The sequence below is a fragment of the Xiphias gladius genome, chromosome 23, assembly GCF_016859285.1.
Source record: "Xiphias gladius isolate SHS-SW01 ecotype Sanya breed wild chromosome 23, ASM1685928v1, whole genome shotgun sequence".
Lineage (NCBI taxonomy): Eukaryota > Metazoa > Chordata > Actinopteri > Istiophoriformes > Xiphiidae > Xiphias > Xiphias gladius.
Window position 1 is genome coordinate 13,881,665 of NC_053422.1, and position 72,089 is coordinate 13,953,753.

The following is a 72,089-nucleotide window of genomic DNA, read 5'->3' on the forward strand; positions in this document are numbered from 1 at the left end:
ACCAACCAAAGTGTAGCAGCCCCCGCTGCCTGAGGACATCATTACACACTCAATAAAGCAATAGTCAGTCATTTTCTCTGCTTAATTGATCCCACTGCTACCCAACAATGCGTGGTGTGACATTTTTTACTGCAGCAGAAACAGCAGCATGCCTCCGAGTAAGACATGCTATTTGTAATTATCTTGTTGTTGTGCTCTTGCGTGACCGGCCATCTGCATACAGCGTGCAGTACACTTGTTGGTCAGGGGGTCAGCAGTGCATTCCTCCTGGAGCCGTGTGTGGGGCTGTAATGACATTGTTCTAGTATTTACCAGGGCTTGTGAAACACTTGTCTGGAGGACAAGAACACAGGACGCTCTTGCCCAATCCAAAACTGTTTGGGAACAGATATGGAAACAGACCAAATCGTAAACAAACACAAGGGAGGCCTGATAAGATAATGTTTATGTTTACTATGCAAGTCAACAGTACAGTCTCTCACTCACATATGCACATGCACAGTGACACAAATGACACCAATGTGCATTATGTATTACATGAAATTCATTAGAACTTTAACTTTACTTATTAAATAAAGACAATACTTTTACTTTTCCCTCGCTCACTATTCTCTCTCTTTTTTTTTTAATTCGCCTACTTCTCATTCACATACTTACATACGGCCATCTTAGAGTGTTTACTTCACCTAAACTGCATATGTTTGGACTATGGGAGGAAACAAGAGCACCCAGAAGAAACCCACGCAGACATAGAGAGACGATGCAAACAACAAACAGAAACGCCCCCGCCAACCAGTGAATTCACAACCATGACCTTCTTGCCGTAGGCAGGCAATGCCAACCGATGCACCAATAAAAACGGAGTTATTTAAAGGAAAATCTTTCAGTGACTCTTCAGACCTATTCACAATCCATTTCTAAGCAGAGAAATCTTGAACTACAAGCTACTACTGCAACCACACTACTACTGCTACTATATAAAAAGTCATTCAATATAGGCAGGCAAAATGGATAAAAGCACACAAGGTCAACAAAACAAACATTTCCTTTAATCTGAAAAGCACGAAAAATGCCATACTGGCCACTCTACATCTAGGTAACAGTTTTTGTTTTTTCTTCTTTTCACAAATTAGCAAGACAGACATGCTATCGTTGCTTTGTGTGTGTGTGTGTGTGTGTGTGTGTGTGTGTGTGTGTTCCTGCAGCCTCCCTCACTCAGCCACTCCTTGTGCTGTCAGCATGGCAGGGTGGAGCTGAGGGAACTGCACATGTTTCAAGCATGCTCTGATGCCTCACTCCTTCCCTTTCTATTTCGCTTCCCCTAAAGCATGCACGGCTAAGCTGAAAAAGAATAGAGGAGGGCCCAGTAAATGTAACCAGCTCTGCTTCTTACCAATCACATGGGTTTCCCCACCCTCTCTTACTCCCTCCCTCCCTGTTTTGCTCCCTCCCTCTGACTCTAGGCATGCCAACCAAAGGAGAAAAAAAGTGCAGGGAAAAAAGTGATAAGCAGCAAGCAGCTTCTGGGTTTTGCTTTCAAGCGCACTCCTGCTGAATCGGTGTGAGTGAGTGTGTATGTGTGTGTGTGTGTGTGTGTGTGTGGTGTGTGTCGGGCGTTCACTCTTTCTTCTGCTACAGTAGCAACACATTGCAGCAGCGTCGGCCCCGAACAAAAGGCTAAACGCAGCAGAGCCACAGGAGGGGAAACTCAGGGATAGAAGCAGGCAGAGTGGCCCAGCGTGACTGCACTTCTCAGGGAGGAACTCAACCTGCCATTTAGCCCTCCTGGCCCTGGAGTGGAGACAGGACGGTGCACTAGACCAGCCCAGGCTGCCCGTCTGTCTCTCTGCCACAGCTGAGGAACACACCCTGTTACTGACAGTTCTGTCTTTCATTCATACACCCCAGTCTCTGCCATCCTTTACTGAGATTCCTGCACCTGACCTTCTTCACCTGGGCATCTTCCTTCTCATCCACCTGTCCTCCGAGATGTCAGACGATGACTGCCGCTCGCCCATCGGCCTGGACTGTTGCAGTTGCTGCCTGGACTTGGCCAATGGCTGTGATGACTCCATGTCTGGCAGCCCGGCTAAGGGCCTTGGTACTACAGGGGGACTGCCAGGAAGCCCCACCAGCCCCAGTGTCAATCACTTCCGCCAGCTCCGCAACCAGCTGATGTACCAGAACCTGAACACGGACAAGCTGAATAACATCATGAGGCAGGATTCTCTGGAGTCAGTGGTGAGGGACCCCTGTTTCCTTCTCAATGAAGGAATTTGCAACAGCAACATTGACCAGACCATGCTGTCTATACTGCTCTTCTTTCACAGGTATGTCTGTTGTTTGCTTATGTGATAGATACATGCTTATCTGATATGGTAACAACTGAGTATAAAAGGTCCTTCATTAGTACATGACATTAACCTTTCAGCTGAATGTTAGTCTTTACTCCTGCTAGAGACATTTAGTACAAAGTCCACCTTTCAACTTTTCGAACTGCACATATCAAATCAGAGTAGTAGTGCTGCTTAGAAATCATAGTATACTTAGATGACCAGATGTTTTTGGAGACTAATCAGGTTTCTTGGATAGGCATGTCTTCTAAAAAAGCTGAGATAGATAGTTACTGTTATGGATTAAGTATAGGCTAGGAGGAGGGCACTCATTTTGATTATGTTACAGAGATGTGTTTCATATAAGACTGTGTGAAAGCACAGCATTACTAACATCACAAGAAAGTGTAGAGCAACACATTTTGATTTAAATGCAGATTGTCAGGTGTAGTTTGGTTAGTCTGTTTCTGTGACTGATAAATGAAGCACAGTAATAGGAATATGGATCCAAAACTTACAAGAATGCGCAAATATTTATGCTGCTCATTCTGTCTGTTTACATCTACACCTATGTCCTTTTATTCAGCATATTTGATACGTTACATAACATGACACTGACAATTATATGTGTATGTGCAGAACAGTATTTACATTATAATTAATGAGTCATCTTAAAAATTATTTCCTTGAGTGAGGCAATTCAGTAAAAGGACAACCATTAAAGGTGCTGTATGTAAGTTTTTGCTATCCCTATATAGCTGATGTTAGCATTAACAGCTGTTTACTTACAAAGAGCTACAGCCATCATTGCGTGTACAAGAGGTTAGAATACGCTGTGTGGGCAGCGCTACTTCTTCATCCTCTCATGTTGGACTGAGGGCAGGCTGGACGATACATTGACTGTATCATAAAGTGGTATTACGAGACGCATCGGGCGAACTGGTTAAGATGATAATTTCAGTAGAAGAAAAGAAGTGATAGAAATAGAAGCAAAAAAAGAGTTAACGTTGGCGTTGCTTTCCACCGCCGGAGACAGCTCTGGCTGAGTGAGGACCCTTAATGTTAGATCGTAAAAAACTGGGTCGTCGGTGACGGCCAGGATCAGTTTCTCCCTCGCCATTGTTGTTGTTGTTGATATCATAAGTGCTACCCCCTTCTTGATTTTGATTGGCCGTTGAGAGGGAAGTGACATCGATGAGCCTGGAAATGTTCCAAAAGTTTAACTATTTTCAACTTAGAGCGGCGTGAGTGGAGCTAGAGAAAAAAACTGTACGCGGAGGGTGTTTTTGCACTTAGGACGGTGAGTGCTGTCAATGCCGAACATCATAGGATTTGTTCAGAAAATAGTCACTGCCATCGCAAAAGCAGATGCGTATGGACACAGGTCCCAAAAGGAATAAGGTTGATGCTGAACTCGTGACATTTTTTCTAGACTGGTAAGTAAACAGCTGGTAATGCTAACATAGGCTATGTAGCGATAGCAAAAACTTACATGTAGCACCTTTAATATTTGTAAGACATATCTTCAACTCAGAGAAAGAAATCCTGTTCCCAGATTCAGTTTCAAAGTAGAACTAATGATTGTAATTGAGAGATTTTTACTTCAAAACAAAATAACACTACATGGAGAAAAAAACAGAAACCAGAGGTAAACAAAACCCAACCGAAAAGAATGTCTTACAAAAACATAAGGTTACTCGAAAACAACAGTTTCCTGTCATATTGATTCAATTAAAATGATCTATTATTGCTAGAGGTAAATTAAAACTGGTCTGACTCCCTCTCTGTCTCTACCAAATAGTCTTCATAAAACAGTGTTTGGCAGCTCACCTCGCAGTTGTGAGGAAGAGAATGCAACAAAGTTGTTGGCAGTTGGATACTTTGTTTGGCAGCTCCTGTCGAATGACTTCAGCCTCAGAGTAACGGTTACCATCTTTCCACTCAGCTACAGTTTTGACAGTCACTGAACTACAGAACCAGAGCCAGCAGTTACTGTACAGTGCCCACTTAGAGAAGCTGTCGTTACATATGGTCTGTGTGATCAGCAAAATGTGGAAATCTATGGCAAAATAGAAATAAGCGCTAAAAAAACCAAAAAAAAAACTGTCTGAGGTGTTTTTGCACTTAGGACGGTGAGTGCTGTCAATGCCGAACATCATAGGATTTGTTGAGAAAATAGTCACTGCCATCGCAAAAGCAGATGCGTATGGACACAGGTCCCAAAAGGAATAAGGTTGATGCTGAACTCGTGACATTTTTTCTAGACTGGTAAGTAAACAGCTGGTAATGCTAACATAGGCTATGTAGCGATAGCAAAAACTTACATGTAGCACCTTTAATATTTGTAAGACATATCTTCAACTCAGAGAAAGAAATCCTGTTCCCAGATTCAGTTTCAAAGTAGAACTAATGATTGTAATTGAGAGATTTTTACTTCAAAATAAAATAACACTACATGGAGAAAAAAACAGAAACCAGAGGTAAACAAAACCCAACCGAAAAAGAATGTCTTACAAAAACATAAGGTTACTCGAAAACAACAGTTTCCTGTCATATTGATTCAATTAAAATGATCTATTATGGCTAGAGGTAAATTAAAACTGGTCTGACTCCCTCTCTGTCTCTACCAAATAGTCTTCATAAAACAGTGTTTGGCAGCTCACCTCGCAGTTGTGAGGAAGAGAATGCAACAAAGTTGTTGGCAGTTGGATACTTTGTTTGGCAGCTCCTGTCGAATGACTTCAGCCTCAGAGTAACGGTTACCATCTTTCCACTCAGCTACAGTTTTGACAGTCACTGAACTACAGAACCAGAGCCAGCAGTTACTGTACAGTGCCCACTTAGAGAAGCTGTCGTTACATATGGTCTGTGTGATCAGCAAAATGTGGAAATCTATGGCAAAATAGAAATAAGCGCTAAAAAAACCAAAAAAAAAACTGTTATCATCGTAAGAGTCACCTTAGAAAGTCATGTAGTCTGAAGCTGTCGTCATTCTGTGTCTGTAAAACAGAGGTATATGTTACAGCGTCATGACATAGGTGTCAGACATATGATAACATTAATCTGATAACTTGGCAATAAAAGAGGTTTGTTCTTTTTTTTGTCTACGGTGGTGTTCAAAAGGAATCTTGAAATTGACCTTTGCCCCCAATCCTATACGTATATTCAAACCAAACAGACTGGCTTTTATACCATACTGACTCTTGATGAATCTCTACAAGTGAGTTTTTTTCCCATTACATTTCAAACTTGAGGAAAGGGACGATGAGCTCAGAAAACCCTGGTTTTCCACACAAATAACTATCTTTATTTAAAAAGCATATTAAAAATATGCGGTACATATACAACATTTCAACATAAGTTGCCCTCTGGTATGTGAATCCATAAAAATATTCCTTATTTTGAGTGACATTAATAAACACATCTAAGGTGAAACCAGTTTTTTCCCTCCTAGTTAGATAAAATATCTGTAATAATGTATATCCTGATAAAAAATTTCCCTGGAATTTACATGGTATGATATTTGTTATCAGTGATTCAGTTATCTGCAGACTATATCGATCAAGCAATCAAGCAATGTTCTCTGGAAGAATTATCAGAACTTTATCAAACTTCTCCAGAAGCCTGGCTGCCACAAGAATATCCAAATAAGTTAAATTTTAACCTGTATTTACTTTGTTATATGCTATTGCTGTTAAAGACTGTTCTTATCTCCAGTGGCACTGATAGATATCGCATGACTACAGATAGTACAGTAGAACTAAACCCATTTACTACACTGCAAGTGATGGGGCTTAAGTTGGCCACGATTAGACCTTAACTAGGTTTAACTGGATGTTGTTGCTTTTAGCTGCAAAAAATTATCGGTGCCAAACTCTCAGGCTGATGGGAAGGGTGACAAAGTAGTGCCTTTAAAACAAAACATTTTTATTTCAGGATAGCCCATTGAAATTGTTCTTAGACTTCTTGGATATGATCAGATGACTTATAATTCACCACATTCAATGTTTACAGTATCATACTTTGAATACTGCCTGCTGGCGGGGCTTTGTTTAAAGTGTTACACTGGATTTTTTGCATTTCTTCACTAACCAAGGGTTATACTTTCGTGGTCGTACAATTTGTTAGAAGATTCATATCATTCAGAATGCTATCATTATAGCATTATGCATGTAACATAAATCGGTATTGAAATCTTTACCTTCTTGTCTGTTTATGTGAAAAATATGTCTACAGTGTAGATGACTGAATTGCGAACAGAACGGGAATCTCCCAGGAGGTTAGAAAAATCAGGATGTATATGCCAATATTTTTGAAATTCCTGGCTCAGAGGCAACGTGTCCACCCATGCCAGTGGCCAGTGTGACCGTGCAGCTGTCTGTGCCAGCTCAACTGTTTGCCTGACAAACAGTCTTTAGCCAGAACACTTTGTTCCTGAACTTTCCCTTCTCAAGAGGGAATCATAGACACGGATCATGTGGCCTTCATAGACAGGCTTTCTCGCAGGATTAAAACTTTAATTTCAAATGTGCACCCTTACGGTTTTTCATGCAGAAACACAAACGCACTCATTCATTCACACATGTACCCACAGTCTAATCCTGTCAGTTGAAACAAGAAAGCAGCCTTGCTGAGCTGAGGTTTGCAGAAGTTCATGCATTTTTCAAGTGCTCGCTTCGGGAGGGCCCGGCTTCTGATGAAAGCCTGGCTGAAGTTTTTACTGTGACCTCACCCTGGGTGGTCAATCTGCTAAGCAGCCATCATTCTCATTTGCCACTTGTTAACAGAATGAAATGTTCAGCATTGCCCGGGGAAGCATGCCAGGATACTCTTTTGGACTTACTGAATATCAGTATGAGGCAGTGGCAGCGGCCAGCAAACGTGTTATGTAAATGATTCAGGGGTCACAGTGATGTGCTGAGAGGAGAATTTGAACTCATAAGTCATGTTTGGTGTTCGAGGCAGAGCCAAAAATCCCTGAGGGGGACAGGATCTGTGATTTCCACAAGATAAAACCAGAGGAAATGTGATGATTTCCTTTGAGGCTTAGAAGGCTACACTTGGCCGAAATGAAAGAGGTGCTTTTGCACACCTTCTCTCCAGGCAGTCAGTCAGTACTTAGCAGCCAATATACACCATCACATGCCAGGGTTAAGAGGGGTGAAGAGCCTACAGCGATGACAGAAACGTTTATCACAGGACTTCACATCTGTGACCAGTCAGTCAGTCAGTAAGCAGTCAAAACACAAAGTTAAAAGAACATCAAAACCAGCAGTGGCAGAAACGATATCACAAAGTGTCAAAAACCTCATGAAAGACGTTCTCTCTGCAGCAGTCATTAATGCAACCACGGGACAGCGCTGAATATGGGGTTTGCACCCTTCAGCCTGCAGAGCTTCATTCCATATTTATAGACATCGTCTATCCATTAAGTCTTTGAAGAGAGAAAATGTTCATTTAAGTGATTCAAAGGTATGCAGACTTTCATGTATCCCAAAACTGTGAAAAAGAAAAGGCTTCAAAACCAGTTGAGAAAGTTTGTAAAGTATTTAAAATGACAAGAAGCTGCTAGACCAGTGTAGGCAGGTCGCATGGCATGTTTAAGGACGGAATAACTTCCATCTCATGGTTCTGGTCTATTGACCAGAAAAGAGAAAGAATTCTCCAGCCTGGTCGGGGGAGACAGTGAGTGTTACATCTGAATACGATTGAATGCATCTGGCTGTCTGTAAGACAGGACTGGAGGTGAGTCTGTGCTTTGCATGAAAAACTGTACAAAAAATGGCAGTAAAAGGATTCCAACTGAGGAGTTACAACCTCTGACTAGGTTTAATTTTCTGCTCTGACATAACTATTTATCCCTCTGACACTTTGTTGCCCTGGCAACGTAGGCCACATTGCAGCGGTAAAAGGTCCTAGCTTTGGCCTGAGATGACCACTGGCCGTTGGCTTCGGTCCAGTTGATTACTGAACACGACCTAGCCCTCCCAAAATGGAGTCGAGACGGGATCCAGCTGTGTCAGAGACCCCGCTGGGTTTTAGAGCTCCATTCTGTGATCCAAATATAAACCACAAACCAGCTTTGCTACGAAACGCCAATGTTTTTGGAGTGGAGACCTATATTTAGTGATCCATTGGGGAGAGGTTATGGAAAGTGTCTTTGCCATGTGTAAGCCACCCAGAAATCCATACAAATGTATATTTAGCAATCCGTAACAGAATCCTTAATAGCTGTCCATGATAGAATAAGAAGTAAATACCTTTCTTATTGGATATGCCCGGATATTGACTCATTTAGTTAATTTACATGTAGGTCAAACCTGAAAAATGATCTGCCATCAGTCGAAGCAGAGCTGAACACAGGGCAGTTCTGCTTGCTCAGACTTTTAGGTCTAATGATTTGCATAGAAGACTCGCTACAGAGGCGATAAACACTTTTGGAAGAATCACACAGGGATCACGGTACACCCTGCCTCTGGATGCCTCTGGGTGTTTTTGTCGTGTATAAATGCTTTACAGGCTCTATACTTTACTGTTGAAAAACGGTTGAAAACAATATTTAGGAGGGAGAGAGGAGAAACAAAGATGCTGAATCACATCTGAACGAGTAACATCGTGAGTAAATGACATCTTGCCTGTTCCCCCCCAGTGTATTCAGGCTTGTGCTGCAGATAACATTGTGTCATTATAGAAGCGCACAAATCAGTCAGGACTGGAAAGATGTAGGATAAGGTAAACAAAACACTGTTTCCTCTGTATTCTCTACTGCTGTAAGATTTGTGCTATATAATGCTATATAATGAAAAGACATCTCCAGGGCATAGGGCACACTCAACACAAGCATACAGCATAATTACAGCCTGATTATCATATGTGAGCTGCTACAAGCTGTAATAGGGATCAGAGTGAACCTAACTGCTGCACAAGTGTTCGAAATCAAATGTCACATTCCTCTGACTGCTAGACAGAAATTCCTGGGAGAGAGCCGTGTAATCTGAAGTCCTACGTAGATACATACAACACAATACATTTTGACGGAGGAGAAATATGCTGAGTTTGAAACTATTCTTTTCATTCCTGTTGTTGTCTCTCCCATTTCCTCTCATTCTCATCACTCTTCCAGCTTTGCCCACATAAAAGGCTTATAAATGTCAGACACATCCTTGCTGACGACAGAACCTGTATCCTATTACCTTTTCTTTTTTTTTAGTCCAAGCTATTTTTTTTGCAACAAAACTAAACAGTGTAATTTAGTGTCTCCTGTAAAAAGAAAAAAAAACCGACGTGTCCTACAGAGGTATAAAGAGAGTTACATAACTTCATGGGTTGCAGGTGGAGGGGGGGGCGGATGTAAACAAAAACCAGGGATTAGGGAGGAGAAGGCAAAGCGAAGGATGTCAGGGTGGGAGAACAGATTCATGGCCAGGCAAGTCTTAGGAGCCATTCCGACCAAACAAAGGCCATAAAGGCGAGGTCTGAACAATGTTAGGGGAGAGAGAAGGAGAGCTTGCTGGAGAGATAGACAGAGTAAGAGTCAGAGGTAGACAAACTGCCAGACTGGAGGCCGGCGCAAAGACAAAACATAGACGGGACCTGCTAAAAATACTGTGCTGTTGACACTGCCAAACCCCTTCGATATAGGTGGACTGCAGACGTCTGTAGTAAAATTCACAACCGTTTTCTATGGCTAATGGAAGTCAGTAGTTGCGGGAGGAAGTAAAAAGCCATGAGAAGTGGGTTTTATGGCTGTTTTTCTGAGTTTACTCAATAACACACTTCTGTGTTGAAAGAGACATGAAGAGAGCAAGAGCTTGACAGTTATTAACTATGTTGGAGAACACTGGATTTTCTAAAACATGTCGGTATATATTTGGTGTGTTGTGCACCACAAATTAGCCCCGTGTCTGATTTTATCACTGCGGGACCAGTTTAAAGAGGGATGTACAATAATGGCTTTTTAATAGACCTGTTGAGTTACTGCCTCGTTGTGTTGTGACTGTGTGAATAGGCTGCCCTTGGTGCTGTGCCAGAAGATGCCTGGAACCAATGTTGAATGGTTTGTGTGCAAGCGTATGTGCAGTATATGTGTGTATGTATACGTGTGCTCTCCCATTGGAAAGACACTGATCACGTTGTTGGTGATCCTCATGGAGAGTGCACAGAGTTTATCAAGCACACATTTATCTCACAAGCACCCAGAGACACACAATGAATGTCATTATTACTTTCCTCTTCAGCGGATAGTGTGCGTGTGTGTGTGTCAACCCAGAAATCCACAGACACACCCTGTACCATAGGTTGATGCAACCTCCTGTGTACAGCCCTTTCTCTACCAACACTGCTGTGGTTCCATGTTCAGTTGCCCCTGACAACACGATAAACATAACATGCTGATCAGATTGCTGTTGCCGTACCTCTCCTTTCTGTGCACTTTGTTTCGATGACTGCAAAAGTTTATTTCCAGGTAAAGAACCTTCTATACAGTATATTGATTGTATGACTCAGAAAATCATTTTATATTAAACCGATAAGACTCAACAATAAGCCACACTGTTGCACGGGCTGACATCATGATGAACATGGGCACTGCTGTTTATTTTGAGATAATCAAATCCACCGTCCTAGTGCCTTGAATATTTAATAGCAGCTTACAGCTAAAAATAGTCACAAAAATACACTATTTATTCTTGTTTCAGAAACTTGGTTTCAGTTCCTATCTGTTAGAAAGAGTTATTTAGCCTTTCTTTGAACATAAAATTGTGTGTTCATGACCTGTTTTTATAGATTTATGTCTTCAGGAGCAACAAATGGACATGGGGCTGACAGCACAGACGGGTTGGGGAAGTCTGAGCATAAAAACGGATGGATTGTTGGTCTTGGTTTCTTTAGGGATTAGGTAGTAAAACTCCATGATGACCTTAATTGCTTTTTTTTTTTGGTTTTCATAAATAATTCTGGGAATCTTTTAATCAACAAATATTGTACTCTTCAATGACAACTGCAAGGGTCAGGAATTAGTAGTTAATCTGTCTGGCTGGAAGACGTAAGACACACTCCTTGGCAGCACACAAACACTCACATACAAATGTGAACACACCTACAGTACACACCACACAAAGGTGACCCAACGCATTATGTTGTTGTTGACACATCACCACAGCAGAATCCAGCTAAGCTCTTTCGTCCTGAGTGACAGAACGTGGAGATACAGTATGTACCAGAGGTGGATTAGACATCTCTGAGTAACACATCAAGTTTAAATACAGTAATGCTTAATAGACCTTGAAAATCTAATTTATTTTATTTGGGAGTAAAAAAAAAAACCAACTTGAAATAAACTAAGTAAATGAAAGTGAAAATAAAATTTGTGTTAAGTGAAACTTCAACAGGCCGTTTTCTCATTGCTTAATGCCTGTGTCATGACTATTAAAAAGTGTCAAGGAAATACCGGGTGTTTTGTGTTGTGATCATGGAGCAAAATGTGTAGAGAATAATGTTGTGGTTTCTTTGTACTGAAGCCCATGAGGCTCAGCTTTGCCACCTAAACATAACTTTAGAAAGAGGGTAAAGTATTCCTGAAAAGGGCCCATTAAAAATTAAATATGAAGTCAAAATAATTGCACATCTCCAAAGTGGGAAAAGAAAGAAGCATTCTTCCAAAAAAAATGACTCCACAAATACTTCAAAAGAGGGAAGTAGTACCACCCAGCCATTAAAATCCTTTCATTCTTCATTTTTTTGTCCTTCCTTCTTTCTGCCACATCTCTTCCCCCTCTCTCCGTCCTTGTTTTTTCCTTCCCCACTCTTTCTTCATTCTCTCTTTCTCCATCTATACATCTCAGATGTTCTAGTTGGCAGCCGTTGGACTTATGTAAGTCTGAAGGAGAGAAAGGGGGGTTGGAGAGGTTGGAGTGACCATGGCTTGTGCTCACTGCCTTATCTGTTTGGACCGTGGCTATGGCGCCTATTTAGATAATAAGGCCTGTCAACACATGGCAACCCCCCACATACACACACACACACACACACACACAGCCCTGTACTTGGCAGTGACTAATCATATCACAAACAGTCAATATATTATAATTACACTCTCGAAATAGGCATTAGACAGTAATTAGACAGTAATACAGCTTGCATAACTGGGGTTTGCTCTTTTTGTCAGACTGCAGCTCGTACACGACAACCTGCTGGACCATAGTATTAGTCAGGCGATGGAAAATATGTGGATTGTCTGGAGTTCATAGTGTAGATGGATGGAAACTGGAGTGATGGCGTTATTAGACTTGCCCCACCCAGGCTGGGTGGGATTCCCACTCTCTTTCTAACTCTGCATGAGAAGTGAGAATGTGAAAAACCCACCCTGCTGCTGAGGGGGCACACACACTCAAATACAGACACACATGGACCGGGAAGAGAAAAAGACTAATATGCAGGGAGATTAGGATGCACATCAGAACTTGCCTTGTCTCAGCAAGGCACACAAATGTGTACAGCCTTATCAAAAATCCATGAGTACACACACACACACACACACACACACACACACACACACACACACACACACACACACACACACACACACACACAGCCAAATACATGCTTACACAAACACCCTTAAGATGTCTTTTACCCTGCAGGGCATGGCGCTAGTATTAGACATACTTTAGCAACCGTGTTGCCACAGCCAGTTACTGGGAAGTGCTCCTAGAGTCTCTGGGAAAGAAAACAATTACTTCTCTGAACTTTTGTAGGTCATGAAATCATGCTTTCCAGAACACAGGAGAGGTAACAGCACCAGGACCAATCACATGTTCTGTTTTTGAAGTTACAGGACATCTGCAGATTGGCAACACATTGTGTTTTTCTTTTCTGACTGTACTCTTGTGTTCGCTAGTAAACAGGTTTGAACTCTTGGGGTGGATGTGTAATTTAATAGCCCATAGTTTCCAAAACATGATTTTCCTGCCATGCAATGGACAAATGGTAATGAATTTGTTATTAAGAAGCATGAAATAACACAATTTTGGTCAGAGAGCTTATGTCAGACTCAGTTAAGCACCATTGTGTTGTTTAGGCCAATTAAAAAATTATGTAATGTGGGTGTTTAACAGTAAATGTAAATGTATAAGTTGATTTATACTGAAGTGAGTGACATCTGCTTCCCATCACACAATTACATTCTTAATTTAATCAACAGTTTCTGAGTGGCGTTTTAACATTTATCTTTACCTCATTTTGAAAGATGTGTCAGCCCCAGTAACACCCTCCCCATGTCTGGGAACTCCTGTGTTGTGCTGCCATCTGTAATTGCATCATTAAATTTGCGCCTTTGCACAACATTGAGATGATAACAAAAAATAAACAAGTGGGAGTCTTCAGAGAGCTGTCAAGCTGGGAAACTTAGTTGGAAACATGTTAGGCAACTTGCTCATGCTTTGGTGCAATGCATTTGTTTCACCAGATGAATCGGGGTATGCAGTAAACATCATTACTAAATCAAGAAAACTTTTTTTTCCCCTGTGAGGGCAAAAGCAGAGCTTGGTGGAAACTGCATGTAATATAACTGCCACTGTGAATAACGGTTTACAGTATACAAGCTCTAAAAAAAGGCCAAATGACTGGCAAAGCCTCACGAACCATATTCAAACTCTGACTCGAGTAAAATGAACACGGTTTCCTGTTTGTTACTGGTGCTTCCAAATTTCCAAACTCTCATCGGCTTCAAGTCTTCCTCTACTACTGGAGAGGGCCTCTGTGAAAAAACGAAAAAGGCCAAGAAAGACAGAAAGAAATTTGACCAAGAAAAAAAAAAGAAGAAACTGAAAGACAGAACAAAACAACCAACAAAGAAAAAGAGGAAAACAGAGACATGTGATGCAGGTGAAACCTCAAAATGTACAATTTGTCGTCAGTGATGACAATGCAGTTACTGAGGTGAGTCACAGACCATGAAGAGAAAGTTTATTCTATCAGCATTTTACTGTATACAACTGTGACTTTTAAAATTGAGTCAGTTTTCCTCACTTTAACTTCAACAGAAGGAGGGCGAGGCATAGCGGGCCGAGGACCAGTTTGGTTCCACTGGCAGGCAGCAGTAGTGGAATGAAAAGGTGGACCTGTTCTGCCAGGTTCTTTTCCCCTCTCTGGATGACTTTCTGGCAGACAAGAGCATGCGAGAGAGAAAGGAGAAAAATGAACATATGTGCCAAGTTTCAGTGAGTCTGTGATTGTTTCTGTCCGTTCCACAGCAGAGAGACAGAGAGAGAGAGAGAGAGAGAGGAGGCACCAGCAGACTCAAATGGGCGAAAATAACAAGATGTATCCTGTCCAAGACATCACTTCTGTCTTTGTGTCACTGTGTTTAAAAGAGGCAGTCGTACCATGGGGCACCCTGCGGTGGACGCATCTGATCGGGCATTACGCCTCCCTCCCCTGCCATCCTCACTGTGCCATCATAATTAGCGCCAGTGACATTAAATGACCTCTTTCTGCATTCCTTCCAGTATGGTCTCATGGAGAGGAGTGAGTCACAGACTCATCATTATGTTTGCATGCTTTGGTGTTTACACAGTCTGGGATCAGGCTAAACAACAACCATCTGAAAACATGGAGATGTTTCTGCAGCAAAGTAACACGGCTCTGATGCTGGGCTTAGGAGCAGTGAGGCCACTGCCAAGAGAGTGTGGGACTCTGGGAGGAATGTTGACAAATGCTGAAACTCTTTTTCCCTCCCTTTCTTCATCTGTTCATCCAAAATTATCTTTTATCCCTCTCTTGTGCATATACTCGTGCACACCGCGCACACGCAGGCACAGATTCCATTCCATTCAGACTGCACTCCACGTCTCTGACACAAATCTCCTCCAGCGTTCTGCAATGCGCAAAAAAACCCCATTTATTACGAGCCCGAACGCAAGGTGTCATATAAGGGGAAGTGGAGCCTGCACCTCTCTGGCAGAGAGAGAAAGAGAAGAGGGGGGACTTTATGTAACACACGAGGTCACAACCTTTCAGTACTTGTGAACCGACAGTGTGGAAGCTAGCTGGGGTCAGGAGGTTTATTTTTGCGTCAGGAGGAGTGTCTTTTGCTGTGGAGGAGCTGGAGCTGAGCAGGGAGACTGATAGTCGACTCGGTCTTCACCTATAAATTCGCAGCTCGGTGCTGAGCAAAGTTCACCCTTAGCAAGTCAAGAGGACAGAGTTTCGAGCTGCACTGTAAACAACGAATGGGCTATATGTTGGGGCCATTTTTAAAAAAAATGGAACCCCCTTTTTAGTTTGGAGTGCTTTTTAAGGAACAGTTCGCTTACAAATCCTTTTCCATGCTTCCACAGTAGAGGCTCACATCAACAGGAATTCGACAGGAAATCATAATCATCTGTGTGGTGCATGACTCTTTTCTCTCCTTCTGCTACACATTGCTATTTGTCATTTCCACACATTTGCTCCGCCCGACCCTAATGTTTTTACTGAGCCATCACCCTCGGGCTTCATTAGCTTAATGTAAGTGTTACTTTGTTCTAGGCTACCGTTATATGCCAGGTCATGATGTGTGGGAGGGAAACAGTGCACATACTGGACAAAGCTGTTACAAAACTTTCGAACCTTGATGAGTTGTCAGGTTTCTTGGCCCAGAATGTAAAGTTAAAACAACTGTTGTAGCTTATTTAACTTAAAGTAGCTATGACATTCAGTGTAGGCATCTGAAAAAAATTCCACTCAAGAAAGACATATCTATCCCTATAAAGCCAATTTATAACAAATTTAGGGCTAAATTTAGGGCTAACCCAGTCTTTCTTACATAAATAAAACAAACAACAACTAAGACAATGTTATCCACAGTATTTTTGATTTGGCATGAAAAAAAAAAAGCTAAAAATGGAACCAACCACAGATAGGAACATGAGGGTAAATCCAGTTTACCCATGCCTTGGGTTGGAGCGGCGGATAGGTGACTGTAATAGGTGGTAGGTGAACCAAGAATAATCTGTAGGGCTACAATGGCTGAGTGCTCCTCCTCATTCCAAGACAGTGTCCTGTTCTCACCAGAGGTTGCATAACAAACACAGACACAACAGTGTGGAAATGTTGGCAAAACACTGACCATCCGTCTGTACTTTCTCCAGGATTTTGTCGGTGGAATCATCATTCTTCCACGGAATGAATGTGTTGTTACATGAGCCATTTGGTGATCTGAAAAAAATGAGGGGTGAGGGGTTTGGTGTATTTCTAGTGCTCTTTTTACTCATGGGTCCACATCCTAGCTCTCTGGAGGGAAAGGATGCTATTGTAGCTCATATCAGTGGGAAATTCAGAGAAACACCCTGATAAAAAACAAAGTCCCTCGCTGTTATTCTATGACAGTCAGCAGGGGGTGGATATTAAAAAAAAACAACAACAAAAGACCAGCAAGATACTTCCTCCTTTTCCTCCATATTCAAATAAGCTTTCTAGAAGGAGATATCAGATTCAGACACAGCGGTACTCATCCAGTAAGTGTTTTCTTTTTCTTGCAATATGAAGTGACAATAATATCTAGGCCATCGCATTGCAAAAACAGCATCACTAAACACCTCTCCCAGGGCCTGTCTTTCTTTGGGAGAGTCTCTCATTTTGCCTCTCACGTTGGCATCTTAACTGGCATTTGCATTTTATTGGAACAGATGGAAACGAATTAAACCCATTTCACGATTATGAGAGGAACAGCTCCAAAATGCTGTTGCAGATATCTTAAATTAATTAAGTTTAATTGGTAACTGCCACGATTGCTGTATTTTTCGTTTAAATTGTCCCTGTGAGGCTGGAACCAAACCCACATGTTCACATAGTTTCTTTGTGGTGACATTCTTGCTTAAAAGCTGTTTGGAAGAGATTTCCAAATTGTCCAAGGCCATCATGGTAAAAACAATAGTGTGCATTATTTGTAAAAACTGTTGGGCTGCGGTGATAGTCTAAACAGTCCATGGCACCTGCTGTCAGAAACACAATGAGACGTGCACTGGGACAGATTAAAGACTTAAGTTCTGCTCATCATCTTGATCCCATGATAAGAGGCTAACAAGTTCTGCAGATGTCTGCACTGTTACTCCTGCACAACTTCCTACTGGACAAGTTTCTAGGATGTGTCATATCGTAAACCTAGGTGGGGGTTTGATCTGTCATACCTAGCTAGTCTTTATCTTTAATGGAGTTATTATACAATGCTTAAATATTCTGTTACTGGTGTCCTGTATATTGCTGTTATGAAGTAATATTCTGAAACTTTAGAGTTGCGTGTCTCTGAGGTTTGGATTTTCATCATGTCGTTTGTGGCAGCATTTTCCTAACCCACCAGAGGAGAGAGTTGCACATACACATAGCAAAAAGTGCTTCATTTTAGCATTTTTTTTTTTTATGCCTTTGTCATATTAAAACTCTTACCACAAACACACCAGCATGGCCCCCTCCCCCCGCATATCTCAAGGTAACCATGTTTTTTGACAGTATACCTAAAGAACTGGGAGTACAGCCAAAGCTTCCTATCAGAGGAAACAATGTCTAACAACAGCTGTGAAAGCCCTCTCCTCCCTCCCCCTTTCCTCCTCTTTTCTCTTCCTCATTTTTGCATTTTCCTGTTTTGGTGTTTGGTAGCTCTCTGCTCAGTCTTTGATACAAAGGGGCTGTCCTCAGGCTGCGGAGCACAAACGCAGAGTATCTGGTGAACTGTGCTCTGATGAAAGGCTATATGGAGTCTTGTTATTTTGTTAATTTGTGTTTGTGTGCTAGATGGATCTGCAACTTTGTCCTGATTGTTATTTTTCTTTTCATACGGACAGACAGCTTTGATAGAACAGCAGGGAGACAAAAGAAATCAAAACAAGTAAAATTATAGGTAAACTTTTGTGGTCACACAATTACACTGTGTCCTTTTAGCCAACCAGAGGGACTATTGTCTCAAAACGTGGTCTGCTCTACGTTGTTGTTAAAGGAAATATGCATACCTTGCAGCAGTTCCTTGACTTCTATGGGTGTGTCAGAATGTGTTTAATCTGTCTGCCCATGTCACACAAAAGGCCATCCTCTGCAGTTCTCAGTAATCTAAATAAGAAAACACCTACAAGTTGCATCATGATGTGTGCGTGACTGCTTTGTACTTGGCTTTCAGAACTGCAACAGATAGTAGACGGTCTGTTCCTAATTTTTTTTTCTTATGCTTTTAACAACAGGAAGGAAAGGCAGGGCCAGACAGCATCACTGTATGTTCACCTTTACCCGGGAACACATCCCTGACATGGTACACTTGCAGAGAACAAACAACTATCTAAGTTCACTGTGTGCGAAGCTGTTGTTTCACTGTGACCCCTCCTACCTTGCATCAAAGATACATTTCACGATTACATATACAAAACGCAGTCTCACACTCTCTTACCCCTGTCGGATGAACGCGCGTGGCACAATAGCAACACCTGTGCCAAAAATAGGTGAGCGTGTACCAGAGAACAACTAGGAGGACTATGACGTGGCAGGTCAGAGGCGGGATGATTACTTCGAGGAAGAGTCAGGGTTAGGCTGTCCTTAAGCATGTCATTCAGAGAGGATTTACTGCTCAGAGACAGTGTGACAGGACAGGAATAACAACAGCAATATCAACTGAAGAAGAAAGAGGGAGTGAGAGAAACCAAACAAAAGGGCACATAGTGTTACTGTTGCTCTTGTTATTTTTATGGGGGGGGGTTGTCCATGTTGCCAAAGTATGGCAGCTACCTTGCTGGTGCCACACTGTGCTCCTTCGTTTGCGGTTGGACTATAATTATAGTCTTACCAAGAAATAACACCTCAGTCATTAAACTGGTTTGAAGAAGGCAATCAGTCACATAGGCTGCAAAACAAAGCTAAAGGCTTGCCATGTGTGTGTGTGTATGGGTCAGGAGCTATCCAGTGGGTGTGGGAAACTGTGAAATACCCGATTTAGTTTCAGTTCTTCAAATCCTGAAATAGTTCCTCAAAATGGCTTATATAGCCTAACTGACATTAGTTTCATTTACGATTCATATGTTTATTTACTGTAGCAACAAAGGAGGCCAGATGCTTAAATAATAAAGTTTTTACTTCATGAAAATCTATCATGAGGACATTAAGCTTACGTTGAACCACTACACTGAAAAGCCAAAAGACCTGTGCCATATTTACTTGACATGGATCAATGCTCATTCTAGAAATGTGACAATTTGAATTTAATTGGCCACATTCTTTAAACATATTGTTACAACACAGTTGGATGGACTGAACGATATATGGTTTAATGCAGAAAATATATTAAGATGTAGATATCTCTGATAAACACGCTGGCACACACCTGCTCTTTTGCGCAAAAACGTCTGCATAAACAAAGCTAAGCCTGGCATTTTTATGCAATTTCTTGATGCGCTGCAGCCTGCTCTTGTGTTATTGCAGGATCAAAGCCAAGGACAACCCTGGATCAGTACACTGCACTGGAGAGCAGTGCCTTACTGTTTGACCTCCCTGACCTCTCCCAGTCTCCTCCTCTGTATTCTTCTCTGGACAGTTGTGATTGCTTTCCCGGGAAGACATTTGAATATTTTGTGTTAGCCTTCCTTATTAAAAATTGCATTCCAACCTTTTACTTTGCTGCCACATGTTTCTCTATCATCAACTTGCAGGGCTGATATAAAACTGAGACGCTGCAATGCTATTGGAAACCTCATCCATCAAGGCCTGAAATCTGTGATTTGGGCACGAAGATAAGGTGACAGTTTACTGGCTCCCAAACAGGGCCTACGTTGGCAAATCTGTCCATCTTCAAAACAATAAAGGGCTCTTACGCACTTCTCCTCGCTGAGAGGCCAGATCTGATTAGAGATTTTACGTCAGCCTCAGATTTCATTCCAGCAGATTTCAAACATAGCCATAATTATGTTCTTGTTCTTTTATCATGCACTTTCGAAATGGTTTTCATTTTGATTAATGCCAGAGAATTACATTTTCAGAATTGAGTTTGCCATTTTTCCTAGGTCTCAGCTTCTAACAATCTTAATCCCTTAAATCACCAAGAACAGCTCTCTCTAAAGTGTATTTAATGCCAGTGTAAGAAAGAGCTCAGTCCTACTAAAGGTGTCAAGTTTGTAAAGAATCTCTCTATTTCAGTATCTTAAGAATGTGAGTGGTCGCCTGCCAAACACTAAATCTGCACGTCCAGACAGAGACAAAAACAGAGTGTGTAGTACTTGTACGTGCTTGCTTGTATGCATTTGTGTGCGTATCTGAGCTTGGCTGAAATTTGCGTGCATATGCATATCCATTCCTGCGAATGCGTGTCCCTGTGTCTTGATGCGCGTTTGTTCTTTTCGCACGCATACATAGGTAGGAATCTCTCAGTGATGTTAGCGTCCACACTTGAATGCACACCTTTAGTTGCATGGGAGTGTGATTGGGTACCTGTGAGATGCGTGCGTGCAAAAGAGATACAAGAGTGTTCCGTGGTTGAACTTTGGACCCCTTGGGTACACGCTGGAAGCTAGCCAATTTAGCTGACATTGTTTACCCAAGCCTTTATACAATGACTGGTAAGGCAGATTGTGTTTACTCACTCTTCTGTGCAGCTTCGAGACCAGGAAAATAACATCTCAAAGAGACAGTTTGTCTTGTGTACTCCAACCAACTCCAAGTTCAAGAGTCACTTTAGGTGGAAGTATTTCCTGTTTGTTTCTGGGAAGAGAGCTTTAACCTCAGGCTTGCTGTCAGACAATCACCTGCTGTAAAATCCTCACATTTAAAGAGGATGTTTTATTTTTGAAACTCAAACTGAGGTGAAATTGACGCCGGATTTAAGCTTATACTCAACGGCAGCCCATCGTGTGTGTTTGTTTTTTAAAGCAGCAAACAAAATATTCCCAACGAAACGTGTCCAGACCTCGTAACAATTTTGCAATTACTCAAAACCACTTTGGTTTTGAGTAATTGCAAGGTGGTCATATCATTAATGTGATTTTCAGGAACTACAGCATAGCACATTAGTTGAAGCATTTGCATTCATTACAAGGCAGCATACTCAATGAGCTGTTGCTGAGAGCTGTTCTCAAGAAGGAACCTATTAGAAAAAGTCAACATCTCATCATTTGTTTTGACACAGTGACACTCGCAGCTCAAAAGTAGCCGAAAAGCCACACTGATGTAAATGACATCTCCAAACTCAGTGAATGCAATATTTCATTGTGATGATGTAGATCCTTATATACTTATTTTATTCACATTATTTTATTGCCCATGCAAGGTAATGTGTCACCCCACAGTGCATTTGTCAGATTTTCTGATAGTCACCAAATATCCCAAAGTCAAGTTGTTATCTGTTCCTTTATCCTCGACCCTGCTGCATAACTACAAATGGACTGTGACCAAAAACAAAAAAAAAAAAAACCCAAAAAAACACCACAAAGGACCAATCAGTGAAGCTTACAAGACTTGCGTCTTCGTCTGAGGGCCAGGCTTTTTGGCTTTTTGAAGGCAGGATGGGCTGGTGTTCCTGTAAACTCCCAAAGAACCTCTCCCAGCATTGCACCGTGCCGGATATCACTATATTCCCAGTTCTTTCGTGTCACACAGCAGCTTTTGATGCTGATGCTGAGTTACATCCTGAAATAGTGCTCTTGTGTTACACTATAAATCCTGTGGGACTGATATCAGTCATAAGAAAAAAAAAACATGACAGGATTTGAGGGTGTTGAAGAATTGTAGGTGTGGGAAAAGTGTAGGGAAAACTTGAATCACGGTTAATAACTTTTGTTGGCAGAGACATACAGTAACTCTAACCTAACCTAATAAATGTAACATACAGTATTGTATACAATGGGCTTGAACCTTAGGACGCAGGCTGAGTCCAGTTTGACTACCTGTTTTTCAAAAGGCTTGTACAAGACATTCTGTACTTGCTACAGCCACAGCTCAACAGCACAGCAGAGAGGAGGACAGTGAACGATTCTTAGTTAATCAATAACCGTGGAGGCGTCTCCACAGGTGAACCAGACCTACAGTTTATAAACTGTCTCTGCAGTGACAGATATACTGGTACATACCACTCGTTGGGCGCTCCATAATTTATCGTATAACTGCATGTCATCAATTACAGATGACTTTTCAGGCACGCGTAAAGTACATTGATCCAGGGCAGATGTGGGAATATATCATAAAAAACAGTAAATGTACCGTGCGTGTAAATGACAGCCATGCAGTGTAAAACATTGCTGAAGATTCAATTTCATTTCAATTTAATTTATAGAGCGCCAAATCATAACAGAGGTTATCTCAGGGCATTTTTCATATAGAAGCAGGTCTAGACCATTAAATACTTAAGGTCATAAACTGCTTAAGTATTTTACCAGGGATTTGACAAAAGATATAAAGCATCCTCAAGGCCACTCTTACTTTTTTCTTTTTATAGTGCATTGTAATTAACACTAATAAGTCCCCATTAACTTTCCAGAACTTAGCAGCTAGATTGATGATGTAATGTATGTGTTTATGGCCTGAACATGTTTTACAGTTTTCATGCGGGTGGCCAATATCTGGATATACAGTTCAGTTTTCCTCCTGAAGGAGATGTGACTGCCGTAATTGCACTTTCTCATTAGCGTTTCTTGAGGCTTTCCTCTACTTAACTGCAACATGTTTCCTCTTAAGACTCAGTTGAACGGGGCCCACACATCTGGCCCTGTCCTGGCCTGTCCTCTGTCGGTAGGGGATCCTCACCACGCAGACAGGCTGAGGAAACATTGTTTACACCATGCTTTCTCAGGCTTTCAGCCCTCCTCTCTGCTTGCATGTGATCCACTCTGAGCGTCTTTGGGACTGCACAGTTCTTTTGCCCTTGTGCTTTTTCAGATGCCAAAATTGAATGGTTTTAGTATGTGATGTTATTTAGGAGGGAGAGTTATGTGAGGTGCTGAATATACATGAGCTCCCTGCTGTACCACTTCACAGCTGCACTTTGAGTTATATCAGGTTCCCCTTTGAGAGAAAGTAAAAGTGGCCTGTGAATGGTTTTAATACAACTGTATGGCTTGGCTAAGTTTATGTGCATATTTACATATGAACACATCGTAGCTCAATGGCCGACTACACAGATGCTGTGTCTGTAGCAATCAATCCAAGTTTTCAATAGTGCTGCCTCAAGTTAAGACACAAACCGGGGGTAAGATCCCCGGAGTGAATGTTAAAGAGCTGGAGAGTACATTCAATACAAAGGAGAAGTGGCCCATGTCCTGTTTCTATTCATATTCCTATTTTTTCTTTGAACACTTAGACATAAGAAGAGTAGTACAGTAAATTTAAGTTGTTAATGCACATGCCTTCAGCAATGACCGCCAATGACTTGTCTCCAGTTATCCCAGGGATCTTAGTCTTTGCTCCATCGTCATCTTGCAGGTGACAAAGGATTAGCTTTAATGCTCAGCGGAGAAGCCGGCTGGAGTCTGTGGGAACGATTCAGTGTTTGGATGACACTAACAGCGAGAGTTAGCAGGGTGCCTATCATCCAGTTAAAACCAGACCGTGCTGACGGGGCCAGGCGTGCATGAGCAGGCACGTATGCAAGCGTGTGGCCAACCGCATGCATCAACATACACACAGGCAAACAAAAACACACGCAAACACGCACCGGGGGATGGCTCATCGAGGGCCCGGCTCCCTCCAGTGTTGTCCCAGTTGATGGTGACTTGGGTCACACAGCTGCAAGCTCGGCCCGATACATGGCTGGAAAAAGATGAGGAAAGTGGGGAAATGGAAAGAGGGAGAGATGACAGGGAGGAATGGATCGAAAGAAAAAGGTAGTAAAATTAGAGTGAGGGATGCTTTGAAAGAAAAACTGAATAAGGATATTTTATGTGCAGCTTAGAAAGGAGAGGACTAGAGTTTAAGCATCCTGTTTCTTTCTTGTTTAACTTGAACAAAAGGCTGCACTTGTCGATTTTACTATTTTTGTCCAGGACAAACAAATCAGTTGAATTACTTATAATTTGTCATTCCTCACCCTGTTATTTTCCACTGAAAAAAAAATATTTTTGTTAGTATTTGATTTTCTCTGTCCTTTGCCCTCTTAAAGATCCTCTGCCATAATTATCAGATCCATTTACTCACAGCACAGATGCGGCCAGTCTTCTCAGTGATAGCGTTCTTTGCTTATGATAAACACACATTGCCAAAACAATTTTTGTAGTGACATACTGATGTTAAAATTCCACATGTAGCACGTCAGCCCAACAAATGACACAGTTTGCAATAAAAACTTAGAGCTGATTGTGTGTCACAGCGCATGGCTTTGCCTCAAAACGACCCTATGTGTATCAATCAGTTTCACAGCACATACTATAGATGTCCATTTCTTGATGTCACTACAGTCTTGTGATGAATTTCGGTGCAGCATGTCCCCGTTACTCTGATGTCTGCATTCTGCGGCTGGAGGCGGCTCAGATTAGACACAGATACACATAACCACACCAACTCAGACAGCTGAGGTATATAGCACACTAAAGTAACATAAGCAGATGAATATAGACAGATGGCTCTGACCTCTGTAACCTTTTTGTTCTGGGACACGATCTACCCAACAGTGTATTTGTCACAGGTGCCATGCAAAGTGGCCGCTCAGTGTGTTTTGGATCTAGCCTTTGAGTTTGATTAGAAAAAGCTTTATCTTTCCTTTTATTTCAGAAATATACACTCTTAGATATTTTAGATTGGAAACTCTAATTGATTTTTAGTGGCGTGTTTAAGCACACCAGAACAGAAAAACTAATGAACAGCCCAATAGCTTGAGTCAAAGGGCTTTGACATAGCTAATAACAAAGTGCTGCTACTGCTATTTAACACTGCATGGCCAATTGAGTCCACAACCTTTGACCTTTTGTAGAGCATCCAGAGATCCATTAGTGAGATAACTTAACTGCATCCAAACCCTGAGAGTTTAATCCCTTATCTTTCAGAGCAGACAATTGTGTGTGTGTGTGTGTGTGTGTGTGTGTTTGTGTGTTTGTGTGTGTGTGTGTGTGTGTGTGTGTGTGTGTGTGTGTGTGTGTGTGTATGTTCTCATGTGTACACAGGTTTTCACTAAAACACAGATGGGAATCCTATGGGCTAGGGACTAGAACATACTGTTATTTCTTTTTAAAGGGATGTGGGGTTGGGGGAAGTATGTGGTGTTGAGTGTGGATTGTGACACTCCTTCAACACAATTCTCTGGGACCTGGCTCTGTTTCAGTATTTTCACAGTAAATTTAGCCAGGACATACTCCACCATTTAGGACACAAGGTAAATCTTTACATTATGGCCCGGAGCTGTCTGACTTCTGCTGAATCAAAGGTTGGTGCCAGATGCTGCAAAGTCCCCAAGCTTGTTAACGGCAAAATATACTGCATAGCACCATTTGCTTCAGTTCTGCTTATTCTGCTGATGTAAATGAACTGTATACCACTTTGTAATAACCGAAATTAAGTGTAGTGATTTCTGGTAATCAAAGCATTAAAGTGGGCCTTTGTATTGTCTTGAGAAACCGAATCAAGGCAACTGAGAAGCAGTTCCTGTCTTGTCTTTTTATCCGTAATAAACAAAGGTTAGCGTGTCACGCAGACAGATGTTAGCAAAGCAGATTCTCTATCATGGGACTAATCAGTTAAATACAATTCCCCACAGATGCTGAAAGGTACAGATGTGAACAAACACTCACATCTGCTTTGTGGTGTCTTTTGATTATGCAACAGCTGCCTCCAGGAAAAAAACAGAGGAAGAAGTGGTCCTGTGTTTTCTACCATGAAATCATAATTGAAACTTTTCTGTAGCTAAGCACAGCTTATTAAAGAACTGGTCTTTTGGCGCCTGTAGCTAACATTTAGTAAAACTGCTTCACACAGCAGCTCAGACTGATGCTAACTTCATCACTTGATGTTGTAACTTTTAAGGCCTTAAACTAAGATACAGTCAGGTGTGAATACACGTGAATACAGAATTTATGACATCTCTGCTACCATGAAGTGGTATGACAACAAAAGTCTAATTTATTTTTCTCTTTAGCCCTCATTCATTTGGTCCCTTTCTTCAAAGATTCGGGGAAATAAATTGCTGTTACTAAAAATCACATGATAAGATTAATCACCTTGTCATGTCAGTCACCCTTGCTGTTGTTCTAGATATTTCCAACCATATTTATACAGACAGTATTTTTCATCTGTGTGAGAAGATAATCGTCAGAGGAGATTTAATTACATGGCACCAGTGGTGTGGCAGAATAACAAAAACAAGTAGCAGCTCACTTCTATCTCGTCCCTTGCTGGAGGCAAAGAACTGTGAAAATAAATGTGTACATTTGGTTATCTAAAGCTAAGTACTACATTAAGAGGACTAAATAAACCATACGTTATGGAAAAAATGGCTTGACATCTTTTAAAGTTTTTAGCAATTTGACACCTCATGAAATTCAAGAAGGTGGAAAAAAAAGAAAAAAAAAAAGAAAAACCATCCACCTGAGTTTGACTGACTGCGCTGTAGACAAAAGGATTAAATGTTCCTGACTTTAAAAGAGTTGCTGACATGACTGGTGTAAACATGCCCAATACAAGTCTTCCATCACCTCTGCTGATGCTGTGCAAGAACATTCACAGGGAGCTGAACCGTTGTCTCGGGCAAATAAGCCTGAATAATGATTTTGATCAGTGATTGTTAGAAACTGAACTGAGTGAAACTGAAGTTCCAATGCTACGCACATGGAAAGATGGAGGACATTTTGTTGACTTAGTGGCTGTGTGGTAAGAATTCCCCGTAACAAATTACAACGATCAAGTTATAAATTGCTATTAATTTAATTCTTAGGTCTAAAAGTATACAATAGACTAACGTTTCAGACAGATACTGATGAAGCTTTCTGTTTGATGGTCTTGTATATTGAGGGCAGAGTTGCTTGAGGATCCCTACACTTGTTGGGTGACATGAAATTCAATACACTTTTGTCTTCTGAATTTATACCACGATGAAGCAAACAATTATAACCTCAAGTCCTATCTAGTAACTTGCAGAAATTGGTGTTACATGACTCTCTGTCATGCAACAACAGACTTGTCTGTACATCACGATCCGTGCACAATATCAAGTATCAAAACCCTCCATTTGCCAGCGAAAATGGATTAAATGGAGACAGAATTGTGAGACATGTCAAACTAGAAAGCAGGATGTAATTAATCATGGCGCAAGTGGCTTACATTTGCTGTTACACCTTCACCAGTAGTAAAAGCTCTCCAAACATAAGTGCATTAACTACACCCATGATGACAAAGGAAGCTTACTGAAACTGACAAACCCACTTAATCAAAATTCAAAAGTATTTAGGGGAATTGTGAAAGCCACACACTTAATCTGAAATGTTACATAAGATTCCACCAAGTTTATTCACCTGTGTCAGCTTGACTTTACGAAAGAATCACAAGAAGTGATGTGATCATTTCTCTGATGGCGAGGTTCTCCAAAACCACTCCATTTGAGTGGCCATATAAGTGAGCAAAGAATATGACATTTGCTCTTGTTTGGCTGCCTTTAGTGTGTTGCAAAGTCTGCTGCACAATAAGGTCAGTATATGGATAACAAGTTTGTTTCACGTGATGAAACACTGGCCCAACTATGAGATTTATTACACATATTACCACTGATTAAACAAGGTATGCGGATAGGCTTGATGATTGTTCCCTTAAGGTAACGTAAGAGAAAGATCTTCTGCTTTGTCTGCCTGAAACAGACACTCCAGCAGTGTAGAGTTGAAACATTTGGCGCCATTTCAGGAAACTTCTCCTTTTCTTTCATGACATTTTCTTTGTCACTCTGTTTCCATTGTGTTCCACTGGATTGGAGCCACATCATTCGAGTGCCAGTCTGAGCGTGGCACTCACAGTTATGGCTGCATATCCAGAGGTATTGCCAGTGCTCAATTGTCTCTTTGTGCTGTGAGAACACAGTTGTTGAGAACAAACAACAGCAGAACAGTGAGCAAACAGTCAAAGGGCTCCTGCCTCTTGACCAGCCCCTTCATTTGGAAGCCGAAATGGGACAGTCTCAGACGCGCCCCATTGAAGTCGCATCTGTTGGGGCTAAGGCACCGTCTCCCAGGACGGTATGCACCCTCCGCCTTGCTGAACCAACCCAGAGATTCTGCTGTCACTACCAGCACTTCAGCTATCCCGAGAGAGCTATGAGCTACTTGCCCCCTTACTCACCGAGTCTGTTCAAGAGGCCAGATCGGCGGTAAGTGGGAGGCAGCAGAGTTTAGTCGGAGAGTATACCGTATCTTGTGTGTAACTGGATGTTTGGCAGTTGACAGTGACATATGACAATGACATATGTTCACATTAAAGACAATTCAGGAGAAGATGGATGGATAACGGCTGTGTGTCAGTGTCTAAATGATAAAGAACTGTGGGTGCGGTATTTGTCATGAAATGGCCTGTGCTACAGTTCCACTCAAATGGAGTGTATGGTGGTGTTAAGAGTCATTTGAAGCAGCAGTTACAGTTCTTATAATGTTCGATCTTGCCAAATAGAGAGCAAAACAGAACAAACAATGAAGCTGCAACCTATTCTCTATTAAGCTGTGTTTAAATAGTTTTAATGCCAGAATAACACATCTCTATTTCTCTGATGTAAACCTTGATCATGTAGTTGAAAGTAATTTTCTGAATTTCCATTAATGGTGAATTCAGAACACTCATATGTTTGATGTTGATGTAATAATGACTGGCTCTGGCTGTCCTTGTGTATACAGAGTGTTCAGTATTCATTGGTTGTAACTAGTCCTGTTGCCCACACTGAGAGCTTCCTCTGAAACCTGCCTCATATATATACGTGTATATACATATACATATATATACGCATATGTATATATATGTATATATGTGTGTGTGTATATATGTATATATATGTGTATATGTATATCTATATATATGTACATTTTAATGTTGTTTTAATGTTATGGCTTATTGGTCTACACAGTAAAAAGAAGAGAAAAGCATCCTTTTGAACCGGAAGTGATCCAGTAGAAATTTTTTTTCTTCGGATTTGATCACCACTGTTTCATATTGGGCTGTATTGTTTACATCTTAAATGTGGCGCATCAAAACCCCAAAAAGCTGCCCATAACAAAAGCTGGGAGGCCGAAAGCCTGTCTCAGCCTCCTTCTTCTCCAGCATTTGGTGCAGATTAATCATGGTATTATATAATGCAGTTGGCTCTCATGGAGGGGACATCTGATGGAAACCGTGGCGTTTCAACTTGTTTCAGAGTGACTCATTGGATTTGGCACACGCCAAAAATGGTCAGGCAGTAAGTGTTCCACAGATATATGAACAACTTTATTTCTTGAAAAGGTAGCATAGGTCAATATCCTTGGCAATTAAATGTTTACAAACAAGCGGATACAATTTAAACTAAAAATAATCTGTGTAAATGTCTTTGACTTGTTAAGATTTGTGTTTAAAGCACTTGTTAAAGTGGGAATAAAGCAGGCAAAGCAGGAATGTTATGAGCATCCTAGTTTACACTGGCATCATCTTACTGCCTGTGGCTCATTAGGTGTATTTTACTTGCACAGTGCAGAAAGGCTCCCCACTGTCTGCAGTTTCTATGTGTGCATCTCAGCTGAGCCTCAGGTAATCGGTGTGACTCCCTCCTCCTAAATGGGACTATCACAGCGGGGCAAGGTAACTCAGCCCCTCATCACCAGAACAGGTCCTGATATTAAACCTGGCAGCTGTACTGTCACAGCATGAAATCTAAGACGACAAGCACTATGGGCCCTAATACCCAGTCAATGTGCTTTCTGCTTAGCCTTGTTAGGCCCACCAAAAGTCAGCCTTTCCACTCTAATTGTTTTGTTACATAACAGAACTCCTTTTTCTCCAAAAAAACGTGACCGACCCTGTCCATGCACCAAGGAATTTGGTTTACTACACGGAGACCAGAGGGCCTTGGGTCATTTCGTCTCATTTTAAATGCATGTCCACTTTTCCTATGTGGTGCAATCTTATAGAAAATTTGTCTCCCACTATGCTTTGAGTTAAAAAAAAGTGTGGACTCTATTCATACTAATTTATTGTGTTATTATTAGAAAATAGTGCTGATATTCCTAATAAGATACAACTGAAAAATGTGGATTCTACAGTATGAGATATGAATGAACCAAATAGACCCACTCAGCAGGGAAGTTCCATTAAAGTTTTTTTTTTGATTAGCTGATAATGTCCTGCGGGTCACAGGTGTTCTGGAGGAAAAATCATTTTGCAGCAGAGGCCCTCGAATAGAAATGTCGGCCGTTTATTATCAGTATTGAATCAGGTAAGTGTAACAACAAAAGGGAACATAATGTGACAGCTGAGTTATGCCGGGCAATTACATTCAGGCTATTAAAACCTGCACGGATGCCTCAGTGAAAACAAGGTATATTGCTCAACAACAGCAACAGTCAGCACTCAGTGAGAAATGCTGTGGGAAAAAAAAAACAACCTTTTTCTATCTCTGTGTCTTCTGTGGTTGGCTTCTACCACAAACTGTTTATTGTGCTTTGTATGACGCTCGGTGTACTTGCCTCACATGTAGTAACATGCAAATTCGAAAGATTATCTGAAGTGCAAGAGGTCATACACCGGCGAGGGACTGATATATAACCGTGGTGTTATACGCAACAAATACATGTCTGTGTTACCTTAAACTATCCTCGGACGGATCCTTGTTTACCCCACACATCAGGGTGAACTGCTGTGTGATAAAAACTAAAAGAAAAAAGAAAGTAGTATGGCATATGAATAATTTAAAAAAAAAAAAATGTCCCCCTGAGGATTTTTAAGCTGTTTTCTAAGCAGGAAAAGCAACCTGGAATTACTGGAGTTGTGAAATGATGGAGCCAGGAAAAGGTTTACGGAAAATTTCTCGGTAAACACAGGAAAAGGGCTGAATTTGGACCACTGCGGGCCGGTGCATTATACTTTTTCACCAGTAGATACCGATAGAGTTCAGATATAGACTGAGGGGAAATTTACCGGGAGAGCCGATGGAAAAGTACCCATCCAGCGGAGCCTAGGTATATGTGATTATGGAGCGGGACGTCCCGTTATAGCTTGTCCTATTATAACTCATGGGAACAAAATGTCATTGCTGCCATTACAATGGGAGAAATCAGGGACGTTTTGCGGACTGATTTTAAGTCGCACAAGTTTTCCGCTGGAAAATCCAAGACTTGGCAGACGAAGACGTTTAAAACGTCGTACTCTAAAGTCGCTGGTTAAACAAGTCCAGTGATTCACGTGAAAATCAGCTGAGACAGTTGCGATGTTTTGTTGCTATGAGTTCGGCTGAATTTTCGGTCTGCGGGATGACGGCAGAGGCAGCGGCAGCCGGGAAGTTCAGAAACGGGGCAGATCTGGTGCTGCATTCAAGCGCTCCTCTTAAGGTCGTTATTTCGGAAAGCGCGTTTGTTTACTAGTAACGAGGTGAAATGCAACCTAAAATGGTATTTTTTTTTTACGGTGGCTTTTGTTTTGTTTATAAGTTAAAAGGTAGAGAGGTGTGCTTTGAACTGCGTTGCAGAATACAGATGACGGATGAATTATTTTGGTTGACACGAAGACACAAAGTTGTTTTGTCTTTCATTGGTTGTTAACGAGATCCATCCTTCTGACCGTAGTAATCATAGAATAACAACCAGAAATCAGAATACAAATCTATCACACTATCAAACAAGCATGGATTACTTTCAAAGAGCCCATCAAACACCTACCACACTTCTGTATTTATTATCTGTACCCAGTGTTTGTACAGTAGTGGTGCACGTTCTCATACGATCCACTTTAAAATAATGAATGAACTTTTTTTTTTTTTTTTTTTAAATAATCTCATAGCCGACAAAATGTCGTGACGAAAAAAGTTTCAATTAAAGTTAAAGTAGAATAAAATGTAATTATTAAGTAACACTGTTATTCTTTCTGCAAAATACAGTGGTTCACTCTATCGCATCATATTTTACGGCTTTGTATGTTACATTTGAATCTTTATTCTGTACAATAGCATCGACAGAGAGGGAAAAACAACATCCCAGAGTTGTAGCGTAAAAGTCAAAGTTTCACAGAGCCGGCCTCGTGAGTACTTCATTATTAGTACGTGACCAAGTGTGCTTTGTTTTTCCACCCTCTGGGTTTATTATGTAAAAAGTTGGTGTGTGTATGTGTGTGTGTCTGTGTGTGTGTGTGTGTGTGTGTGTGTGTGTGTGTGTGTGTGGGGTTATTTATTCAGCTCCTGCATCGTCCAGTTCCCCAAAGTCTGTTTTTCCGACGGCACGGAAAAGCACCATATGAGCTTGACCCGCCAACTCGTTTGACTAATGTATGCGCGCGTCAGATGACGTCAGGGGAGCCAGCCGTTCAAATAGCAGCCGGTGGCAGAAATAGCATCAGACAGTCGCTCGTAAAAGCCGGCGAAGCCAACACACGGACACAGCACTGAGCTCAGCCCGCACCAGCGAGGTAGTGCGCCGCTACTAAAGACCAAACCACTCCGGATATACACTTAGGTGACCAACCAGTCGCAAACGTGGCGAGAAGTATAATCCAAACGAGTCTGGTACTCAACATGAGCACGGAGATGTTCGCCAAAACGCCCATGGAGGTGGCCGTCTACCAGTTGCACAACTTCTCCATCTCCTTCTTCTCCTCGCTGCTCGGGGGAGACGTCGTATCGGTCAAACTTGACAACAGGTAATTTATCCGACGCGGTCGCCCCCATGCCCGCAGTGCAGTGTTTCCTCGCAAGTCTGTTTTGAATCGTTGTAAATAAATCGAGCCTGTTTCTCATTCGACCACGGGCGTCCTCTGCACCGTAGTTTCCTATAGCGGTCCGGGAATAAATGTGTGCGTTGTCCCGTCATTGTGGGTAACCGCCGACGGCCAAACGCCCCCGAATGCTCTCGGCCCCAGCTGTGCCCCTGTCTGTCGCTGTTTACTTGGACTTGGAGCAGATACAGTATCTGTCGCTGTTTAGCCTGTGACTGAGCCTCAGACTTGGCCACGGGCTCACGCACTCTGAGCTCGTTACACAGTAACCTAAATAAAAAAAAAGCCCAATCTAACTCTCAACATGCAGTTTATAGTCAACGAAATATAAACTAGACAACAGCTGGCGGAAACAGTTTTACTTCTTGTTTCCCGGGCTCTCGCTTTCACTGTCGCAGAGCGGTGACTTCGGGAATAGTGTGGAAACGAGTTGGCTCTGAGCGAGCAGCAGTCGTGGCTGTAAACTCAGGTTCATTTATTCATCCCCTTTGTCTTGTCTTCTGCAGTGCCTCTGGTGCTAGCGTTGTGGCCATCGACAACAAGATCGAACAGGCGATGGTAAGCCCAGATAACACACACACACACACAAACACACAAACACACACAAACACCAGAGAAACCAAACACTTGAAACCAAGTGTTTTCAAATCCCAATAGAAGGCACGATTAGCATTTAACAATGAGCTGATGCGTTCACTCAAATGGATTTATAATAACTAGTGATTTAGACAGGGTACTAGCAGACCCACATTGTCTACGACAAATATCAAACCTTTTAGATGGTCGTCGATTTTGTCCTGAGAATCGTACGGCAGCATGTGTGGTATAGTTTGAATCCACTGACCTGCCCAGAAATGCCATTTCCCCCATGCATTCTTCACAAAACCAGCTCTCCGCGAATGCACTGGGGAGCCCCTGTTATGTGAAGGTAGCACAGGCTACTGTTTGCTTCATACACGTGACAAAGTACAACAAGGGCAGGGGCTGATGATAGGAAGTCCAAAAAAAAAAAAAAAAACAGAGACTGATTGAAATTCTGCAGCACAGAATTATGGAAAACAACCCTGTGTCAGAGTTGCGTCATACTTTTCTGTATACAGTATCTTACATGAGATCCATGCAAGTGAACAGAAATAATAGTAAATATCATTTGACAGCGAACTTTCCTGGTAAACCTCATCATTGTTCTAGAACATGCATCAGATGTGAAACTAAGCAGCTCAGTCTTACGAGTCTGAGGCTCGCGCTGTCTTTATATCTCAACTGATCCGCCTCTTCTTCTTCATCGCGACAGGATCTTGTCAAGAACCACCTGATGTATGCTGTGCGCGAGGAGGTGGAGATCCTCAAGGAGCAGATCAAGGAGCTGGCGGAGAAGAACAACCAGCTTGAGAGGGAGAACTACCTGCTGAAGAACCTGGCTAGTCCAGAACAGCTGGAGAAGTTCCAGTCTCGCATCCCAACAGATGTGCTGTTACCCCTGGATAATCAGAGTGCCCAGGTGACCCCTGACCAGCACCACCACCAGCAGCAGCTCCAGCAGCTCCAGCAGCTGCAGCAGCAGCAGCAGCAGCAGCAACAGACCTGCCAACACAGCACTGGCTCTGCTGTATAAGTGGCTCTGCCTTGGGGCGGGCAGAGCCACTGTCTCCTTACAGTAATGGACCTCCATTTGAATTAAAGTATTAAAAAATAGCCACTGAGAACCCTTCGAAAAAACGAAGGTGGAGCATCGGGGCTGTAAATGATCGATGGGACACAAAAAGAACTGCTGACACTGATAAGCACAAGACAGAACTTAAGGTGCTCTGACCAGTGCGGTGTCAGGCCCGTCCTCTGATACCGCCCAACTCTTTGTCGTAGTCACTCTTTGTAGACAAGAGCGCTAAGAATAGAGAGAGGGCTGACTAGTCACCGACCAGCGCTTGCTTCAGACTGAGGGGGGGGGATGTTTCCCTGCCTAGCCAAACCCTTCCAACAAACACCCTTTTGCTTTAGAGAGCGGGGTGAGGAGGTGTTGATCAGGCTGGCCCTGCAGGTGCTATCTTGGAAAAGTGTGTGGGAGTTTGCTCCCTGCTCACCCAGAGGAGACCCATCTGAGAGGGTCCTCCGAGTCTCAACGAGAAGAGCCCCATCTTGCAGATTTGCCCCGGTCTCAAAATACAAGTTTCAACGACGCCCAGCCACACATTTCAGCCACACAACAAGGACTTTTCCTGTACCTGCAATGTATTACTCGTGTGTTCATGTACATTTGTTCATGCCTAACAACAATAATCAACAGGATAAGCTAAGGCAAGAGAGGTGGAGGTTAATGCAGTATAGCCTGTTAGAGCTGGTGGACCGCTGCAGTAGACTCATCAGTATACTGAAATGATTCAGAAAATGTAATCTCGTGTTGTCTGCAGATGGGGCTTGCTGCTTATGGGGGAAATTAATCCTGCTATATCTTCTGTTTTTGTTTGTGATTCTGAACAAAAATCAGTCGTTGTAAAATAGGAGCATTGTACAGTGGTCTTAAAAGATTTTTTTTTTTGGTTTTTTTTTGTATAGTAGGCCGACAGGCATATCTGCCCACCTTGTTTGCCTGGCTCCTTACGGTAAAGGATAACTACAATGTACATAGCGTTGAAACGTCCTGAGGTAAACGCAATGGAGATGGTGAGCAGGCTGACCCCCTGCATTTCCTCGCTGCAGATGCACTCCTGACTTTTTAGCAGCGTCGTCCAGTATCTGGTCCGTTTTAATGCTCCCATGCCAACTTGAAAACGATGGCATGACAACAGTGCCTGTCCGTAGTAAGAGAGGAACACGTTTCCACATTGAACTCTGTTGTTGTTGTTGTTGTTTTCTAGCTACCAAAGACTTTGCCTTTTTTTTTTTTTTTTTTTTTTGTCAACAACAACAGAAGCCGAGCAAACCAGGACCATGTGTAAAACTTCACAGGGAGAAGTCTTGTTTGTAGTTAGTGCTAAAGTTTCCATGTGTTTTGTAAAGATAACGGTATTGTTGCTGTACAGTATCCTTGAAACGGTTGTTCACTATGGTGTTAGGATACGACTGCACATTTGCAATAAACCTTATGTTTACATAATACAATACAATGATACACTGTTTTTTGTCCGTTCCATGCACAACACAGATATACATAAAAGCCACTATTGGATCAGAAGTTTAAAATCTGACATCTCTGGAGATCCATCAGAGAGAGACTACGTGAAAGAAGGAAGAATTCACGATCAACTTTGTAATTTTTCAGTAATATGGAAATGCACTAATACACTGCTCACACATCGGAGCAGGCCTGATTTGCTTTTTACATTTCCCTTCTGGTAATGTTTTGAAGGTTACTTATTCCATGCAATGGAGAAATGTGTTCACTGGAAATCCAGTCAGGAAAGATGGACGACGCACCCAGGATGATTTCATTTTCTGGGGCTGAAATAAGAGAATCGCTGTGAAATCCCTCTCATTTGAATTTCAGAGTAAACAACTTATTGTCTGTTCATGAAAGTAACTTTGCATTCTTAGACGTTGGAGCAACTCCATCACAAGGCCCCTGAATGTATGCTTGCTGATTTTCTGTTTAGCTTTGTGAGGCTTGTTTATGTTCAAGGTCAGTATGACTAGTATGTGCTTTGTACAATTCAGCACAATGCTGCAGTGAGCCACAACGCTCCTGCTTCAGACAGCACGTCGGCTCCTCAGACCTAGGTCAAGAAAAAGACAAATCTAATTGTTTTACTAAGATTAAGATTTTTAAGAAAAAAGAAGTTCAACATTAGTAGGTACACAAACTTTTTTTTTTTTTTTTTTTTTTTTCCAAAGTCAAAAACAGGGTGACCACTAATGATAGTGAAGTAATAATAGCTGGTTGCCAGTGGGTTGGAATCTGCCAGAAAAAAAAACAGTTTGTCCTAGCAGCATTTCCCTTCAGACAGATTGGCAGCCAGTCAGTGCAGCCTGCGTGTAATTTGATATGTTGTGGCTTCCCTGGTGCGTAGACCAGGCTCACGTCCATCTATCGTTGAGAAGAGAGACACTCAGCCCGGGGCCAGAACCACCACCACCACCACAGATCAAATAGCACTAGAGTAAACACAGTGTCTTCCCCATTGCTCTGTTTTACACATGAAACTGTGGTCTCTCGAGGTGTTTTCTGTCAAAACAACTGATTCTCTGTGATACCGACGGTCTTGATCAATACTGCTTCTCCGAAATGCAATTCTGTATTTAATTAGTGTCAGGTGGGATGTGCGGTGTATTGACTGAGGAGGACATTTGATTAATGTAGCAAAGAGGAGACGGACAGGTGTTTATTGGCTCTTTTGCACAAGAATCAGAGACAGCCTTTCTATCCAGATACCTGTACACCTTGTGCATGTCAATAAAAAAGGAGGCTGCAGGGTTGGCTGCTGCAGTTTAATCGTCTTGTGCTAATGGCTAATGCAGCCTTAAACACTGGAAAAAATCAGCTGGCAGTACAGCTAGCATGCCAAAGACTAGAGGCTCACAAAAAGACTCTTTCTGTCATTCTATTTTGGGTCTGGTTTAGCAACACTATTTTCTAGACTTGCTTAAATGCATTTGGCTTTTTATGTGAAACTAATTCACCATAAATCTCCAGGTCACAACTGAAGCCAAATCAGGAAAATATTTCTGAGGACATACTTGTCTCGTTGCCAACATCATGTTTCCTGTTTAGGCTTTTCCATTGGTCTTTTGTTTGTTCCCTCCAGTTACGCCTAAAAAAAGATCACAAAATGAAGGTCGAGTTTTTGTATTTACTGGTAAACTACAATGCGAAGATGGTAGTTCATTACACTGTGAGTGGCCACGTAGCGTACATCATTTGGTTTTACTGTTCTTACATCACCGTGACGTCTCTGTGTGGATGTAAAAAGTGTATGAATAAAGCACTAAATGTGTCATCCATTTCAGCACTTCTAACCAAGATGTTCCCAATCCCAAAACCGGATTTCCAGCATGTTTTCTGTGTTGAAATCATATATCAAACATTGATCTAACCCCTGGTTAAAATCTCACTAGTTTATGTGTAGGACGTGTTCACTTTCATCAATTTGTTAATTGCTGAAGACTTGCATCCATTTTTGTCTTCCGCTGGACTTTCTAAAAAGGCAAAAACACAGAAAATCTGACTCAAAGCATCAGTGATTCTACTTCCCTTCCCATGAAGTACAGTTAAATATTAAAAGCGTGGGAAGAGCCTTAGGTGTGGAATTAAACTTTAGATTGGAGCTTGCTTGAAACCAGGCAGCCAAGAGAAGAGTTTGTGTTGGATTACTAGTGTTATGCAATAATAAAAAAAGAACATCTGTTTCAAATGGAAATTCAGCGACTGTGCTGGGGTAAGCGTGCTCTGATTCAGTGTGGTTGGGTTCGCATGCAGGGGAATAATTTAGTCTGCCTGCTTTTCATGCAGCATTTCATATACAACTTCTACACAACCTCTAAATGTCAGCGTATTCATCATATCAACATTAAAGTCAGAGCTGAATTTAAAAAAATCTGACTTTTGATTTTTTGTCATACTGTTATGCGGCATGATGCACTGCATAGTTCCTGTGATATGAACAGAGTCACTATTTTTTTTTTTCTCCCCCAAAAAGCAGATCAAAAGAGTTGCAAATTGTTGATGACGGATGATTATGTAATAAATAAATGTGTCCTTATTGCTCTCTGTCATAGGTAAACTGTTCGCTAGCTTCGCGGACACAACACTTTATACAACTTAAAAACATGACATCTTCCTTCACACCACTTATGTTTTTTACTTATTCTGCTGACAGTTCTATGTGACCTCTTTAAACTCTGTGTGGCGAAGGACAGCGGGTTGCAGGGGTTGGTTACAACCTGTCAGAGCCGGAGTGGCTCATTGCTGCCTTCCATATTAAAATTTGTAATACTTTATGCATTTTACTCCATTTGTATCTGTATAATTATTATACAAGTAACCTGATCAGATTGATTTATTTTTTGCTGTCTGCTCATGGCTGTGTGCCAGAATGCTTCACCCATATGATGTTGAGTGGACACAGCTCTTGCCTCTCAAATGTACAAAGTCTAGCCACACAGACTGAGATGTTGTTGCACCACAGACAGATCCTGGTTATGCTTCAAATCATTCATAATCAGGTTAATCCTTGACTAAGCCTTTGTATATGGGATGTAGAGGTAGCTATGCTTGTCCTTGTACCTACAGAATTCTATATTTTTCCACATTTGACGTGATGGCCAAACAGTAATCCTTTAAATTGTCAATATTAGAAATGGGGTTAAAGGAGTGGGTTTTTGGCTCAAAGATAGAAATGTGGTAAAAGTGATTGCAGCCGTGACTCTATGTGTCTCCCTGGTAAAAGAAAGGGGGGGGGGCACAACAATCTCCCTGCCATAGTTTGAGGGCAACATCACTGAGCTTGCATGCTAAAATGGCAGGGAATTAACTCTTGAAATACATCTGTTTTGGACTTGAAAGGACACAACTGACGAATATTTAGACTGGATGCTAAGTAAGTAGCATTGCTAATGCTAGCTGATGAACGAAGACGAAGTAGACACAAGGGAGTCTGTGGGTCCAGTGTCTGGAGTTTGTCATGATTCGAGTAACAAGCTGTAAAATTGATAATGTTCATAATACCTGAGATGCTGGAGAGCCTGACCGTAACCCATGCTGTTTCTTTGATTTATCATATTGACTAAATCTAGTTAGTCCCTGTCTCTCTAGTGATAAATAAAAACATGAAAAAGCCATTCTGAACAGTAAATTTGTGATAAAATGTTGTTAGAATCATAGACTGAAAAATTTTAACTCAGATTATGTTCTGCGGTGTCCTTTTTCCATGATGTCATATGAAAAAGAACATTAAATCTGATCTGGTTGTTTGTTTTTTTTGAAAAATTAAAGACAGCAAAATTAAAATAATACAGTCAGCATTTTAGTGGCTTAGGTCTTGGCTATTGTGAGAGATCATTTGAGAACCTCTTGTTTTTATTCGTGGCGATATCAGCTGAGTTTGTATCCCAATGGATCAAAGCCACTTTAGGAATGCAGCCAACTCAGTACATCTTACTCATAAAGACAAAAGGTCAGGTCAGGCCACTGGTTTTTTTCGGATTTATGGCGATACCCCTGCTCTTGGCACCACTACACAGCAAGAGCCTTCACATACTTGAAAGCCCTGCAGACCCCCACCCTAACATGTGACACATGCAGGGTCAAAGGGAAGATGGTTGCATAACCTGCAAAAATAGAGAAAAAGGAACAGTGGTCACCAATAACAAGACTGTCTTGTTGAACATATTATGATGAAATGAGAATTTCTTCGTAATAATCAAAGCTTTAAAGGACGGAGACCAGGGCTTTTTCCTTCTAAAATCTAAAACAGTTCTCACTGGTTTGATAGAAATGGGTTTGTGGGGCAGAAATGAAAACCAATAGACTTTAGTGCATATTTGTATTCTTTTATGGTTACTGGGTGTGGTTACACAGATTTTTCAAGAGCTCTAGTAGATGCAAATAAAGTTCACTTAAAATGCACGGAGGAGCCATGTTGTTGTGTTAAAGACTGTGGTACAGTGCTGTGCAGCTGTAATTCTTGACAAGGCAGTCTTTGATCTATATTTATTCTCCAGTATATCCGACACAAGCTATAAGAATGAAAGTGAACATAGTGACAAATGAAAGATGTTGAGTTTCTTGTGGCATTACTTTAAGATGACGGTGGTTCCCAAGACTTCAGGAAACCTCTACAAATGTACAAAGAAAGCACGGCAGTTTACAGTGTTGAGATTATGAAAAGTTTACAGAATCTTTTTATGGTCATATTACTTTCTACCACAAATATGGGTTTAACAGTTACTTGGTAGAGCTTGTGAAAGATTACGCAGTGTTCTTTCCTCCATTGCAGTCTATGTGTGTACCCTTTGTCTGGTAAACATTCCTCATCCTCTGTTCTAGTTTTGGCCCATGTGAAGAGAGCTGTCAGTGGGCTGCAGGAAGTTTAAGATGTAAACAGAGCAGAAAATGAACTCCAGACAACCTTGGGACTAGCTTTATGTTATGAAGAGCTGGTAGAGGGTTTCTTTGACGGGCCAATCATACACAAATGATAAACAACAACTGTTTAGTTTATTAACAACATGTGATAAAACTTTGAAAATTATCCGTTACGAGCGAAAAGATTATAAAACGTGATCATGGAATGAGCCATTACACCTTCTTGACATCAACACAGCGCTCCCAGATCCAGGTGTAGTCTCTTTTTATTGAGCGCTGTGGGGTGGGGTTGGCTGGGTGGCCACAGCTGCAAGTCATGTCAGGAACAAGGCATGTGTATCAGAAAATGAAAACAGATGAGGATAATAACCCTCACACTGTGACTGCCCTATCTATGATGATATAAAGGAAAAAAAAAACCTTCCTTTGTTGTGACATGCCAGGCACGGAAAAACACAAACAAGTGAAAGAAGTCCAGACGATGTACTGGAAAACTAGGAGATTAGCAGGAATTAAGGATGCTGCTGTGATTGCCCCTATTTCAACAACTTCTCTCTTGAAGCTGTTGTAGTTCATTTGCTCAAACCTATTTTGTGAGGGAATCTGTCTCTCTGCTCTGTGTAAATATTTTAATCAGTGCTAATATATGAGATAAAAAAAAGTATATGTTAGAAATTAGGCATTTCTCTGTTTTGTCATTGTTGTTTGCACAGCAGCGAGAGCAGCTAAACGGAGCTCAGAGATTTTAATATTTACACCCGTGACTAGTCAAAATGTCGTCCATGATAAAATGCCTATGGCTTTTTAAAATAATAATGGACGCAAGTGGCAGTGCAAACTGGATTGTTACAACTTTGTAACAATCTTACAATTGTACAATTTGGGGAATGTGTATAGTTCAAAAGTACAGTTTCTCTAAATAAAAGGTAGATTTGTGACACTAGTTGTTTTTTCTGCTAAGGCCTGTTATCCACTACTTACCAGAAGCTCTATAGTAGGAAGAAAAATGGATGCTCCAGGTAGTTCTAAAACATTGAAGGGTGTGGAAGCTGTCAATAAAAAATTTTGATACGTCATGGCTGGAAATACACGGGCGTAACTAATAACACTAACAATGGCTCCACTCCAAAAAGTGTCAATTAGCCATGCACGATGTCCGGGCCCTGGAACTGGCTCATCAAAAGTAACTGAGTTGCTAGTGATGTTGTTAAATAGACCTGCGCTTTTCCTGCTGTGACATGTCAAAGGTCTGCGATGACAAAAGGGCTAACAGTCTTACAGAGGAAGATGATTGAGATGCAAAAATGGCAGCTGTTTCTTTGAATACAAAACAAAAACGTGCAGGCAAATAAAAAGTAATCAGACTTCCTCATAGTTAATCTCCATGTTTGCTTAAGGATCCCTGCAATCCAGCTAAATGTGGTGTGGCTGCATAGAAGTTGTTACACTTACTGATAAGATTTCCATTCTGTCTTGTGAATGTTTACTTAAAAGTCTGGAAAAATAGTTTGTCTCAGGCTCTGTGTTTTTTAGAAACACAATAAACCATTGTGCAATTTCAAACAGGTTGGAGTACAAGAGTATTAGTCTTTCTCACAGTCACACATTTTCCTATTTTCTTCTGTGGAATTCAGTTAAACATGGCGTATACACCATATGTATGAAACATGATTTCCAATGAATCTTTCTTGCGTTAATAAGAAAAGAGCTTCGAGACAAGATCTCCGTGTGTCACATGATCATCTGTAGATTCCTCCTTTCACATGGCTAAATTGTGTTTTTAAGTGTCCCGCAGAGCAATTACAGTTTCCAGATTGATTTCTGAGACATTCACCAGGGAAATGTTGTGGAAAGAAGAACAGACTGACTCAGCAAGTTTCCTCTCCCAGCGCTTTCCAAGTTCTCAACTCATCTTGCTCAAATAAGTTTCAAAACTACCTCATGGAAATTTATGACCTGTCATTTGCTGCGTGACCAGAATCGTGTGCGGTAAACAGAAAGTCGGCCAGCAGGCTCAGGATAGACAGTGCCAAAGAAAAACATTTCACTGTCCACTTTTTCAGTCATTTCTCAGGTGTGTCGGACAGGTTGATGTCCCAAAAGTGCAACATTGAGTCTGACACCTCTTCACAAACAAAGAATGAAAAGACTTTATTACGTTAATGATCCAGTTTAATCTGGTGTCAGGCAAACTTTTTGCACCAGTTGTTGCACATAGAGGGGGAAAAATGATAAACTGCTATCTTTTTAGACCCTATTACACATTTACCTTTGTATCACAAAATTTGGCACAAAATTAAATCCCATACCCGCAGACATATAATTATATTTTATGATTTGACACTGGTTGCCAGACAGAATAGAGTGTGTTCGAGGCAACTTCAAAGTTCACACCTGTCACGTCGTGCCTCCATGCTGGCAAGTGGCCTCCTTAGAGCTCATTTTGGATGGCAGAACAGCATGTTCTCTGATGGTTCGTTGCCATCCTGCGGTTTTCCGGGGTTGTGAACTTTATGAGGGTTGCTTTACAGTCGCTCAACCTGTCCCAAGCTGTGCGGAGCTATTGTGGATCAGAAAGGACTATTTGTGAGTGGGCCAGATCGTTATGTTCGCATACTGGAATTTACATGATTATGTTTTTTTAAGTTACAAGTTATGTGACCCCAGTTTTTTTAATTTTTAAAATGTATTTATGTATTTTTTTGCTTCATACTGCTGTTGCCTTACAACCACAGATGCCGGTCTTCGAGGGCGAACAACTAACAACAACAGCAACAGCAACAAACAAATAATGATCTAAATGAAAGATTTCCTTCATTTTCAGAACCAGCCAAGCCATGATCCTTCTCTTTATTTTCTACTTTACACTTCAGAACTTACATCTGAATAAAATAAATTAAAAAAAAAAACATGTTTAGATGGCACAAATTAAATCTTTTGCAGCAATTGCAGCTATGACGTGGAGAGTAGGCCTGATCTGTTTGATGCATGAAATGTTTATCATTGCCTCAAAAATAAATAAAACAAAACATTAAGATTTAGCGTTTTCTTTTGCTTTAGTTGTAAGCCATGTACAGTAAGACACAAGGTAAAACACTTATGCCCTTATGAATAAATAGTATTATTATTCCCAAAGTGAAGTTTCAAAAAAAAAAATTCACTTGCATGATATCTTAATTAAGATGTTTCTATTTGTTTTAGCATTTGCACTTACATGTTTGCATATGCCATATGTATTGACAGTTATGGTTCATGATCAATCAACTGAACTGAGCTTCTGTTAGTGGTATAATATCAGATGCATGAATGGTGGTTATCTGTATGTGTTAGTAGCTGATTCTGCATGTAAAATTCCTGAATTCATGTCCTGAATTCATTATAGATAATGTGTATTTTGCGAGAAATGTGTCACTGTCTACGTTATTTATATGACAGAAGAAAAAATGAAAAAGCATGAAAGAAATAACTTCATAACTTAAGATAACTGTCCTTTCTGGATTACTGAACTTTATGTATTAGACTTTTCATTCAGTAATAGTGATAAATTGTGATATACATCAATACACACATCTATCAACAATTACATCTTGAGTTCTATTGAGACCAATCTACAGCTGATTAATGAAAACATGATGAAACTGTAAAAAAGTATGAGCATGCAATGCAAAGAAATTGACGCAAGCGGAATTCATGCAGGAGAAATGAATGTGAATCAGCAGAGGAGTTAACAATTTTTGTTTATTGCATAACACGTTTTATTGCCAGCCACACAAATGAACAAACTCACACACATTCTGGACCTCAACCTCAACAACACCGCAAAAGTCTGAGAATGATTTCTCAGACTTTTGGACTGCACTGTATATACAGACAGGTGAAGAATTAAAGGAAAAACCTGAATAAATGAATGGGGAAACATAGGGCACAAGGGGTCACTGAACGGCTTGATGAGTATTGAAAATGATGTGAATCATATGCTCTGACCTTTGCAGCAGATCTCAACCCAGTTGAACACATATGGCAGATTTTGGACTGACATGTCAGACATCATTCTCCACCACCATCATCAAAACACCAAATGAGGGAAAATCTTTTGGAAGAATGGTGTCCATCCCTCCAGTAGAGTTCAGGAAGAATGTAGAATCAATGCCAAGGAGCATTGAAGCTGTTCTGGCAGCACGTGGTGTCCCAACACCTTACTAAGACACCTAATGTTTGTTTTTCTTTTACGTTGCCACCCATTTGGATGTGTATTTAGTGCCTTTATAGAAATGTGGACTGTGACAATGTTAGCAGTGTAATTTATCAATCATAAACAAGTGCATGTCCACAGCCTCTTTGATCTATAAATCATTTGTCATCAGCTGTCGTCGTGAGCTTTGAGGCTGCGAGGTGAAGATTTGCAGAGGAGGAACATCAGCAGACAACATTCCCAGCTGCTCGGGTTCAGGTGACTGACAGTGTGAGGGAAAAAAGGGACAGACATATAACCCACCGTTAGCGGACTGGAGTGGGAGATGCTACGCCCATATCCTGGGAACGATGGACCTGAAAGGTGTGCATCCTCATGCAAGAAGCACATTTTGTACATACTCCAAATATTAAAATACATATCACAGCCTTGCACAATGAAAACCCGAGGACCCCTAGAGGAAAAAATCCGTTCACACTAAGCTATCAGTAGAAGCAGCAGGGCAGTGTGCCATTTTACAGACAAAACGGTACAAGAAGGGAGGGAGGATACTATGTTAAAAAATGTGTGTTTTGTTGTACAGAATCAACCACAATATGTCTGTTTCAGCAATGATATGAATATGTTTCATCTGATGAAATCATCCACTTGGCCTTATTTAGTAGCACTGCCTATTTAGGCGGAGTTGTGTCGTCCCTTACCCTCCCAGGCTACATTTGTAGAGGTGCTGAACATTGTGATCTAATTTAGTGAAGACACATTTGCAGACAATAACGTTAAGAGTATAATCATAACTTGGCCTGCATTCAGGCATGTTGCCCCGCTGCGTCGCACTGTACATAGAGTACATTGGGAAGGAGGTGGCATTTTTGGCATGGCATGGGGAACACTCAAGTATGCACACGTGCAAAATAAAGGACTTTTCTACACATGCATGCAACTCAGACATCACGAGCAAACCAAACACACACACACACGTGACCTATCAAACACAGCCAAACACACAAACGACCACAACTCCGCTGGTTCACAGGCTCTTGTGCACTCACACCGAAGCTTATGCAGTGGTTATTTATGCAGACAGCTCACCAACATGCAGCTCATTTTCTACTGTATCAAGAGCTAAACCTTACCTCTGGCCACTGAGTTTGACCCCTAACACTTTACCCTGGAGTGAGGGGATCGGAGTGTGCAAAAGTCGTTTTGAGTAATTAGCTGGATATACCTGTTCAGCTCAAAAAAAAAAAGTGTAAGATTATCCCCCACAGCACATTCATCGCAGCTATTAAGTTGTTGATTACCGTGACAAGGTGGATGACTCATCGAGTAATATGTGCCATGGTGTCTGTCTGAGACAACAAACCTTCATTAAGAGCAGCCAGTTTCAAGTGCTGAAACAACTAGTCTCATGTTTCTTTCATGTAGTCCTTGTTTTCAACTGTTGCATCAAAGGTCAACCTCAGCGTGACTGCGGTGTTTACTGACCTCTTGCAATTCCTTACTGAAAATTGTTTGCCACTGCTTTGATCTTGTCATGAGATTTATTACAATATGTTATTTTTTCAAATCTAATTGATACTCTATATGTTTAGATTTATGGGCTACCATTGTTTTGGTTTTCACTTCATCTTGCTTCCATATAGATAGATCACTATGTACTAATTAGGTTTGAGCTTGCTCTTGGGAACTAAATGTTAAGTCAAGTTTATGTTGAATAAAACATACAGTTCAAATATGTCCAAAAAAGCTATAAATGGAATTGTACTTTTAGAAGGCACTGTTATTAATTATACATTTTGCATTGTTTCTTTATGATATTTATAATAATGTATTCATTATAAATCATACAATGATGCATATGCAAAATACTTTGTTAAAAGTAAAAGATGTAATTGTTGCTTTTACTTTAAAAATTGAAAGTTGAATTTAAGTTGATATTTAACGTGTCAAATATTGTTACTTTGAAACATATGTAACCGACTTTAGCTGAACCTCAGTATTTCTAAAGATTAAAAAGGAATCAAAAGTAAGGATACAAAAAAAAATAACAGTGTTATTATTAGTTAATTATCATGTCTTCTTGCATGTAGAGTACCATTTGAGTTACAGCTCACCTTAATTTCTTAACCTGTCTGTTATTTGTCAGTCTTAATGTATAGAGGACAAATAATGACATGTCAGACCTCGCTCTCTATATTTAGGTTGTATGTTCCCAGAGGAAATAAACAGGTCGTTCAGAGCAAACAATAATGATAATGTACACACACAGTCACGCAGCCTCATGTGACAACATACAGTGCACGCAGGGAGAAAAAAAAAACTGCACACACAGTTGCATACATACGTACTCATGACCCTTCTATCGATTTGCTGTCTCTCTTCCTGGATCACTAATAACACACCACACACCTTATGCAGTACACTCTCGGATAGGATAGTGTAAGTTATTATGAATTTGTCCACAGAGATGACCTCACTAATGAATTGGACCATTCAAACCTGGGCCCAAAAGTGACAGCTGAGTATGAGAAAATGATATAGATAATATATATAAAATACTCTATGATATTTCCTGCCTTAGAGCTGGTGACTGTTCCAGGACTCACTGCACGTACTGAACAAGTTGGACTTAGATGCCTCTTTGTGTTTGGTACCAGCCAAACCATGGGTTTGCTTTTCTGCATAATGATCCAATCTCTTAACCCAGAACTCTCTTTTAACCTCTTTAGGTCTTCAGTGGGTTGAACGGCTCAAAAGGTTATAATAATTTCAAATGTAATGCATGTACACAATTGTCAAAATAAGAAACTCCAGGCCTCATCTCTAGTGAAACTTCTAAATAGTTGAGTACCTCAAATGGAAACAAAACATTGGCACAAAATAGTTAATTTTTTGTGCATCAGTGCTTCTGAACAAATTCCCTCTGAATGGAATTTTACTATTTAATTTCAAAGGTTTAGCTTACTATTTAATTATTATATTGCTTGTTAAAACAAAATACTACTGTGTAATTGCAATTTAATGCAATGCATCATATTAAGGCTGATATTAATATCACAAATATGCAGCTAAAAAGATTTTAACAAGCAACTATATAACTTACAATTTGTGACACATGATTTGTGTCAGGATATATTGGTACAGACTTTTCAAGTTATCAGAAAAGAGAGCCAGACAGACTAAGAGCAGTCAAATAGACCAGTATCCATCGGTTGACCCCAAAACTCTGAAGCATTGGAAATCTATATACAGTATGATGCAATTTTTAAACATTTCTAAGAACACAGCCTCGCTATCACAGACAACCTGTACAGGGAGTGATGCCAGGCAGGTCGCTGCTCTCAGAGTTTATCATGTACAGCTGTGTTTGGCTTCAAGTAGATGCCCTTATGGCTGCTGGTGCGTTTGTTTTGGATTGTGATTGACTTCTGAACCAGAGAGTCAGGGGAAGTGAAAGGGGTTTTTGTCTGATTCATTGTGCTACTCTCTCTGATGCAGTCGGAAAGCCGGGCTGTTTAAGGACAAGGATTGACACCGGCATGTTGATCATGACAAGCACAGTAGGTCAGTCCGGATGGAAGGAGACTTGCGTACGTGCTAGGTCACGTCTGTTTCTGCGTCTTTAACCTGTCAACAGAAGCAAATGTGTGCGTGTTTTTTGTGGCAGTATCAAACAATGACACAACATATCTGGAAGTGTGTGGTAAAGGCATCTGTTGACACAATTGCTGTTTTCTTTTGCAACACCCACTGTTTTGGTATTTAAGCGGAGAGAGAAAAACGACCATGACATGACTCAGCGTCTCTGCGTATGAGCAGGTGCTAAAGTAAAAACTAGCACAAAAGACTTCCTCACATTTTTCTCAATGCAGAACAAATATGGGGTACACGACATGTGTCAGCACTGTGTGTGAGTGCAAGCCTTTTGAATTGAAAACATATTCTTTTTGCATGAATAGAAGGGTGTACCCCTTGTGAAGTGAAGACACATGTTATGTCTTATGGAAGATAGGACTACTTTGCCAAAACTATCAAATGCCTTCCAGGTCTCATTGGATGGATTCCAAGAAACATCATGTCTGCATCACAAAATAACATTTTCCAAGGATGTTAGTCTTGCCAGTTGTCTTGTCAAGGGAAATGCAGCATGAAATAGCCGGTGCAGATCTCTTCATCTCTGGTGGTCCGTGTTGTTTATAAGCTGCAACCAGTATGAGATTTCTTTTAAAATGGTTACATAGTTGAGGACTTTGCCGAGGCTCCGGGCTTCGTGTTGGTCACTCTATATTTGGTCCTGGATGAGGAGGTCAGACCGAAAAGGCATATTTTTCCCATGGGTCTCATAGCATTCATACATGGAATTAAGATTCTTATGTAAGACAGCTTTTTCATTTTTGACTTGTCATGCATTGGAAGTGCAGTAACCTCCCTCATTTGATTACACTACTGAAACCAGAACTCAGAAGAGGTATGACTTGTTGATTCTGCATCACCTTTCTTCTCCCTTTTCATTCTATCAGTTCACTCAGTTCACTCCCTGCAGAACAGTTAAGAATTATTATTATTATTATTCATTGCACATTATTATTCTTTGCTTAAGATCTTTTTGTGTCTAACCACCTTTACACAGATGTTTTTCTGTTTTGTTTTTAGTGTTGTGGATGTTATAAAAGGAGGTACAGTATTAATTCAAAGCAGCCCTACTCTTAGTCAGTTGTACTCTAAACAGAAACCGTTCGGGGGGAAGGGCATTCAAATCAGTGAGTTCCATGAAGCCAATAAGAGGGTAGCATGTGGTGTGGCCGACCCTGTGTTGCATAACCTCTGAGGCAGACAGCCCAGAGCAGAGACTGTCTGGCTCTTCAGACTCAACAATCTTCACACGCAACACTCCCCAACCAAGTGTGTATGCTCAAGTCTTGCTTACTCTGCTTTGTTTGCATTGATTCCCTGACTAAACTGTGCCAGAGCGTGTACACGTGTAATAATGCCTCTGGAATATGCTCTACCTAAATTCAACTTAAATTGATTATGTTCTGTTGGCTATTAATATAATCCTAATTATGTGCTGGCATCCTGCAAATGATATCAATATGCTTTTCACTTTACGTCCTGCAGGAAAAGACTTTTAAGTGTCACTGATGCTGTCCACATTGTAACACTACAAGAACATAAAAATACAAAGCCAAAAGCCTTGTGAATATTTTATGAAAGAATGTAATACAAATTCTGCATGTACAATAAAGTAAATCTATAATAATTTTATCTTAATAACATTAACATATTACATTAATTTATAATTATATATAATACAAATTATATATAATATACATTGAATTTGAAATTTTTTCCTTCCAAATCCTGTGATATGTTCTAAAATGTGCAATACCTTAAGTGACATACAATTCAAAAAATTGTTACATTTATTCCTGGTAACAAGACAAAGCTCCAGGAATATGCCCTGGGAACCATGCAGGATGTATTTCTAACTGATTGTTTCAGCTAAATGCATGTGATACCGATCATAAATGTGGCAACAGATGTAGCTGAGGTAATCAATCCCACTCTCCGCTCCACCTTTCTGCCGGTCAGCATATAGATCCATTGGATTTTGAATGTGTGTAATGTATTATTTATACAAAACCACTTAAATGCTTCTCCCGGAGAATGCTGGGAAGAGTTCCAGCTCCCTGTGACTAAAAGGAATGAGCAGATAAAGACATAAATAAAATGGGACGTATGAGGACATACATAAGATGTGACACTAGAAGGCTGACCTAATTCCTTGGACCCTCCCAGCTACAGCGCTAACCGTGACACTTAACAAGCAACACAATGAAGGTTTTTACTGCTGAAAGTTCACAGTAATTCAGTGAGCAGTGATGACATTTTCATTGGGGGAGACAGCGTGTGGGAATCTTTTCTTTTATCATTCACTTGAGGTGTCAGAGTAAGTGAAAACACTGGACAGCTGCCAACTGGAGTCCAGACTACAGCCTGAAAGCAATACGGCCATACTCCAGGTATTTTTGCTCTCTGTGCATGAGCTGAGCTTTTCACACACACAAAAAAAAGAACCAAGGAAAGTCAGGGTCATAATGTTTGTTCGGCATTAAAAATAGAGGAAATGGTTGGCTGTGAAGCAAAAACAATGTATGGAAAAATACAATGGCTGTTCATATTCCGCAAGGAACAGGGTTTGTCTGGCCAGAGTCAAACAAGGTCAAGGAAATGTTAATGCAATCACTTCTTTGTCTCAGTGGCCCACACAGGTCTGGGGAAATGTTTTTTTTTGCATGGACTGTTCTTGTTGCACTTCATAGAGGGTGGAAGGAACCCCCCATTTTTTTGTATACGTAATTAATTAATGGATTTTAGGGATCCCTGTGTTCAGTGAAAAGCAAATAGCTAACACCAGCGCCCCTCAATCAGCCGGCCTGTGAGGAAAGCGTCAGGAAACTGTACATGTTGTGTTATAAACAAAAGACAACTTTTAACCAGACGCTTTGTAGCACATATCCAACTTGTGACCGAAACCTCAGGGGCTGAAGATTACGTTTCAGTTGCACGACAGCCCTGTTATTTCCCGCTATCTGAACTATCTAGTAACAATAGGTTCTCACAGTGTCACAGAGATGAAAATAAACTGAGGAAAGATTTGAAATCCTCCTGGCTTTTCCTGGTGCTGCCTCAGCTGCTGTGTGGGACTCACAAAGCACTGTTCAGGTCTGACTTTGCGTTTTTAAGGAGTTTCCTCAGGGAAAGCTATGCTGGCTCACTGACAAGACAAACATGGTCTCTCTCCCTCTCTCTCTGTCTCTCTCCTGCTCCTCTGCAGTCACAGGGACTTGCGGGGCTGTAAGTTGGACAGGAAGGATCACCAGCCTACTTCAGAATCATTTCCTCTCAGCTTTCAAAGCACCGGTTGGCCACTGAAGAGTGGGTTAACTCCCTTAAAATGTAGAGGTTGAACAGAGCAGGCCCTGGCTCCAGCTATTTCCTGTATCTGCTGAAGCTTCTGCCTCTGAACGTGAGACCATCTCTCCTCAGCAGATATCGGGAGTCCTGGTGTTAACATTCAAACAAAACAAAAAATCCATTTTCCTTTCCTTTTTTCCTCTGCCTACATATGTAGTTACAAAATATGAGACACAATTATAATGCAAAATCTACATTCCTACCATAGAAATGAATAAAAACCTCTGATTAAACTAAATGTATACATTATAAATTTATATTGCATTACATTCTCAGCAGTTTCTCTTATTTTGTTCAACCCCTGTGTTGGCACACACTTTTCCAAATTTGTTTGTTTGTCTATTCAGCAACTCAGACATGAGTTGGAATGAGCAGCTCGTGGAATTTAAATGTACTTCCAGGGTGCAAGCCAATTAATATTTTGATGAATGTCATCTGCATGTGAAGTACATTTTTGGCCGGATTCATATACAGTTTGAAACATGTTGTTTCAGGATAAGTGTGGTGAAGTTTATTTATTTTTTCTGAATTTTGAAGGGAGCATGGGATCATGCATTTCTTGGCTCACAGCCTTTGTCTCATTTCATTTGTGGTCGCACTTCCTCTCCCTCTCCCTAAGGCAAAACGTGATTTGAAATTCTTAAGTACCTTTAAAGGAAGGGCTTAATATTTTGGGGAATACCCTTACTCGCTTACTTAGCATTACATATTAGATGAAAAGATCAATACCGTTCTCATGTCTGTCCATTAAATATCAAGCCTCAGCCAGCAGATAATTATTTTAGCGTAGCATAAAGACTGGAAACGGACAGAAACAGCTTGCCTGGCTCTCTTCGAAGTAAAAAAAACAAAACAAAGCAATGAACATGTTATATCTCTCGATTAATCTGTACTGAAACCAAAGTCTAATAACAAGTTGTGGTTGTACGTGGGGCTAAGTGCTGAACTATCTCTTGGCCGGAAGGAGTGATTTCCTGGAGTTTCTGCTGGTTGCCTGGCAACCTCAGGATGAGAGAAAAACTCCGACATGTTAAACAATTTCTTTAATGTACAAACATTCTCGGACGTATCATTAATGGGACATTAAATGCTAATGACTAGAAATACAAGCATTTGCCTGATTATTTCTCCTTGGTGGTTCCACATTGGAGAGTTTTAGTTGCTGTGTCTGTTTGAAGTATTCTCTATGTCAGGTCATTAAATCCAATTATTTTTGCCTTTATTTGTCAGTGGTAGTAGAGAAGTAGAAAGGAATTGTGGGATGAAAGAGGTGGGCTTGACATGCCACAGCATGTTATATTCCTGGTCAGGAATCACAACATGGATATTCCGGTTCTGTGGTATCCACCTGAGTCTTTAGGCTGCCAGGGTGCCCCATCCATGTTTAAGATATTTGATTTACTATCTAACCACAGTTGCATTCATGCTTTATTTGTGGTTGTTTTTTCTTTGTCGTATCCTGTTTGATGTGTTGTTTTCCTTTAGATACAGTTACAGGAAACAATCTCACATCAGGAAGATTGTGAACTTGATCCCCGTGAGCTACATACCTGCTGAATATGTCAGTTCTGGAAAGCATGAAGCCAGACAGGAACCCAGGATAACCTTTTACCCTTTTACCCTTAAGTTATGGCATGTGACGCTCTGTAATGTTGGATCAACTGACCTACATTAATTCACATGTTGCATGTTAACCTACGGACTAGGCTCTGGCACAGTTGGTTTGTTTTTGGGTAATGTGGATCAGAGATGAGAGAACATTCCTGCTGACCATCGTTGGGTTAAACGTGTTTGAAAGGCGCCAATGCAGGGTGGACGGGGTGAGTGTATTTCTTCTGTATAGCACAAATACAATAGACATATTAAGGTCATGGTTTTATAACTTGCTCTTTTTTTGTCTTCCTCTAGTGTCACTGCCCTAGTTCTTCATCCTGTTGCACTGGTCAAACTTTATCAGTAATTGGATTTAGAGTTGGTGCTTGCCCCCAGACGATAATAATCCATTTACTGCAGCAGAGGTCAGTTTCTTGTCTTGTCTCACCACACTTTATGTGAGAAAACTGGAGCAGGTCTGGACAGTTCCCTCTGACAGAAAGCTGAACAACCCATGTCTAAGTGTCAATCACATTTACTGGCTATTGCAGGCTCCAATATATAATAATATCAGTCACCTCGTTCTGTCAATAAAATACAGATATATGGGGGATGGCTATTGTATATTACTGCAACAAATCAGTACAAATTACACTGCACGTTGACTGTCAGTGATCCAAATGAGGATTTTAGACAAGACAAGTCTAAACTCTCTGTACAACTAATCAAGTTAATTTAATAAGTAAAGCAAACATTTTGACTACTTCATAGGATGTTAAGCAGCTGATTCAGATTTGGGCTTCACTGCTGCTGGGGACCAGTGGTACATGCTGGCATATAAGAGTTCATTCCCAATATTCTGTTCATAATCTGATCCAAAACTTGAAAGCGGATCAGAGCAAAGTTTACCTCTTTCTAAGACCATGTGTAAGCTGCTCAAATGTACTTATCACTCCAAATAAGTTCATTTGTAAATAACTGTGATACTTTCCCATGGTGCTGAAGGACCAGTCCTGTGCAGTCCTGTTATTATTCTTTGTAGAGCAGACCAAACGTTCAAACACACCGACCTTCACTAGTATGACCACACCTGTACATATACAGGGTAAATGTGCCCACGGATGAATATGGTCGATTTCTTGGCCCTGCACATATTTATTTTATGTTTGTTTTAGTTGAAGAAGGGTTAAAAAAAATCCTTGATGGTAGCACTGTTGTAAATGTTTCTTTTAAAAGCATGTCCTGAAGACTGCTGCAGGTAATTGACTCTGGTTATATGCATAACAAAAGTCATAATGAAAGGGCGAAACATTATAGTTTAATTTGCTATAGAATGCATGGGGAGTTTTATACCTCCATTTAAATTATTTTGTTGGTTGTGGAGAGTAACACAACAGATGTTAAAAGATGACGCTATGGCTTTTGGATTTAACTCAAACAACCTCAAGGTCTCAAAGTCCTAAACACACTGACATGCATCCCATTTATATACCTATAAAGCCAATCAATGAAAACAACTGCTGAACTGGCAGAAAGTATTTTTAGTGGATCTTGGGATTCAACACGTGCAGTAGTGAAAGTGTAATTTCTCATCAACTTTACAGCTCTTTTACTATCCACCATATAAATAATTGCCAAATCTAAACTGAGATGCAGAATCCAATACTCAAGAGTGTTGCGGTGAAAAAAAATCCTCATGAAAACTGCTCTCCTGTGACCCACATCGAAGATGCTGATGGGATTTGATGCAAAACTGTCAGACCAAATGTGTTCATAGTGTGCACAGACTGAGAATGTCATCCTTGTTGAAAAGGACATTGCGTGTTATTGGACTCTGCCCATGTAGGAGTGCCTTCATAATACAACAGTGGAGGCTCTTGTTCATGCTGACTACAACTGCATCATTGGGAGGTATTGCTAGTTGTCTGATAATGTCAAATGCTGGCTAAAGAATCCCATTGCGTAAGCCTGGAGGAGTCAATGGCCGACTATGCCTGAAATGAAGCTTTGTCTTAACAAACAAATAAACAAACAAAATAGCAACAAATTGAACAAGTAAAGCATTTGCTCCGGTTACAATATCAACAAATAAGATATTGTTGCAGGAATGCTGTGGGCATCATAGTTGGTCAGAGTAAGTGAGCGAAAACAAACTGTATTCAGCAGCCTTGATAGCCTGATGCTGAAACTGTTGAAGTTAGACTGGGGCACTGCAGTGCCACATTAATATTAATTCTTAATTGATATTAATTGGCAACAAGGTCTGAAATTATTCATGTTGGCAGTTGTCTCGTTAGATAACAACCCCAGCTATCTGAAAACATTTGCTCGATGTGAGACATCGGAACATAATGTTATGGTAGCGATCATCATTAGATGAATTCAGCCGTACAGCATTTTACAACTTTGTTTAATGCCACTACTCAGTAGAATGACAGACATCCAGTAAATATGTTCTTCGCAAATTGCACGCCCTATTTGGAAATAAGGTTTCACATAAAATGGCCTTTCATGGTCTTTGAGTAAAACATTCAATGCGAACAAGTTAATCTGACGGCGCAGGAATTATGTAATTCGAGATAAGTACACGCATAGTCTAATACACAACTGAGAAATGATTATGAGCATTATGAGCTAGATTTTTAATTTTCCTGTACCTGTTTGGGCAGGTACAGTTTATTTTATTTTTGAAATGTGGCTCAGTACAGAGTATAACCTCATTCGATTATATAATAGCTTCTATTTCTACCCGTGAAGCCGCGAGGATTAGTCAAATGAACAAGTCTTTTGGACTGGCTTCCATACAAGCGGGGTGCTTGTCAGAGGCTGGTGGTGTTGGGGTTTTAGTGTTCACCCTTTGGTCCGTAGCCATTGAAGGAACAACTTGCACCACTACCAGCTGTGGATGAGCTTAACCTGCCTAGCACAAGGATGGCTGCCGGATCTGGATTGATCTCGTTAGGTGTTAATATTAAATTACTATTGTAAAGAAAATTTTATTTAACTTAATTACATTTTGCTTTATTTGTCTCAAATAAATCATGTCAAACTAAAAGCATGAAGTGAAAGCATACGAAAGAATTTATAATCATTTAGAAATGTCTTACTGTGACTAAACTGCTTTGCTGAACACATTTCCAGGCTATAACCTCTGCATCTCAAATTTTTAAATGACCTCAGGTAACACTTCATTTTGAAGTTCACATTGTGTGTAGCTGCAAACTTCAGTGATACTCTTAAACTATTGTGACTCAAACCCAAACAAACACAATATAAAATTCAGAGGTCTTGCTGTGCTCTCTCTTATTTTTCCTTCAGGGGGTTTCTGGAGTCAGAATGGGGAGAGAAAATCAACAACTATAAAGAAAGAAAGAAGAAACCTTGTCTCTGTGGCTCTGCTGATCTTTTCATACGCAGGCAACAGCAGGACATGTTACCTTTGGTTCATATTTTTCAAAACAAAATCTTTTCAAAACAGTAATACTGTTCTGTGTGCCATCGCTCCCAACCACAAAGAGTTCAGTCGACACACTTCTACTATTCTGATGTAACATCTGGCGGCCCGGTGCTGAGGGAAATCCCATAATTCTCGGTAGAGGAGGGCACCCAACACTTCCTCCAGGGCTTTGGTATGTTGATCTAGCAGGGATTAATGTTCTCTTAAGAAAAGCAAGGATCTGTAATTTAGAAAATGCTATAGGTTAATTTTAGACCTCACTGGTATTTTGCATGTTGGTGGCCCCAAACAGGAGTGGAAGGTTAATTGTTTTAAATGTAAGGCCTTTAAAACCCCCAAATCATGTACTACGACACCAGTGCTGCCATTTACACACTGCACACTCATGTTTACCAACCTTCCGGTCTGTGATCATTTTATTGAAGGACACCATAGAGATGTAACGCTGCACGATCCAGCTTTTTCTGGCGATAGCTCTCACTGCTCTTTGGGAATCAAGTTTTATGATCAAGTTTTTAATTTGTCACATGTTCGAGGGAGTGAAGCATCCATACATGGCACGACAGCTTTGTTTGTGCTAATATGGAAAATCGGCATCTTAATGCTGTAAACTACAACGGAAAACAGTAATTGGGCTTTTAAAGAAGAAGTTTGTGTAACACAGAAGTGAAGATCCATAATGCACCCATGATATTTTTTATTTATTCATATACTGACATCAGCTGAGGAAATAGCAACAGTGTAGATTATACCAAAAGAAGTGACATTGTCTGTGAATTATTTGTTGATTTTAGAGATTCTACACCAAAAATGGTGCTACATTTATGTACAGCGCTGTGCACTGTTACATCTCTTTTTCCCATGCAGACTGCAGCTTTGTAGATTCCCCCGGAGTGGCACACAGAGGGATACTGTCCTCCCTGACTGCTACAAGGCCTCACTGGCTATTTAGACAGCTGTACACATCAGCCCGGTCTTAACTATACTCTAGGGTTATAGCAGATTAAATAAATCCACTGCATTTGCATAGCTTATTGCATAACAGGCACCTGACCATGAACCCTTTTTGCTGGGTTTTATTTATCATAGGTTCATTGCAGTAATAAAGGTAATCCATCACCCTTTTTCAATGAGCCTAAGTTGTATTACTCTGTTTCTGGCCACCAGCACAGGCCTTAACGACCCACTTTGGACAATAGCCACCAGGCACTGAGTGTGTATCAACTTAGTCCAGCTTTTCTATTGAAAGAAGCTGTGCCAGAACTCCTGGTGACACACATCTGTGCTGAGTTAGATTTCCACAGCTGACCAGGGTGTGACCCACTTCCCCCTCTTTTTTATCAAGGCCTGGGGGGAAAAAAGTGTTTGATAGAAACATGTCCAACTGTCACTGTTAAATACAACAGTTCAACACTTCCACTTGCTCCCTTCCCGCTCTGCAATGCAGCACATGAGAGAACAAACAAAGTAACTTCTATTCTGGGATACTGCTGGTTTGCTGTCGTGAGAAGTGGAGGAGTTTCTTAGTCAGACTTTGTCTGTTGATTATGGGTTTCCCCTCTACCACCGTTGCCATGGCAATAAAGGCAATCTGAGACACACAAGCACAGTTGGCGACAGAGAGATGTGAGAAATGAAAGGAAACAAGGACTCATCCCGGTGTCAGGCATTAGTCTTTAAATAGCCCATCCCTGGCACGGGTTACGTATTAATGTCACAAACTGGAACTAGACGTGGATGAAGGAAAGGAATCCTAAGACTGGAATACTTTTTAGCGCTGGTCGTCCCAGGATGATTTCTCGTTTCCCTCGGTGTGTTTCATTACCAGCTGGGCTCTGTTTCACTTCACCTCTTTTCCATGACCTAAGACATATGTGGAATTGGGCTATTGGATGACTCCAGTCCAGTTCTTTTGGGCATATACTGTACAGTGCACCTACTCCAAATATCACAGATAGTCTAGATAGATTGTATAGACACATAGGCAAAAACTTTCACAAGTTATCTGCCATGAAACTAAATGGTGAATGTCAAGCACAGACCTATTTAATGAATGCATTGTATTTTATCAAGCATTCCGATATTATCTGTACGCAGACATGAACACAGCGCCACGTATGATGTAGCTCACACTGAAAGCTTTAACTTTTCAGATCAAGACGACCAGATAAAGTGTCAAGCTTTTGACTCGAGTCAGAGTTTAGTGGAGCACACGCTGTGCCCGATGCAACTCACAAATGTACTGTGAATTGTAACGTGACAACGATCACACGGGTTTAAAAATAGATGTCATTTAAAACTCACGCAAACAGACGGATGTATACAAACACAAGGAAAAGTCTACTCACCTATAAAAAAAAACAACAACATGCATGCACATTTGTTTGCCAACAAGCCCTCCAACTTAAACTGCCAGATAGGTCGGTTGTCCCTCTGTGTATTGTCCTGATAAGAAATAGCCAGTGATTGTACACAACTTCCCTCATGTATTAACTTATATAAGCGGTCACACTACCTTACATTTGTAGTATGCGAAACAGACAACCTTCAAAGGCCTTAAATGATGCAGAAAGGCATTTTCTTAACTAAACACGATACACCTGCTCCAGTAAGATGATCATGAATATGTGTGAATGCTTCTTGGCATACCTTTAGTTATTCAACAGACACACTTGTCAAAGTGCATGGCCTTGGGCCAACCTTTGTCTGTGTGTGGCGTGTCTGACTGCAAACAGATGGGAATGTAAACACACAAGGTAATGTCCAGCACTAAACACACAACAGGATTACTGTGGTTGGCCTGACAAAAATACAGCGGTTGGAATAGAGGTTGCAATTTCATTCCTTTTAGTTGTGGAGGAATGGATGGTAAATTAGTAACGGCACAAGCAGAGAAGCAGCTCGCCCCATAGCCTGCAGTCACAAAGGCAGATCCTATGCATGTCTACTTCTCTGTCAACCAATCGAAAACTTTCTTTCCTTTTTGTCTCTTGACTTTTTTTCTCTTTCTTTTTGGTTTTATTGATCATTCACACTCATACAACAGAACTCAATTTCTTGTTTCGGTTAAGCTGACCTTACTTAAAAAAACAGCAGTTTCCTGACAGTATTCATAATGGGGCAGAGGACCAATGTACGGATGATTAATCCCATGTTATTTTATAATCCCATGCCAGACACACCATACCAAAACAAACTCAACTGGAAAGAAAGTTCCAAGATTCAAATGGAATATGACATGCAAATGCAAACATACATGCAGCAGATACAATGTTGTGTGACCGTCCAGTGGAATAAATACTTGAGGAAAAGCAAAAATCAAAGAAAATGTTTTCTTCTGCGGTTTCCAGGGCAAAATGAAACAGTTCTTTCCACTTCTGGTTTACTAGACAACAGAACTCTGAATTCTTTTTTTTTTTTTTTTTCAGAATACAGCTGCTTATGCAAGCTAGCACATTGCCCTACATTGGGGTTTAGCAGACCACAACCTCAGAACACTCCAATGAGCTCACTTGAGGCGGAACAGTGTTTGGAACACATAACGTGAGCGCACTGCAATACACCAGGCGGGTGTGATTGCACAAGTATCATGGGTGTGAATATGCACTCTACGGCCTTCACCTCTACATGATGCGTGGTTGCACTCCGACTAGTCCTTAGTAAACACAGTCAGAACAGACTCCTGGAGGAAAAGTGGACACATCCTGGCAAGGCCACGCAAGCATGTGTTGAGGTCTGGTGGACGCAGCTTTTCAGGAGCAGTAACACAATGTGACAAGTTGACCTATGTGTTTAAGAGCCTGTTTCCTGGTCATGTCTCATTTTGTTTTAAGTGTTCTCAGTGCTGGTCACTGCCCATGCCGGTGGTGTCTTGTCAGTGCCATCTGGCACTGTTTAATCTGTTCAGCATTGTGTGTGTGTGTCAAGTGTGTTATGTCTTTCATAAGTGTCTATTTCTGTGTGATTGTTCAGGAAAAACTGCTTCGAGTTGTTACAACACTGAGGTACAGTGTATTGTTGAAACCTTTTTGATTTTTTTTGCAATTTTCAGTCATTTGGTCACTTGTAAATTAGAAGAAAATTAGGTGGTAGATTATTCTGTCGCACTTGAATTCTACGGTACATAATTCATCAGGCAATATACTTCGAAGAAACCACAAAATTCCCATATACAACCACAATGCTGTAATTAGAGCAGCCACTCTGGTAACCATAGTTGTGGATCAGAGTAGAAACTGTGATGTGAACATTAATATGAGGAACGGTGCATCATTTCAGCCGTCTGTCGACAATTTGCATGCAGGGAAGGATAGGCAGGTTGCTCTCTGTATGAGTCAGATAGCCTGTGTTCTGCTTTCCCTCCATGCGCGGTAACCACTACCTATACAACAACAGCACCATGCTGCTCCATAGCAACTGTGTGTGCCCAGGGTGGTGTGAGTTTGCGATGCAAATGTAAGGAGCATCGTTTCTGAGAAATAATATAAGACACACAACCTTCAAGAAATCAGCTCTGTTACTGTGAAACACGACTTGAGCATCCTCTTATCACATCTGTTCTGCATCCTGAGACTAAAGTCCTAGGGCTCTTATTCTTACACTTATCTCTGTCCCACAACTCCTCCCCCCCTTCAGATCCCTCTCTTCTTTTTCCCAACTTGCCCTGTTTGTGTGTTTTTCGAGTATCGTCCCGAGCCCCACTACTCTTCACTTCACTTTCATTCTGATTGTTTTACGGACAGTACGTCTTGGCAGCTTGTTACCCTACTCGGGACCATAACAACAAAGTCATAGTTGAACCAAAATTAATGCAAAATAATGAATCACGAGAATAACAATTTCAAATAGTGAAGGTGACATAAATTCAAAAAAGATGCTTACAAAGACTGATAAATCAAACAGGGAAGAGTAGGAAAAACTTGACTCATAGATCCATGATGCTAAAACACTGAACAGAGGTTTGTAACAGTACAAGGAAGGCTTTTACTGATCCGGAAAGTTATCACAGTGGCAGTCATTTTGTCTTTCATCGGGACGATCACCAGGTGAACAGTAGATATATGGTGTTCACGTTACAAAGTAATCTACTAGGAATGTAAGGCATCCCTCTGGAGGAGCTGTCTGAGATGTTGTTGTCATCACAGCTAGGTCATTCTCTTCTTTTTGAGGAGGTCAGATCCGCGCTGTGGATTTTTTATTTGTTACATTAGATTAGGAGCTGCTTACACCCTCTCTACTTAGCACGCCGTGCAGCCTTGAGGTAAGAGATGAGGGAGAATTAAGGGGAATCAAGGGATTTCCCAGGGGCTCTTACATTTAGATATCTGGTATGCCTGGCAATATTCATTACATGGGAGGCAACTGTGTCTGGTCTAGTAGAGACAAGGTTTGACCATGAGGACTTGACTGAAATCTCTTCGGACAGGTTATATACCCTGTTATGCCCATAGTAATGTTAAAGTCAACCAGTCATTTTTAGCCATTTCCTTTTAAATTACTCGACAAAACTCAACAACACACAAATCATCAGTAAAACCAGTGACAAACTGAATTGTTCATTTTGACTGTGCTTTGGTGTATTTAGTGATTCTGTGATAAAATGTTTCATATTGTCAGTATCAATGCTTTGACTCTATAAGGGCTTCTCAAACAAGGTAAATTGAAACTACAGAGATATAGCAGAGAAAGTGAGAGACAAACTACTTTCTCTGGAGTCACTATTCTGGAAAAATTTATGAGGCAGTTTTCCCCCTCAACACCTAATGAAAATCCTAGGAATGTAACTTTGCAAAGCTGAGCTGGACAAAAACAGTAACATCCAATCCAGACTGCAAAAATGCCAAAAAGTCTTTGATGCCAATCTTGTGGGTTACAAAAGAGAAATATGGAGACCGAGAGACAAAAAAAGAAAAACAAGGATAAGATCGCTGTGGCTTGAAAATCACAGGACCATCCCAGGCCCATTCTGTAGAGCGAGACAACTTTTTGTTTAACAAGGTTCTTCCTCCAGACAGCTGTAAGAGAGGAAACATCTCCAAACCCTTTAACCTAAGAAAAGGGTTGGAAAACAGATGATGATGTCAACCTCAGGAGCTGAGCAGCTTTTTTATCCACTTCCTGTTTGCCTTCTTCTGCGTCTGCATCTGTCAGCAGGATTGTCAGGAAGCACCTACCACTCCGCTCCCTAGGAGAGGCAGGGCACAGTGGTGAATGTCAACATCAGGCCTATTGTCACCAGGCCCCCTTGCCAGGCCTTATAAGGACAGACCCCTGTTGGCTCCCATCTCTGAGCGAAACCAGACGGGGGAGGCACAGAGGGTTGGAGGGAAAAAATAGAAAACAAAAAGTATAATGATATAATGGTTAAAAGAATAACAGAAGAAAGTAAACACACACACACACACACACACACACACACACACACACACACACACACACACACACACACACACACACACACACACACACACACAACAGCATAGATGGTAGACTGGGGAAGCCCCCCTTAGTATGAGTCACAATCAGGAAGAGAGCCAGACCCAAACAACTTTTCCACCTAAAATCTACCCCCCCCCCCCCCCACTTCACTCTTAAAACTGCCCAGGCTGTCTGGCCTATAAAAAGTCATGTGCAAACTACGTTTTGTTTCTTGAAGAGACACAAACAACTGTATAGGCATCTACGTTGAATATCAAATGCATCGTGTGTGTTATTTCTCGCTATTGCACCATTATTTGATTTAATGTCTTTGTTTGTTGTTCTTGGCATTGTTGTGACATGGTTGCTATGGCAACAGTTAATGGTTATAAACAATGATGTGAAGAGAAGAAGGGAAGCGAAACAGTAGGAACATGGTGTGACTTTCTGGACTGCAACTGCAAGCAAACAGATGGCACCTGTTAAAAAAATGATTAAAAGAGTCCAAACAATAATCATAATTTATATTATTTGTGTTGTGATGATTTCTGTTAGGAATGTCACATCTTGTATTGGTATTGCATTTTGTTCCTCTAATGGCACATCGCCATCAACCGATTTGTTTGAACTTAATTTACAGGATGTGTGTTAGGTTACTAAGGTGACAAAGTTCCTCTTTTAACCATTGACTGTGTTGATGAAAACTCCTGTAAATATAGTAGCGCAATGATATCATTTTCACAGCCCTTCCCTTCTTTCACCATTGGCCATATTGGGTAAAAAAAAAAAAAAGAGCCTGTAGAAAATGATTGGCTGTCAAAGATGTCATACCACCCCGCCATCACAGTTGTAAGCTTACACTGCAGTTTCTAAAGCGGGTACATTACGTTGTGGACAACTTCTATATTTGGTGTTAAAATCAACACTACTGGTTGTCAATGACGCTGTTGATGCAGAGGTGGTGATACAAGAGTTTCATTCATCTACTCAGCCTCCTACCCCACCTCTCATGACCAAAATGATCCATTTCATTTTCGTTTGGGGTGTGGGGGGTTCAAAGCGAGTCAGTCAGCCTAAAGAGGAGTTCACCTCTGTGTTTGGTTTTAGACTCTAAAACACATTAGTAAATCCCAGCTGTAGCAAGAAAACCAAATCCACAAAATGTCACTTTATGTGTTTGTTTACATTTTTATACTTTGATAAAGAAAACATTAAAGTAAACTTGTGCACCGCCATTTTAGGCCAAAGCCACATGGGCACAAAAAGTCTTCTCTTTCTCATTAAAATGATTCTCATCTACAGTTAATGTTTGTTTTCCTTTCAGGGTGGGGAAGAAGTACCCATTATTAGTCTCCCAAGAGGGCTGGGGGCCCCATAATTTCTTTTTCCAGTGATGACCTCACCTCAACAATATGGCCCTTACGTGGCCTCAACCTCAACTTTTCCCCATTATCTGAGTCAGCCAGTTCCCAGATTCATGTGTTTCTATTTTGGGGCTCTACTTTCCATCATTCCACTGGTAGTCAGACATATATAACTGTGCTTTTTAATACGGAAAAGGAAAATGACTGGACCCTTGGCAAAATGGTTTTGATGTTAGTTGGACAAAAGCAGTGAGCCTAAAGAGGTCTGACGCTGTTGCACCAGGATTAACTGCACAGAGATGTTAGAGGGGACACCAGGTCAACGGCTTGGGCTCAAGTCACTTACTGTAGCTGCCAGGGTGTTTAGGAGACAAGCCGTGTGGGTCAAACCCAACACCCCATTAATCCACCTGACTGAAAATGGAATGAAAGGCTTCATTAAAGCCAATATGAATACATATAGGAGCGCAGATACACATAACAGGACTTTGAGACTAGTTTACAATATAATTATCAGATTATTAGGTGCATTGCAATTGCATATTATATGAAATACACACAATTTCAGTCAATGAGGTAACATTTTTATATCACTGGCATAAAAGTACAATTTATTGTCCCCTTGTGGCTGGCTGACTTAATGATTCCTGCCCAGTCAGGCAGTGAAACATGACCAAGTGATTTATTTCATAAATGCTCCTATTTCTCCCTTTTGGCTTCATTTAACAAGATGACCAGTGTCTCTCTCTCTATGAAGCCCATCCAGGGTTCCAGAGTCCCTGCTTGACATGGCAACCTGGCAGGTTAAATGTCTGGCCCTCGACAGATGGTCGCTAGCAGCCAAAACATGAGCTGGACCGGCCCCAATCCCATTAACAAAGTCATGAATGGATGCTTCACTATATAAACAGTGCTGGGGTTTTTTTTCCAGCACAGGTGGGGACATTCCAAATCATGACCAAACACATTAACTCATATCCTTTGCCAGGACTGACTCCCTTATTTTGGAGGAAGGGGGTGCAGACATACTCATGTGATACAACACACCTGCGCCCTGAAAGCATTACCTACACACATTTTTCCGCTTAAAAGAGATGACTCTGAAAATTACAAAGTTAACCATCACATTAGTGCTGGGAGCAAAAACAGAGCGAGGAGGGCTAAAGTTGGCTCATGCTGAAAGAACACTGAAGTAAACATATGGCTTTGGAAGCCATATGTTTACAATTATTGTACCTCTCACCAACTGTGTGTATCCAAGGTAGCCTCATAAACAAGTGTCTGTTTTTTTGTTTTTTGTTCACATATAGGTCAGAGTTCACTTCAAAACATTTATTTTGGAGATTGAACTAAACTCATTCAAAAAAAATGTCACAGTTAAGTAAAAGGAAAAAGAACTGAGCTGATTAGCTGATTGTTCTGTCAATTAGCTGATCAAGTGGTAAATTCAATATAATTTGTCCAAATAAAAGTCTTACTCATACACATAGAAAAAAAGCGGGCGCAGTGCACTTCCTCTTAGCTTTGAATTAGCTGTCAAATTTAATCCCATGCTACAGAGCGAACTAAATGCCCTAAATTGATTACCTGGGATCAATGTCACTCACTGGTGTCTAGGAACCAGAGAATACGGTTTCACATGAAACTCCTGAAAGTGATTCGCTGCATCAGTGTATTGTACAGTAATGTATGCAACATACTTATTTTTATCTAAAAACCTACATACTGTATGTGCAGACATATAGTAAATATTCATACAGCAAACAATACACACACACACACATGTATACACATTACACACTTATAAGACAGGAATCTGGAGTTCAGGGTGAAATGACTTAATTGACGGATTGAGGAAATTGTTATTTTTGACCATTAGTACCAAATTGTAACCAACTTATCAGGTGCACCATTTTGTACCGTCAGTTAATATGGAAAGCCTCGTGCTATGCTTTAGGTCTCTAGTATATAGAATCTAACATGAAATTGGGTTATGACACTTTTTACGTCTGCCCCCCCAAACACAGAACAGAAAATTCTAGATTAATAACAAGGTTAATGATGACTTCCATGAAGCTGTGGCCCTTTTCGCACAAATCGCACTTTTCGCACAAAGACACAAATCAGCTACATCAGTTTGTGTCTCTGTCTTCTGAAGCTTTATGCCCATAATACTATGTCATTACATGGAAAAGCCTAAAATAGGTTAATTTTGGTTTTAGCAGGGTGGCTGAAAGACACATTGAAGTCTTTGGAGTGGCGCTAAGTGATTCCAAAGATGTCCGCCTATTCACAATTAAAATTTCAAATGAGTTGATGTCTATAGGTATGCTTTGTTATGTCAAAGATTTCAAGAGAACAATTGACAATCGGCCGGCTCCCTGAAAGCGAGCCTTAAACACTCATAACAGAGAAGTGCAACAAAGCCCGTGAACATCAAAGCAATCCACTACTTCGAACTGTTATCACTTGGATCAGATCAGCTTTGATCCACTGGTAGAACCTCTATTCTTTCAGCATAGCCCTTCTATAAATAGTTCAACAGAAAGCCTGTAACATCTCAGATTAACTATCTTTGGCAAAGAATGTACATAGCACATGTACTTCTCCTTAAATAAATGGCAATTGCAGCTGCATATAGCTGCAACCCCTCCCTCTGCCTGACTCAGCAAGATTGAAAGCACAAAACAGGCAGTGAGCATGATGTAAGGTGATGGGAAAACAGGAAACCTGTAGTCCATTAGTGACCGTTTTATTTAAGGGTAAAAGCAAAAGCTATTATTAGAACAAGAGCCTGGGAGAAACAACAACAACAACAACTACATGTTCTATAAAACAAAAACAGGTATAACCATAACACCTTCTATAAATATAGTTTGAATGCTTCCGCTCTATTATTAGCAATTATTTTCTGCTTTGTATTTTTCCCATTTTTACTGTAAAGAATTAGTATCACCACTGTTTCTGTTTATACCCAAAAGCTGATTGGAAAATGAGAGTTGTAATGCATGTGAATACTGACGCCGACGAGAAGTAGCAGTTCAATAACCGACTCATGAATGGGAAAAGGAGATTAACAGAGAGAGGAGGCAGAGAAGAGGGAAGAATAAGAAAAAGAGGTGGGACAGAGAATATCCAAACATTTCCAACACCAACACTACAAACAGAGGTCATCCTGTCGGCTGAAAGGTTCCTTAGAAAAACCATAAGCACCATAAGTGTGCCTGTAAACTGAGTGTCTGGGGATCCAGGAACCAGTGAGTCACTCCTTCAGACAACAACATGGATGTTTCAGAGAAGAGTTCAAAGGGAAATTCTGAAATGTACTGTTTAAAAAGTTTGCCAGTGGTGCGCTGTTAATACCTAGGACCGATTGTGGCTCAAAAGTAAGAAATTATGTCAAGAGAAAATGTGTTTGGCAGGGTGGCATCAGAGGTCTGTGTGAGAGCGCAAAACTTGCTGGAAGGAGGAAGGCATTTACCGGGGGTTTTTTTTATTTTATTTTTTTAAGTTTTTAGATTTCTGGCAGAGCGAGCTCAGTGACATGGGAAGAGGATGTGAGGAAGGCAGAGATGGAAGGATGAGGGGTGAGAGACAGACAGAAACAAACACACACACACACGCACACACACACACACACACACACACACACACACACACACACACACACACACACACACACACACACACACACACACACAGAGTGAGAGAGAAAGAGAGAGAGAGATTCTGGTCTGGTCTGCTCCCTGCTCCTGCTAGCCATCTATCTTTGGCTTTGCTCACGCCCCAGCTGCTCCTGGTTCAAAGTACGGTCACTGGCAGGGAACCAGTCACAGGGCTGCGAAAAACACCCACACAGCCACTTCACATACAGAGGGAAGCAGAAAGAAACAGAATGTCTTTGGAACAAATGAAAGTCTCAAACTCAAGCCCAGTGTCACATAACTTTTGCAGCAGAACTACCAGAACGTCAAACTTAGGCTGGATGAGAAAAGTCTTTAATGTGTTCAGTAGGGGGATTGCCAAAGTTAATATTTAATCAGCCAGTTAAATAGCACACTTGTGAATGTCAGAGATACTGGATTAAAATGTTTATAGTAAATGTCCAGGCCTGTAGTAATAGATATTAGCTTGGAGAAAATAAAGGTTTAGTGTCACCAATTCCTACAACATAAGAGTCAAATTTGCAGCAAATGTAATGAACACAATGCAACAAAAGTTGAGTAGTGTGGTTTAGAAGATTAAATTACGCACACATTGAGAGACATGGTGTGGGTTAAATTGAGGTTAATCAGAGCGGGAAGCCTTAAGTTATGTAGCCTTCAGCGGTCATGCTTAAGTAAATGTACTTAAGTTAATTCAGTTAGACAACGGTGAGCTGCAGCATGGAGGTCACTTGTCATGGTTTACATGATCTCCCCTATCGCCAAACCACTCTAAAAAGTAATGTATATAAAAAACGATCCCGCTTTGAATGGGGAAAAAATGCACATTTTTGACATTAAAGTACATTAAAGTCATTTTGTAGTTATAAACATTGAATACCTAAGATATGCAAACTTTAAATTGGTTGTTGGATCCTCTCCTGCACCTGTAGTCCTGTGCCAAACTATTTGGGCCAAGGTCTGGGTTACAATGTTAAGTAAATATAATGTGGAACTGGATAATGGAGTTGAGTGTGTGGATGAGTGTGTCCATTTCCCTAGAAGTATGAGTGCATACTGTATTCATGTCATTGCTTGTGGATACAGTGTATTTGCCAGTATCCTTGGGCTATCCAATGTTTGTGTTTGTGTGTGTGTGTGTGTGTGTGTGTATGTGTGTGTGTGTGTGTGTGTGTGTGTGTGTGTGTGTGTGTGTGTGTGTGTGTGTGTGTGTGTGTGTGTGTTTCTCCCATGCACGTGTCCCTACACAGGCACTGCAGGTGAGCAGTAAGTCTTGTTCATCAACCATTCGGAACCTTATACTCACGGTTCAGACAGTGAGTTCAATGATATAAACACGCACACACACACACACACAAACACACACACACACACACACACACACACACACACACACGCACACCACCCCAGGCGCACACACACACAAATCGAAAGATTTCCTTGTAAGGACTGACTTGTTCTTGGAGTATGAACGTGACTGTGCCAGCACTGCTACAGCTATTGTTTGAACTCATCTGACATGTCTAGGTCACCGCTGATACAGTGTTTTGTTTTGCTCTTCTTTGGCAATATGGCTGGTTGAGTTGCAGAACCTGAGACGTGAAGAGTGACCATAGTCAGTGTCATTTTTGGGCGGCAGCAATCAGCATATCAAAACCAATGAGAGCAAATTCAGCCAGAAAGAGACATGATATTGGAGCTCTAGTGGGGGTGAGGTTTGTTTTCCTCAGCAACCATTTCTGGAGTGATTAATATCTGACTTGCAGGGAAGCAAGGCTTTGCCTGTTAATTATATAAAACCAAAGTAGGGTGGTGGTTGTGCCGTTTTTCCCTATGTGTTCAATTCAATAAGAGGGGTTACACTGATGAATTTAGAGCTGACAAGAAGTCAATGTTTAAAAGATGTTGAAGTACTATAATTCGAAATACATAAAATGTAAGAGTTTATGGGGAATTTCCAAAATGTGTTGTTTAACTCTCATCTGTTGTGCAAAAAGTTAGTTATTCATTTATTTATGCATTGCCTCATTTGCTTATGTATTTGTTTATGAATGGCGTTACTACTGATGAATGATTTCTTTCTACCAATGGTGAAAATGCTGTTCTATGACCCTTCTAAGTCACAGTATGGAGGTCATATTCATATCATGCTTGCCATAAATGAATGCACTTAAAATACAAATACGATGAGTCAAATTCTCCACATATTTCTTTTTTTTTTTCTTATCTCTTATCTGCTCCAAGCAATAAATCGATATTTATATCGACAAATGAGCTTACTAAGGCAATAGTGTAAAAAATATGTCAAATATCTGCTTCATGTCAGTGCATTTTCCCACAGAAGACCATGACCTGCTTTGAACTTCGGATGAGTCTTACTGATAATACACTTGGAAACTGAATTAGAAAAGGGTGTACACTTATGCAGCAATTGCGTAAAGGTATTAGGCAATGTGACGTGTGTAATGACCATGAAGCCTCAGTTATTACTGTCAATGAGACTTAATCTACGTGCTTAATTTGCTGATAAATTTACATCCCAAGGCAACAGCACACTGTGATAAAATGCCAGGTCTTCTCTTTAATTAGATATGAGATCATCTATCATCTAAATTTGATCTTAACACAGTAGCCTGAGAACACTTACTTATGGTTAGTGTTGCAAAACTCATGCATTAAAAAACTTCACGGAAAAACTCTTTCTCTTCCTCTCTCAGTCTGTGTCTGGACTTCACTGTATAAATATACATCTCTCACATATAGCACCAGTTAAGTTGGTTAGGAGAAAAACAAGACATTTATGGAAAAAATGCTGAAACGTGCAGGTGAAACTGCTGATTCTATACAAAATGCATGAGGTTGATGTTATTAAACTCTACCCACAGATCTTGGATTTGTGATAATGAAATAACAAAAAATTATCAATCAAAGAGCACCACATATGCATATACTTTACTACACACAAATAACAAAAAACATATATTTAGAATGTAATATATGCAGGATGTATAACATCTAGATCTACATTTTGAAGGCATATAAGAAATACTCAAGTTTTTAATCAAATCAAGAAATGAAGTGTTATATAATAATATTCTAATTCAACTGAGCTCTCCACAGAAGAAAGAAATGTTCTTTCTAACAGGAAACAATAAGTGGGCCCAGCCCTCTCACTTCCTGGAATAGGCCAGATTTATTGATAGCATTACAAATATCAGGCAGCTACT

General features: G+C 40.8%; 1 protein-coding gene and 1 long non-coding RNA gene across 3 annotated transcripts; one reads left to right on the forward strand and one right to left on the reverse strand.

Moving 5' to 3' along the window:
- Positions 1 to 1,505: 1,505 nt before the first annotated feature.
- Positions 1,506 to 36,283, forward strand: tsc22d3 (TSC22 domain family, member 3). Of its 2 annotated transcripts, none has more exons than XM_040119522.1 (3): positions 1,506 to 2,330; positions 33,686 to 33,737; positions 34,474 to 36,283. In XM_040119522.1, the coding sequence occupies exons 1-3, from the start codon at positions 1,990 to 1,992 to the stop codon at positions 34,792 to 34,794; spliced, it is 714 nt and encodes a 237-aa protein (XP_039975456.1). In that variant the 5' UTR covers positions 1,506 to 1,989; the 3' UTR covers positions 34,795 to 36,283. The 2 variants fall into 2 exon arrangements, with proteins under 2 accessions (XP_039975456.1, XP_039975457.1); XM_040119523.1 differs by lacking the exon at positions 1,506 to 2,330 and adding an exon at positions 32,780 to 33,104.
- On the reverse strand, positions 14,327 to 34,098 carry LOC120785129. The gene is made up of 3 exons (XR_005706557.1): positions 33,952 to 34,098; positions 23,986 to 24,080; positions 14,327 to 14,491 (listed from the first exon to the last, which is right to left on the reverse strand). It is a non-coding gene; the product is annotated as an uncharacterized LOC120785129 (long non-coding RNA).
- Positions 36,284 to 72,089: the final 35,806 nt, after the last annotated feature.

Coding starts and splice junctions, on each gene's coding strand:
- tsc22d3 (XM_040119522.1), top strand. CDS start 1,990: ATGTCAGACGATGACTGCCGCTCGCCCATCGGCCTGGACTGTTGCAGT. Junction 2,331..33,685: donor ATACTGCTCTTCTTTCACAG/GTATGTCTGTTG, acceptor TGTCTTCTGCAG/TGCCTCTGGTGCTAGCGTTG. Junction 33,738..34,473: donor ACAAGATCGAACAGGCGATG/GTAAGCCCAGAT, acceptor TCATCGCGACAG/GATCTTGTCAAGAACCACCT.